Below are 72089 nucleotides of genomic sequence, written 5' to 3'. Positions count from 1 at the left end.
CTTCGAGGTTCTCATCTGATCACTATGCCTAATGCCAGTCAAACACCCTCTAAAGCTAAATCATCAACCATGGCTGAAGCAAAACCCAAAATCTTGAAGCCCAAGTCAAAGAAAAATGTCAAGTCTTCAAGAGAACCCATACCCACACCTATTCCTTCTCCATCAATATCCTCCACCATACCTACCTTATCCTCCCCTGCTCATACTGCTCCTATTCTTGTTATTCCCATATCCACAACACCTCCTCCTTCAAAAGCCATTACCCATACACCTGAGTTTCCTACAAAAAATATCTCTAAGAGGGCAAAGGTCAAAGCAACTTCAAGAAAACCTATCAAGAAAATGCATGAGGCTAATACGTAGAGTGACTTTGGAGTCAAGGAATCTATGATTTAGGGGGAATCAGGTATAAGCACTACTGATTAGGTACCACATCCTGCTTCCAGGTTAGTTGTTTTGGCTTCTGCTATTGCTGTTGCACCCCTAGATACTACCAGTAGAGAAATTCATGGTAGAAGAACATACATGGGATTTGGGAAATGAGGTAGATACAAGGGATGTGGAGCCTGTGGTTGAGGGGGAAGGATGTAAAGTACCAGTACAAAAGGATGCTTCTGATGGCCTTAATTTTAGCTGGACTGAGGATGAGGAAGATGATGAAGGTGAGAAGGAAGAAGAAGCTGTGACAAGTCATGAGGAACATGAAGCTTAAAACATAGCCAATAAAGAAGGAAAGAGTGAGAATGAGGTAGTAACTAGAGATGATAAGGAGAGTGATACAGAGGATAAGATAAGTGAAGAGGCTAATAATTCTGCAGAAGAAAAAAATATAAGTGAAGAAGAGGAGGTTTCTGAAAGTGAGGGAGATGATCAAGAAAATATGGGTGAGAGTGAAGAAGTTAATGACGAGAGTGAGGAAGATAAGGGAATGAGAGTGAGGAATCTAAAGGCTCTATGACAATTGAAAACACTGTCATAGCCCCTTCAGAAGAAATTGGTGAAGAGACGAGGGCTCAAGAACCCGGGTCTTTGTTGTCTCCTTTCACTAGAGATGAAAAAGTTAGCAGTGATGAAGATGATATGCCACTATCTGAGGTAGGGAAGAAGATCAGAAAGACCTATGAGAAAGCTACAAAGGCAATAGTTTCAACAAGAAAAGAAGTGGTTCCTCCTGCTAGAACTCCTCTCACAAGGAGTAAAATAAAGGCTGTTGATACACAAATCATGAAGGAGTCCAGAAGTGCAAAGAAGCCAAAGAAGAAGGTTTCAATTGTGGAACCTGTTGTTGAGGTGGATGGAGAAGATGAATCTGATTCAGCCTTGCCAGCAAAGTCTGCAACACCAAAGAAAAGGGGAGCCAAAGTCACCAAACCTGCTACCTCTTCTGCAAGGGCCAGTAAGGGTAAGATAAAAAAGAATATTTCAGCTGCAGTTGATCGACTCACAGAGTTTAGGAATAGAAAAGTACTAAATTAGAAGATTCTTGCTAACACTGATGAGAAAGGAACGACTCAACTAGTTGAGAAACTTGAGATACAGGGGTGGAAGCACATATTTATCAAAGCTTTTTCCCAGTATGTGTTCCTGTTGTGGTGGAGTTCTACACAAATTTCACTTTTGATGGGAAGGTAGTCAAGAGTAAAGTAGGGGGCTTCGACATGGAGTTTGATGCTGAGGAACTGGGACTACTTCTAAATATCCCTTCTTTGGGATTTGACAATTATTTGAAGAAGAAGTGGACAACCATAGACAATGATGTTGACACTAGCATTGTGGTCACTAGGAAGTTCTCCCAAAAGTTTGAACTAGATGCTACCCAGAAAGTGTACAAGACTGATATGACCTCCTTTCACAAGCTATTGTTTCAGTTTTTAACTCCTACATTCTTCCGAGATCTAAGAGAAGTCATGAGGCTACTCTATTAGACATGGTTGTGATGGAATTTCTTGATACTGATCGACCTATCAATCTTCCTAGCCTGATAATTCAGCACATGAAAAGTGCTGTAGATACCAAAGCGTTCTATGCCATATGGTTTCATGTTAACCGAGTTATTTGACAAGCTCAACATTGCCATGCCTGAGCTTAAGTTTGGAAACCACAATGATGTTTTAGATATTGTTACCCTCAAGCAGTATGGTTTTGAGGAGATCAAGGCTAGAGGACCCACATGATCTGCCATTTTTCGTGGGAGTAGTAGGGTTGTAGAACTCAGCAAGAGGTTGGAGTTAGCTGTTGAAGAGAACGACAAGCTTTGTGAAGACAATAATGAACTGAGTCAGGAAACTAAGCAACTCATAGAAGAGCTCCGAAGAGACAGGGAGGCCCATGCTCAACAGATTTCTACCCTTGTGAAAGCCTTGACCCCCTCTACCTCTCACCCTTGAACCTGTTCCTTCACAGTGTCCTTAGTTTGTTTGCCTTTCTAGTGATGTCTTATCATTTTTTTTCTCTTTCTTAGTATGAGTTGTCTACAGTATGCTTAGTTTATTATGTTCTAATTATGAAGACAAGGTCCTGGGCTTCTTTTTGCACTACTTAATATCTCCCATTCCTCTGCTTTATTGAGTTGCACTATTTTGGATCATCAGCTTAGTATATTTTCCTTTTCTTGTGCTTGTGTTGTCGCCTGATAGGATTTGAATCTTACACTCTATGTGCTTACTATCTAACATTTGTTTGTATTTTTTTCGATGATGCCAAAAGGGGGAAGATAAGGTGGTTACATTCGTGTACTTGATGTGATCATATGGTTCTTTGATGTGATTGCTAGTTCTGGGTACAGAGTTTGTCATCGTCAAAAGGGGGAATTTGTTGAGTATTGAAGTTTTGATGATTAACAAGCTATGACTAATTAATCAAAGAACCAGGTCCTCAATGTAGCTGTTTAACTGTTGTGAAGAACCAACTTCTCAGGTTAAAGGATCAACTCCTTATGATTGATACTTGTATGTTTGTACAAGATAATGTAACTTTATCTCAAAGTTACCAGGTCCGAGTTTGGTGGAAGATGGCTTATGTTAGTGATAAAAGTCGTAGCTCAAGAAGATATGGATAAGTCCGTCAGAGACAAAAGTCCCAAAGCTTGTGGAATCCTTAAAATAGTAGGAGTCCTATCAAAGAAGAAGCTAACTATGAATAAGACTCCTAGAAGATATCAAGTCGTGTTTTAATAGGATTGAGTTTGGACTTCTGAATGATCCTTTTACTTATCAATAATAGAGTCATAAAGTGGTTCACTTGTGTTGAGTACTTGTCTTGTACTCTTCTAGAGTTAGCCTAGTAAATGTGTTTTAGAAAATTGAGTTGTAATCAAGTGTTATAACAATTAGTGAGTTGGAGTGAGTGTTTGGTTTTACAAGTTAGAGTTACTTGTGAGTCAAATAGGAGTAGTAGGATTACTGGAGAGTATTTAATTATATCATTGTAATTGATATATTTTGGCTCTTTGTTCTAGTGGAGTTGAAGCTGAAAATCCTACTTGGTAGGTCAGGGTTTTTGCACCTTTTGAGTCGGGTGATTTTTCACGTAAAAATTAATGTGTTCGTTTTATTGCTTGTTTACTTTTCACTTAAGGAACACGGTAAAGAACAAATTTATTAGTAATTCATACGGGCACTCAAACTAACAGTGAGTACGTGAGGTTTTCATCGTGATGCATCACATATGATATGCACATTTGCATGTAGATATAGAGATTTAATATTCCTCATATCAGTCATACATGACATATTTGATTAGTATTGAGCTTAACTATTAAACCTGGAAGCATGACATCATTCCTGTACTGTGTATCAACAGATTATGAGTTTCTCTGAGATATTATTATCATATTTCCTCTCATTTATGTACTGTTAAACTTTGTATTTGGACTATATTGTGCGAGCTCGTCATTTCTTTCAACCCAAAGGTTAGTTTTGTTATTTTTTAAGTGCATTGGAAGATTGTACTCATACTATACGGGCACGAAGGTTGCTAGTGTTGAAGCTTATTCAGTTCGGAGACTATCGAGGTAGCTACCTTGGCGTCCACATACCTTGACTCTCCTCCTTTATGTTTTAGTTTTATTTATACTGTTCTACCTTCCTAGATCGTGTTTCAACAGTCAGACCATGTTATTGTATAGATGCTCATGTACTCAGTGACACCTGAATTTTGGGGAGTATTGTATTGAGTCGCGATATTTTCTTATTAGTATTTATGAGATTTTACTCTTGAACTTATATTACTATGTTTCCAAATTTAAAGTTGCGTAGTTTATTGTTATTGTCGGCTTGCCTAGTATTGTGATAGACGCCATCACGATATGTGAGATTTGGGTTATGACAACTTGGTATCAGAGCCTAGGTTACATAGGTCTCACGAGTTATGAGCAGGTTTAGTAGAGTCTTGCGGATCGGAACAGAGACGTCTGTACTTATCTTCGAGAGGCTGCCGAACCCTTAAGAAAACATACATTTTCTTGTATTCTTGTCTTGTGAATTTTTTGATTCCGGGAACTAAACTTCTATTATTATACTCTCTGACATATAGTGAGGACATGTGCTAACGGATCGGGCAGACGGCCACCAGTACAACCAGCTAGGGCCACGAGTGGCCGAGGCCGAGGTAGAGGCTGAGGTGCACAACAGCTAGAGCAGCACCTGTAGACCCACCAATTGTTCCAGCTCAGGAGCAGATTCCAGATGTGGTTGAGCCGGTGGGACCAGCTCATCAGAGGAGTCATGCGATGACTTTCACACCAATTACTTTACTACCCGCTCAGCCAACTCGGGGTGGGGCTCAGGCAGCTAGAGGTCTCCCTAGAGGGGGAGGCCGATCAAGTGGCGGTCAGGCTCGATTCTATGCTATTTCTGCTAGGTCAAAGGCCATTGCTTCAGACACATTGATCACAAGTATTGTCTCAATATGCCACAGGGATGCTTCTATATTATTTGACCCTGGTTCCACTATTTCGTATGTATCATCATATTTTGCTCGTTATTTGGATATATCCCATGAGTCCTTAGTTTTACATGTTCATGTATCTATGCTGGTGGACAATACTATTGTTGTGGACCGTGTGTATCGGTCGTGTGTGGTGACTATTGGGGGATTAAAGACTAGAGTTGATCTCTTATTACTTAGTATAGTTGATTTCAACATGATTTTGGGTATGGATTGGTTGTCTCCATATCATGCCATTCTAGACTGTCACGCTAAGACCATGACGTTGGCAATGCTGGGTTTGCCGAGGATTGAGTGGAGAGGTTCTCTAGATTATGTTCCCAGCAGGGTGATTTCTTATCTAAAGGTCCAACAAATGGTTTTCGCACCTTTGTGAGGGACGTTGGTGCTGATACTCCTACTATTGATTATGTACCTGTAGTGCGAGACTTTCCGGATGTGCTTCCTATAGACCTGCGAGGCATGCCACCCGATAAGGATATTGATTTTGGTATTGCCTTGGTGCCAGGCACTCAGTCCATTTCTATTCCTCCGTATCATTTGGCACCAGCAGAGTTGAAGGAATTGAAAGAGCAACTTCAGGAGCTTCTTGCTAAGGGGTTTATTAGGCCTAGTGTGTCATCTTGGGGTGCACCAGTTATGTTTTTAAAGAAGAACGATAGTACTATGCGGATGTGCATCGACTATAGGCAGTTGATCAAAGTTATAATGAAGAAAATGTATCATTTTCCACGCATTGATGATCTATTTGACCAGCTTTAGGGAGCGAGGGTGTTCTTTAAGATTGATTTGAGGTTTGGGTATCACCAGTTGAAGATTCGAGACTCGAATATTCTGAAGACGACATTCAGAACCCGCTACGGTCACTATGAGTTCTTTGTGATGTCATTTGGGCTGACAAACACCCCAACAACATACATCCATCTGATGAATAGTGTATTTTAGCCATATCTTGATTCGTTTGTCATAGTATTCATTGACGATATCCTGGTGTACTCACGTATCCAGGAGGAGCATGCACAACATTTGAGGATTGTACTATAGAGGTTGAGGGAGGAGAAACTTTATGCCAAGTTCTCCAAGTGTAAGCTTTGGCTTAGTTAGGTGGCATTCTTGGGGCACGTTGTGTACAATGAGGGGATTAAGGTGGATACAAAGAAGATAGAGGAGGTTCAGAGTTGGCCCAGACCATCTTCAGCTACTGAGATTCGGAGTTTTCTCGGCTTGACCAGATATTATCGTCGCTTCGTGGAGGGCTTCTCGTCCATTGCAGTACCTCTGACCAGGTTGACCCAGAAGGGTGCTCCATTCAGGTGGTCAGATGAGTGTGAGGAGAGCTTTCAGAAGCTAAAGACTTCTTTGACCACAACTCCAATTCTAGTTTTGCCTTCAACGTCGGGTTCTTATACTGTGTATTGTGATATTTATCAGGAGGGTAGAGTGATTGCTTATGCTTCACGCCAGTTGAAGCCCCATGAGAAGAACTACCCTATTCATGATTTGGAGTTGGCATCCATCGTTCATGCATTGAAGATTTGGATGCATTATGTCTATGGTGCGTCTTGTGAGGTATTTACAGATCATCGAAGTCTCCAGCACTTGTTCAAATAAAAGGATCTAAATTTGAGGCAGCGGAGATGGTTGGAGCTGCTAAAGGACTATGATATTACCATTTTGTATCATCTCGAGAAGGCCAATGTCGTGGCCGATGTCTTGAGTAGAAAGGCGATGAGTATGGGCAGCCTTGCATTTATTCCGGTAGTTGAGAGACCACTTGCATTATATGTTCAGGCCTTGGCCAATCAGTTTGTGAGATTAGATATTTTGGATCCCAGCCGGGTTCTAGCTTGTGTGGTTTCTCGGTCTTCCTTATATGATCACATCAGAGAGCGTCAGTATGATGATCCCCATTTGCTTGTCCTTAAGGACACAGTTTAACACGGTGATGCTAAGAAGGTTACTATTGGGAATTTTAGGGTGTTGCGGATGCAAGGTCGGATTTGTGTGCCCAATGTAGATGGTCTACGTGAGTTGATTCTTGAGGAGGCCCACAATTTGCGGTATTCCATTCATCCGGGTGCCGTAAAGATGTATCAGGACTTGAGGCAGCACTATTGGTGGATGAGGTTGAAGAAAGATATAGTGGAGTTTGTAGCTCAGTGCCTAAACTGTCAGCAGGTAAAGTACGAGCATCAGAGACTGGGCGGATTGCTTCAGAGGCTTGAGATTCCAGAGTGGAAATGGGAGCGTATCACCATGAATTTTGTAGTTGGGCTTCCACGGATTTCGAGGAAGTTTGATGTTATTTGGGTGATTATGGATCGGTTGACCAAGTCTGTGCATTTCATTCCAGTTAGGACTACCTATTCTTCAGAGTGGTTGGCTGAGATCTACATCCGCGAGATTGTTCAGCTTCACGGTGTCCATCATTTCAGATCCGGGCACACAATTTACATCGTAGTTTTGGAGAGCAATGCAGCGAGAGTTAGGCACACGGGTTGAGTTGAGTACAGATTTCACCCTCAGGCGGACGGACAGTCCTAGCGCACTATTCAGATATTGGAGGATATGCTACGCACTTGTTTCATAGAATTCGGGGGTTCTTGGTATCAGTTTTTGCCGCTTGTAGAGTTTGCCTACAACAACAGCTACCAATCGAGCATTCAGATGGCTCTATATAATGTATGGGAGACGGTGTCGGTCTCCTATGGGTTGGTTTGAGCCGGGTGAGGCTAGGCTATTGGGTACTGACTTGGTTCAAAATTCTATGGACAAGGTTAAGTTGATTCAAGATCGGCTTCACACGACGCAGTCTAGACAGAAGAGCTATGCCGATCGGAAGGTTCTAGCTGTTGCTTACATGGTGGGGGAGAATGTACTACTCATGGTTTGACCCATGAAGGGTGTTATGAGGTTTGGGAAGAAGGGCAAGTTGAGACCCATGAAGGGTGTTATGAGGTGCTCGAGAGGATTGGAGAGGTGGCTTACAGGCTTGCATTGCCGCCTAGTCTATCAAGTGTTCACCTAGTGTTTCATGTTTCCATGATCTTAAAGTATGTCGGTGATCCGTCTCATGTTTTAGATTTCAGCACGGTTCAGTTGGATGGTGATTTGACTTATGATGTGGAGCCGGTAGCCATTTGGATCAGCAGGTTCGAAAGTTGAGGTCAAAGAATATAGATTCTGTGAAGGTGCAGTGGAGAGGTCAGCCAGTCGAGGAGGCTACTTGGGAGACCGAGGGGGAGATGCGGAGCAGATATCCATGCCTATTTGAGACTCCAGGTATGATTCTAGACACATTCGAGGAAGAACGTTTGTTTAAGAGGGGGAGGATGTAACCACCCGGCCGGTCCTTTTGAGTGTTGTAGCCTCGTTCTTCCAATTCCTGCTTATTATGTGCTCAATTATTGTTATGTGACTTGCCGGGGTAGTTGGTTTGGTTCAGGAGATGTTTCATAATGAATTGGGACACTTAGTCCCAGTGTTGGAAGCCTAAGTTGAAAGAGTTGACCGGATGTTGGCTTATGTGTAAATGGCTCTGGAATAGAGTTTTAACGGTTCCGATAGCTCCGAAGGGTGATTTCAGACTTAGGAGTGTGTCTGTATATTGATTTGGAGGTCCGTAGATAATTTTGGCTTGAATTGGCAAAAGTTAGAGAGTTGAGAAGTTTAACCGAGAGTTGGCTTAGTGGTTATCGGGCTCGGATTTTGGTTTCGAAAGTTATAATAGGTTCGTTGTATCAATTATGACTTGTGTAAAAATATTGAAGTCAATCGGAGTTGATTTGATAGGTTCCGGCATCGAATGTAGAAGTTAGAAGTTCATAAGTTCATTATGCTTGAAATGATGCGTGATTCGTGGTTTTAGCATTGTTTGATGTGATTTGAAGCTTTGAGCGAGTTCGTATGTTGTTTTAGGACTTGTTTGTATGTTTGGTTAAGGTCCCTAGGGATTTGGGTATGATTCGGATCATGTTCGGTGCATTTTGGAACTTGGAAGGACTGCTGATTTTGCTGGTGCTAGTTTTCTTGTACACGATCGCAAGAGGAGGATCGTGATCGCGTAGTGTTGTTATGGCAGTTGGTATTTTTATTCTGTGCATTTGCGGGCATGTGTCTACGATCGCATATGTTGGAGAGTGAGTGAATCGCGAACGAGTGGGTTAAGTCGTGTTCACGAAGAGTTAATTTTGGCAGATGTGGATTTGTGCTTCGCGATCGCAAAGACGAGTCATCTGGGCAGAATATAAGTTTCAAAAATGAGGGTTTGAGTTATATTTCACAATTTGATTTTGGGAGCTCGGATTGAGGCAATTCTTGGAGGGAATTTTAATGGAATGATTGGGGTAAGTGATTCTAACTCGCATTTGGTTAAATTACATGAATATATCATTATTTTTATCATTTAATTAGTGTTTTGGGTTGTAAATTGGGAAACAATTATAGAAACTTCATAGGCTTTAATTTGAGGATTTGAATGTCGAGTTGTGATCGGATTTGAGTAATTTTGGTGTGGTTGGACTCGTGATTGAATGGGTGTATGGATTTTGTTAATTTTATCGGATTCCGAGATGTGGGCCCTGGGTTAATTTTTTGATTTGACTTTTTTGAAAGAACTTAGCTTTTTCATATGGAATTGATTCCTATAGCTTAAGTTGATTGTATTGAGTTGTTTGTGGCTAGATTCGAGGCGTTCGGAGGCCGATTCGCTAGGCAAGGGCTTAATAGAGTAGAAATTTGAACGGTTTGAGGTAAGTAACACTTCTAAACTTGGTTATGAGGATACGAATCCCTGAGTTTCATATTATGTGATTGGTCTTGAGGTGACGCACATGCTAGGTGATGGGCGTATGGGCGTACACCGTAGAAATTGTGATTTTGTCGATTTCGTGGAACTATGTAGTCATCTTATCTGAATATTATTAGTGTACTCTATGTGTTAGAGAATTTGAGTTGTGAATTATGTTAGAAATATTATTTAGGCTATATGCTGGTACTAGTGGGACCCACATCGGTCGTTCTTTTGCTATTGAGTTATTTGCTTAATTTACAGTTGTGTACTCAGTCACATTCATCATTGCATATCTTATCTTAGTCTCCGTTATCATTTATTGTCACATCCTGTATCATTGTTTTGGGTTGATTAGCATGAGTGTTGTGAGCCTGAGAGACTGGAGAAATTGAAGACATAGTGAGGTCGAGGGCCTGTTTATGAGTGATATTGATGGGATCGGGTTGTACGCTACAACGGGTACTATTGACTCATGATGGTATCAGGTTGCACACCGCAACATGCATTATTGACTCATGATGGGATCGGGTTGCACGCGATAGCAGGTATTATTGATTCATAATGGGATCGGGTTGCACGCCGCAACAGGTTTTATTAGCACTTAGGTAGGATCCGCCCCTCCGGAGTCTGACATACCAGCAGTGAGAGCAGGTTCCATACAGTGCTGAGTGACTGAGTGTGATAAGCGAGAATTGAGACAGTTAGATTGAGTACTCTAAGAGTTTAAGTACGTGAAGTTTTCATCGTGTTGCATCACATATGATATGCACATTGGCATGTAGATATAGAGATGTAATATTTCTCATATCAGTCATACTTGGCAGATTTTATCTGTATTGAGCTTAACTGTTAAACCTGGAAGCATATTTTCATTCATGTATTGTGTACCAACATATTATGAGTTTCTCTGAATATTATTGTCATATTTCCTGTCAATTCTGTAATATTAAATTCTCTATTTAGGTTGTATTGGCTGAGCTCGTCACTGCTTTCATCCCAAAGGTTAGTATTGTTACTTATTAAGTACATTGGTCGGTTGTACTCATACTACACTCTGCACTTCATGTGCAGATCCAGGTACTTTCGGGCACGTAGGTTGCTAATGTTGGAGCTTATTCAGTTTGGAGACTATCGAGGTAGCTTCCTTGGCGTCCGCAGACCTTGACTCTCCTCCTTTATCTTTTAATTTTATTTATACTGTTCTACCTTCCTAGACAGTGTTTCAGCAGTCAGACCATGTTATTGTATAGATGCTTATGTACTCAATGACACCCGAATTTTGGGGGATATTGTATTGATTTGCGGTATTTTCTTATCAGTATTTATGAGATTTTACTCTTGAACTTATATTATTGTATTTCCAAATTTAAAGTTGCATAGTTTATTGTGATTGTCGGCTTGCCTAGTATTGTGATAGGTGGCATCACGACATGTGAGATTTGGGTCGTGACAGTGTGAAAGCTTCAATGCTTGAATATTAGGCCCTAGACACAAGACAATTATATCAATGCTAGAGGAAATAAGGTTCAATGTTATGAGTAGCGTTGCAGGGATGTGAGAACTTGATGAAACTTGGCAGGATGGTGTATCTCCAAATACAATTATGATGTTCAATACTAATGTTGAGAAGTCAATGAGGATTGACTTCATATTTAATGGAGATACATGCTTTGAACTCTAAGATGATCCATGCAAGTTCATTATAGATTTAAGAATAGGCTACTACAGTTGCAGATCTTGGGAACTGAAAGACATTCCATGTCTGCATGCTATAATAACAATGCATTAAAAGAGAGTTGATCTTTCAGAGAGCATTGTAAACTGGTACATGAAAGAGACCTACATAGAGGCATATTCATACTTCATTCAACCAGTTTCCAATATGATAATGTGGCCAGAAAATAGTAACCCCAAGGTTTCAAAATATGCGTGGAAGGCCAAGAAAGAATATAATAAAGGAATTTGGAGATATAAAAAAAGCTGAAAAGTTATCAAAGAAGTGAATAGCTATAATGTGCTCCCTTTACAAAGCAAGTACTCATTGCATAAGAAGTTGTCCAACAAGACCAATAGCTAATTAAGAGGTACCTTCCTAATATTTTTCTTTGTTACTATCTTCTTAGTTATCTAATAGCTAATTCCTCATTTCTTCATATACTAGACTACTAATTCCTCACAATAATCAAGAATAAAGATTTCATAAAAGAGAGGCAGAAAGGATTCTGATAAGGCATCTACAAGTACTGGAGGAAAATTTGGGGGGGGGGGGGGGGAGGAGAAGCCACTACAAAAGGCCTAGGCTTTAAGGACATGGTGTTTTGTTGTACAATTTGGTTTTACAAGTGTTAATGTAAGTGTATTTATTTTGTTTAACTTATATTTCCTTGTCTAACATAATATCTTATGTTTGAAATGTATCTTTTATTTTTAATGTTATCAGTATGGTTTGCTTACATCCAGAAAGTTTTATACTTGCCCATTAGTTGATTCTGCCCATGTTACTGGTGATAAATCATATAAGCCTTCTTAAAGTTTGAAATGGAAAGGGAAGGAAGTTGTGACTCAAAGATAACTGCAAGTCCAATCTGTAATGGCTAGAATCAAGACAAGGTCCCAATTAACTGGAATACAAACAAGATCTAAAGTAATAGGGAAATCTCCCTCCAAGAAGACCACTTGAATTTCTATACTGTTTGGATGTAGTATTTGAGATACTAGACTGTTTTTTTGTTGAATCCATGGGATGGCTGTTTTTGTTGATACTTGATGGTGGTACACCAGTTTTATGTATTTTGTGAACTTGTTAGTCATGTGTATGTCTAGTTGTATATGGACAACATAGTTCAACTCTAGCATTTGATGTTAAATGACGACTTTTTTTTGTTAAATAACCAGATATATGTGATTATATTTATACAAATTGTTATTTCAATTTCTTATGTTGACAAAGTAGTCTCGAATAGCATAGCAGATTGCCTAACTTCTATTACATAGTAGCAGATATCTATCATTTATCCATGAACAAAATTAGATTACAAAGCAAACTGAAAAATAATAGAAACTTTAGCATTTAGTTTGTTAGTCTTCTTCAGCAATCCCAGATAACAATGTTTGCTTGCTCTGAAAATGGAGGTTCATACCACTGAAAGAATCAACATGAATTTGATGTCGGATAAAGACTACATCCAAAGAATCATCGTCCAGGATTTGCAGTACTATATGCAATTTTTAAAGGAACCGGCTTGCAACATCTACAAAATACATTCATCATGTTTCTTCAAGTAAAAAATGGCTGTTATTTGGGAAAAATAAGTTTCAGAAATGGCTTTTATGGAATTGGAATGACAAAGGAAGAAAGTGAGAAGAAAGAAGATGGTGAACAATAGGAAAGAAGAGAATAAATAGGGGTGAGAAGTTGTAACGACCCGATCGGTCATTTTGAGCTTAGTATGTCATTCGGCAGTTTGAGCTTTTGAGTAGCTTCACTTCGGGTATTATGACTTGTACGTGTGGTCGGAATTGAAATTCGGGAAGTCCGGAGTTGATTTGGAAGGAAATTCTAATTTCAGAAGCTTTAAGTTGGAGGAATTTGCTAAGGGTTGATTTTTGAGTAAACGACCTCGGAATAGGGATTTGAAGGTTCCAACAGTTTCGTATGATGATTTTGGACTTGGGCGTATGCCCGGATCGGGTTTTGGAGAACCCGGGGGCATTTCGGCGCATATTGTGGAAAGTTGGCATTTGGAAGAATTTCATAAATATTGGGTTGAAATGCATTTTATTGTTGTCGATATCCATTTAGGATTCTGAGTGTGGGAATATCTCCTCATGATGATTCTAGCCTTAGGAGTGCGTCCGGAAGTGGATTTGGAGGTCCGTAGGTCATTTTGGGGTCATTTGGCGAAAGTTGGAAATTTGGATAATTTTGAGAAGTTTTACCGGGAGTGGACTTTTTGATATAGGGGTCGGATTCTGATTTTGAAAGTTGGAGTAGGTCCGTAATGTCAAATATAACTTGTGTGCAAAATTTAAGGTCAATCGGAAATGATTTGGTAGGTTTCGGCATCGATTGTAGAATTTTGAAATTTTAAAATTCATTAAGCTTGAATTGGAGGGTGATTCGTAGTTTCGATGTCATTTGATGTGATTTGAAGCCTCGATCAAGTTCGTGTCAACGGATCGAGTTTGGGCTTGGAGGAATGCTGGAGTTATTGTCATCTGGTGTAACCGCACCTACGAGGTTTTGGCCACAGAAGCGGACCAGTAGCCGCAGAAGCGGAATTTGTTGCGCACCTGCCGAACCGCAGAAGCGATCTAGTGAGCGCAGGTGCAAAGGTCGCCTGGGCAGTATATAAGTTGCAAGAAAATGGGTTTTGGCTCATTTATATCTCATTTCCTCCATGGGAGTCCACCTAGGAGTGATTTGGAGCACTATTTTCACCATCAATCATGAGGTAAGTGATTTCTACTAGTTGTGAGTTTAATACTTGGTTTATATATGGATTTAAACATGGAAATTTGTAGAAATTTGGGATTTTGAAGAAAAAACTAGAATTTGGTATTTTTGGATTTTGACCACGAATTTGGGCATGAAATTGAGAATAAATTATATATTTGAGTTCGTAATGTTATGAGTAGCGACTATCTCTGGAAATTTTTGGAATTCAGGCACGTAGGCCCGAGAGTGATTTTTATCGACTTTTCGAGCGAAATTTGAAATTATTGTAAATTGAATTATAATGAGTATTAGAGTATATATTTATGAATTTGCACATTTATTGACTAGTTTTGGAGCGTTGGGTGTCGGTTTGAGTTATTGGAAAGGCTTGGGAGCCGGTTATGGAGTTTCGGAGCGAGGTAAGCCTCCTTTCTAACCTTCTAAGAGGGAAATTAACCCCATAGGTGAATTGAATTCACGTGTGCTCTTATTTTCGGGGGCTAAGTACGCACAAGGTGACGAGAGTCCGTGCATAGCTACTAATTATTCCTATGTCCGGGTAGTTTTAGGTTTACAACATGCTTTGTTGATACCGTTATTTGATTATGTTTATTATATGCGTTGAAAAGATTGAAATTGAGGATTTCGAAATTTGAAAGTTTTCATTTGATTTTCGTATTTTGAAAAGAATTGAGAAATATTATAATAACTTGAGAAATCCATGTTCAACCGTGTCGCAACTATATTTCGCGAGCGGGGTAAATTTCCACTACTCTCATGGGAGCGGGCCGTTGGCCTCGGCAGGTTAATAGATGCATATATGGTTCACGTCGTTCGACCCTGGCAGTGCACAGTTTAAATATTTATGTTGGATCGGGCCGTACGACCTCGGCATGACTGACACATGATAACTCTTTTAAACTAATAATACTTGACATTGATTCATTGACTTGAGATATAAATTATTAAATGATGAAAATAAGATTCGGGAATTTCTATTAATAAGAGGATTGCTTATTATTTCCGGTTATTGAGTTTCAGCTATATATAAAAAAAATCCATGCTAAACTATCACATTAGTATTTTATTGTTAGCCCATAGTAAGTGTCAGAGTCGACCTCTCGTCACTACTTCTTCGAGATTAGACTGGATATTTATTGGGTACGCGTTGATTTACGTATTCATACTACACTTGCTGCACATTTTTGTGCAGGTACATATATGTCTAGTTGCCTTGTGAGCGCAGAGGCACAATTATTACGGGGACTTAGGTGAGTTTCATCCTTTGTTACGATCCGCAACCAGTAGAATCTCCTTCAGAATTATTTATATTTTTCCTTTCTAATTTGTATTTCGGGCAAATATTGTATTTTATTTTCCTTCCTAGTTGATGCTCATACACTTGTGACACCGAGTTTTGGGCGTACTTATGGGTTGTTCAGTATTGTAGTCGTGAAAACATTTCCACTTACTCTATAAACTTTATCTCTTATTATTTAATAGAAGGAAATTTTATGATTTCAAAAATACTAAAATGAGTAACTAAGGCAATCATTTATTTTTGGCTTGCCTGACAACGGTATTAGGCGCAATCACGACCTTTAATGGATTTTGGGTCATGACAGCATGGTATCAGAGCACTTAGGTCTCACGAGTCATGAGCGAGTCTAGTAGAGTCTTGCGGATCGGTGCGGAGACGTCTGTACTTATCTTCGAGAGGCTACAGGACTGTTAGGAGCATCTCTCTTCTTGATTCCTCATCGTGCGATTGATTCCTTTGAGGCTTATGCCTTCATTCCCTTCCTATTCAATCTTATGCGACACAAAGCATTTGTTATAAATTGGGAATAGGGAAATTTTAATGGCACTAGAAATGTAGTGCAAGATGTTTCTCTCTACATATTCGATTAGGCTAATGTCGTCGCCTTGCGGAAGGATGTTCTGCCATCTTAGCTCGGTAGCTGTATTTCTGATAGTTTTGGGGCTATGCACCAACTGCTATGATGTTAATGAATTGTTATCGCACAATATTGATGTAATGGTAGGATACTTGTCTACGTGTCGGGGCAGTGAATGATTTGGAAGAAGGTTTTTTGTTTTTTACTCAATGCATGATTCGGAGGTTCAGTGTTCTATTTCTAATGGAGGAAAGGCAATCAGAATAAGAATGTTCAGGTTTGGGTTGATAGAGTAAGAGACTTGATATTTTCGAGCGTGGTTGATTTTTCATCGGTAATGTGGCGTTGTTGTCCTTGATGAATGTGTTAAGTTTGCCGGTGTTATGGTTTTCTTCAATTCGCCTTCGGGGCAGGGTATTGTGAAGTGGTGCTGGAGAAGCGGCTGTCAAAGGTTGTCGCAGTATGCTGTAGTTCAGAATCGAATCGGTGATCCTAATATTGATGGCTCAAGGAAGATGATCTTCGGGGAGGTTTAGAGTTGGCGGCGATCTGTTGGTTCAGGTGCTACAGAGATGGATTTTGATTTAAGGCAACAATTGGGCAGCGAAAGATGAGGAAGGACATGTGGGAGGTGTCTTGCGGTGGTTAAACTTCTAGAAGGCCAAGTGTAAGGAAACAAAAGTCGAGTAGTTTCTTAAAGGAGAGGGTTTGACCAAAGTGGGAGAGTGGCATAGTAACATATGGGTTCTGTGGTAGGATAGCTACACACGTTGAGGAAAGTTTAGAGTGATTTGGAACTCATGGTGGACAGTGACTAAGTCTACAAACTTAATTTGGAATATTGGCTGCTATACTAAGGAAGAATGGATACGACAAAAAGGAGTTGCTTGATATGAAAAGGAATGCAACATGATTTCGGGTTGGAACATATTGTCGTACCTGTAGTTGATGTCAATAGGGAGTGAACGGACTTGTACAACCGGTGAATGTGCACGGGCTCAGGATGGTTTATTGATTTCGTAGTAATTATACTCAGCGCAGCGTCGTTGGAAGGTGTTGGCATGGAAATTTCCACAAGTGAGTTATCTCCTATGAGCAGGTTAACGGTTGCGTGGTGTTGACAAAGCTTCTACAAAGAATTTGACTGGCTATCCGGTAAAAGGTCGAACCTATGAAGTGATTCAGAGTGCTCATGAAGTATTTAACATAAAGGTTACGAGAAATTTGGCGGGTTGGTTATGCAATATCATGTCAATGTGGAATAAGGAGTATTGGTAGGTTCCAGGGTGATGCAATGGTAGCTTCAAGCTAAGTGGGAGAGCTCCACCACCTACGATTGGATTGATGGTTGTCTACTTGGGAGATTTCTGGTTATCGACATATTTGTGGGTTATTATGGCTAAGGAAAGAGAACATAAGTGGTGATTTGAGCAAAGAATTTGAGGAATTGTGTGATATAAATGGCCTTATCGATTCATGTTCAGGATTTGGGAAGACTCAGGATTTATGCTTCGTGTAGATGTGATGTACAAGAAAGGTGATTCAGTCGGGTGCTTCTTTGAGAGGGCGTTCATGTGCTAGCAGAGCCTTGGAGTTGATTATATTCGGGACCAAGTCAGAGTGGGTGGCTCTCAACAATGGTCCTAGTGGATTCAAAGGTTAAAAGTGCGGTGCCTAAGGATTTTGGGTCCGTAGTATGGTTAAGTATCGAGCTGTTGTAGTGGAGTATAAAAGAGACTTAGAATGCTCTATGTTATTATTTGGTATGTGGTGCAGTATTGGAGGAAGGGAATAAGTAGTTTCGGATTTGCGGGAGGTCTTGTAGAACAAGTGTACCAGTTGGCGATGCTATTGTGCGCTTAAGGAGAACATGAAATGGTTCATGGGTATTGAGATGACGTGGTCTCGTGAAATAAGGTCACCGAGGGTGAGTGCGGATTGGGTTCGGTATATGTTGAATTGAGCTATTATTATTCCTAAGGTAGGTCCAGAGTAAATTAAAAGAAGTCGGATCGGTTAGCAATGGTCGAATTGGCATGATAGTGGCAATGATCAGTTCCTTCAGCGTGTTAAGTTATGCATGTTCCTTGTGGTGGTATGTACGAGGCATGACGGCAGCCATAATTGATTTTTATTTGGAGGCATTCAAGTATTATGGCATGTTATGCGTCGATAGATCCCGAAAGAGTTATAGTGGTTTAGAACACTATTCGAGGTTTGTATTTTCTGCGGTTATAGGAATTCAGTCACATGTTACAATGGTTCTCCTGAAACGAGTAAAGCGAAAGGTTTCTATATGATGAAGTGTGTATCCTATTAGTGGTTCAGGAGTTATGAAGAAATTCTCGGGCTCTCACGTGCTGGTAAGATAGATGTGGTGAGCGGCATGGAATTTGAAAGTTGAGGATCAAGGTTATTGCTCGGTGTTGACATGGATGCCACGAGCTCAGATGAGCAGGGAAGGATTCAGATGTTTAGAGTAAGACTGTATCGTCCTTAGCGTCACCTGAGATCGGTGTCCTGCGTGAGAGGCTTTGTGTACTGATTTATGGATTTTTGATTTGCTATACAATATTAGTATGGCCGGTGGTATGGATGTGTAGACTTGTTACCCGGTACGGAAGGCCGGGGGAGCGTATTCCGTAGGAAGATTGTATAAGTGTGACATGTAGTCACTTGATTGATTAAAGATTGAAACCAAGTATGAAGATTATGATCCTATCGCTAATGTGAGAAATTATGACTGGAAGGCGCTCTATTCATTTGGTTGTGAACTGTGGAAGTTTGTTTCAGATTTGACGGTTGTTCTTGTGTGTCATGGGAAAGGGGGTATTGTGGATCCTTGAAAGGTTATTAGTCTAGTGTGGTACGATCAGAATCGGTATGAGGTCTGTTGATGGACCTAAATGTGAATGTGAGCTCTATATCAGGCCGGATGCGTTCATTTCAGCATAGCGTTATTTACAGAGGAGTCTTTGGGCCTTGGATGTTATTTCTGTCATCAGCTATTTCATGTAATACTTTATTGTGCCATGTGGGTTGTGAGACGGCTTGATTATTCGCACATGTGTTGTGGTCCCGTGTAGCTTGTGGTGTTATATGGGCAGGATGGCTCTTGCGATGCAGGTCATTTATTGCACCTTAGTCGTGCTTGAGTTTTGTAGCGTATGGCGCTATCTATCTCCCCATGAATGGTATTATGCACTTGGCGTGCTTGTGGTCGACATTCAGGTATTTCGTAGTTATGAGCATTTTGCTCGGTAAGTATTCCTTATAGATTTTTATGTGTGGATCGGGTGGCACGCTGCCACGGGTATCATGGGTGGATCGAGTTGCATGCCGCAACAGTGTGATGTTGAGTACAGTTCTATATATATATATATATATATATATATATATATATATATATATATATATATATATATTCTTGTGTGTTTTGTTTCTCATTTATGGGGAAGGGTCATAACATCGTTTAGGTTGTTTAATTAGTTACGTGGGTTGAGTAGTTCTTTCCAAAGTTCGTTTTCCTTATGTATCACATTCGAGTTTATAGCTTGTGGGCACATTATGGCATTATATGAGATTTCTGGCAGTATCAGAGGTGGCTTATTGCCTGAGCAGCTTATACTGGGTGAGACGAGATTATTGGACCTGGGATCAGTGCGATCAAATTTATATGAAGCGTATTAAAGAACAAATATCGTTACTTGGTTCATAATGAGGTAATGGTTCTTGTCAAGAAGAGAAACTCAATGATTTGTTGACTCGACAATTGGTTATGAATTTCTACACATCTCTTCCGTCGTGGCAGCATTGCAAAAGTTAGAACATGACTTATGTGTCATGAGGTATGTTGTGGGCATCAGATTCGTGGAATTTCGGCTATTGTTATTGGAGGATGTTATTATGGTCATGTAAATTTTGCGGTGCATGGTGTGAATTCAGCAAAGGTATGCAATCATGTATTGGCGCATCGTGTAGTGATTGATACGGTATTCGTATGTTGAAAACAGGCTTGGTGGAGAATTTTGGATGTTGGAATTTGGCTCTAAGGCTTATTTGACTAAATAAAAGGGAGGATATTCAGACCGGCTCAAGCTAATATGCTCAACAGGGTTGTGGTAGTACGAGTAGGTGCACGAGGGTTAAACAGTGATTTCGGACAACTCCAGAGCAGTTTTCAGCACATTCGAGGACGAATGTATATTTAAGTGGGAGAGAATGTAATGACCCGATCGGTCGTTTTGAGATTTATCGCATCATTTGGAGGTTTGAGACCTTGAGTAGCTTCACTTAGGGTATTATGACTTGTACGTGTGGTCGGATTGAAATTCGGGAAGTCCGCAGTTGATTTGGAAGGAAATTCTAATTTCAGAAGCTTTAAGTTGGAGGAATTTGCTAAGGGTTGATTTTTGAGTAAACGACCTAGGAATATGGATTTGAAGGTTCCAACAAGGCCATATGATGATTTTGGACTTGGACGTATGTCCGTATCCGGTTTTGGATGACCCGGAGCGTTTCGGTGCCTATTGTGGAAATTTGGCATTTGGAAGAATTTCATAAATATTGGGTTGAAGTGCATTTTAATGTTATCGATATCCATTTGGGATTCTGAGTGTGGGAATAGCTCTGCATGATGATTTTGTCCTTAGGAGCGCGTCCGGAAGTGAATTTGGAGGTCCATAGGTCATTTTGGGGTCATTTTGCTAAAGTTAGAAATTTGGATGATTTTGAGAAGTTTGACCGGGAGTGAAATTTTTGATATCGGGGTTGGATTCCGATTTCGGAAGTTGGAATAGGTTCGTAATGTCAAATGTGACTTGTGTGCAAAATTTGAGGTCAATCGGACGTGATTTGGTCGGTTTCGGCATTGATTGTAGAAGTTTGAAATTTCAAAATTCATTAAGCTTGAATTGGAGGGTGATTCATAGTTTCGATGTCGTTTGATGTGATTTGAGGCCTCGAGCAAGTTCGTTTCATGTTATGGGACGTGTTGGTATATTTGGTGGAGGTCCCGAGGGTCTCAGGTGGATTCCGGATGGTAAACGGATCGAGTTTGGGCTTCGGGGAATGCTGGAGGTGCTGTCATCTGGTGTAACCGCACCTGCGAGGTTTTGGCCGCAGGTGCAGAGCCGAAAAAGCGGCCAGAGGGTCGCAAAAGCGAAGTCCGCATGTACGGACCAGTAGCCGCAGAAGTGCATGCGCACCTGCGGTGCAATTGGCGCAGAAGTGGGCTGGCCAGCTGGGGGACCTCCGCAGAAGCGGAATTTGTTGCGTACTTGCAGAATCGCAGAAGTAGTCCAGTGAGCGCAGGTGCGAAGGTTGCCTAGGCAGTGTATAAGTTGCAAGAAAATGGGTTTCGGCTCATTTTTATCTCATTTCCTCCATGGGAGTCGACCTATGAGCGATTTTGGAGCACCATTTTCACCATCAAACATGAGGTAAGCGATTTCTACTTGTTGGGAGTTAAATACTTGGTTTATATATGTCACGACCCAAAATCCAGCTAGTCGTGATGGCACCTAACCTAACCCGCTAGGTACACCAACTTTCAATTATCCAATTCCAATAAAAATTATTAAAGTAATTTAAGTGAATAAACATCTTAATATTATACATCCCCCAAGAACTGGTAGTACAAATCATGAGCTTCTAAGAATAAAGTATACAAAGCGGAAATGAAATAAATACATAGTCTGTTTGAATAATACATAAATAGAGCTTTTATAAATCTAAGGCTACCCCGAACAAAAGGCAGCTACAACAGGAACGCATGTACATCTTCAAGTCCCGCAACCATCGGGCACAGCAATAACAACAACCAACATCTGCACGCAATGTGCAGAAGTGTAGTATATGTACAACCGACCCCATATACTGAGTAAGTAACAAACCTAGCCATAGTTTGAAAGTAGTGACGAGCTTCCACCAAGGTCAGGTCCAAAACCAATAGTCCACAACAGTCCATTACAACAATAAGCAAATAATACCAGAAGTAACTCAGAGATAAAATGCTCAGCCAAATCATGATTTCAAAATAAGAGTTCTTCCTTTCAAATCCATCAGTGAAAACTCAAATCTTTTGCCAGAGTTTCCAAAAATATGAATAGTTTGAAAATAATAAATTTCTCCCAAAATCTTGTCAATAATAAATAAGATGTTTCATTTTCCTTCCGGATAACCCGTGTAAAAATAAATGCATCACTATGCCCATCTGTCAAAAAATGTGTGATAAATCATGAATGATGTGATACAGTACAGCACGAGGAAATACATCTCTATGCATGTATGTCATGTGTGCATGCCAATGTGATAAAACTCAGTGATAAAATCATAAACAACCCCCCGGGCAGAACATCACTCATATACAACCCCTCGGGCAGAACATCACTCATATACAGCCCCTTGGGCAAACCTCACAGTACGTGCCACTCGGGCATACCTCACAATCACTCATGCCTCCCAGTCACTCAGCACTCGACACTCACACTCAGTAGGCACCTGCGCTCACTGGGGGTGTGTACAGACTCCGGAGGGGCTCCTTCAGCCCAAGCGCTATAATCTGCACGGACAAATCACGTGCTGCACGGACAACTCGCGTGTTATAATAATAAAGTATGTTGCAGGCGGGCAGCCCCGATCCACACTCATCCTCACAAATCAGGCCCTCGGCCTTACTCAGTCATAAACCTCTCAAGCCACTCGGGCATTTCAGTAAAACATGGCATTCGGCCCAAAATATTTATATGCATCAAAATAGAGTCATAAAACTGAGTTATGATATGAAATGAAATGAATATGGCTGAATATGAATTTTCAATTTAACACGATATTTCACAGCCATATGACCTCTGTGGGTCCCAATACTACTGGCACATAGCTTTAACATGATTTTTAATATGCTTTTCAGCTCAATTTCTTTAACACATAAAATTGCATGGAAAATACCAAGGTTATTTAACTATAAAATTCCACAGAAATAATTATGTCACAATTTCTATAGTGCACCCCCACACGCCCGTCACCTAGCATGTGCGTCACCTCCCAACAATTCACAAAATACATATATTAAGGGTTCATACCCTCAACTCCAAGATTAGAAGAGTTACTTACCTCGAACAAGCCAAATCCAATGTCGAGCAAGCTAAGCAATGCTCCAAAAATTCCATTCTGTGCGTATAACTTCCAAACAGCTCGAATCTAGTCACAATTAATTTGATTCAGCCCATAAAATTTATAGGAATTAATTCCATATAAAAATACTAATATTTCCACAAAATCCGAAATTACGCCCCAAAAATTACCCGTGGGGCCACATCTCGGAATCTGACGAAAGTTACAAAATATAAACGCCCATTCAACCACGAGTCCAACCATATAAATTTTACTCAAATCCGACATCAACTTGACCCTCAAATATCCAAATTAAACCAAGAGGGTTTTCATAAAATAAAATTCTAACTTAATTCACCAATTAAATGTTAAAAACAACCATGGATTCGGGTAATTTAACCAATATTGAGTTAAGAACACTTACCCCGTTATTTTCTCTGAAAATCTCCCAAAAATTGCCTTAATACGAGCTCCAAATCGTTAAAAATGGAAAATGGGACGAAGTCCCATTTTCTGAACTTAAACTTTCTATCCAGACCTCTCTTCTTCGTGAACGCTACAGGTCCCTCACGTTCGCGAAGCACAAAATATGCTTCCTAACATTTGCTCTTCGCGAACGCGAGACACTGTTCGCGAACGCGATGCTTTACGCAGCCCTTCTTCGCGAACGCAAGCTCCCCTTCGCGAACGCGAAGGCAAAAACCCATGCCCACTATGTTTCCCTTCAAGAACGCAATACCCCATACGTGAAAGTGATGCACAACCCAGCTTCTCTTTGCGAACGCGAGACCCCCTTGCGAACGCGAAGAGTAAATCCTGCTTGCCTGAAATTCCTCTTCGCGAACGCAAAGGCCCACTCGCGAACGCAAAAGAGAAAATCCGAAAAATGCAGCAACATATATCAGCAATCTCACCAAGGCCAAAAATGATCCGTTAACCATCCAAAACTCACCCGAGCCCGTCGGAACCTCAACCAAATATACGAACAAGCCCTAAAACATCATACGAACTTTGTCGAACCCTCAAATCACCTCAAACAACACTAAAACCATGAATTACACCCTAATTCAAGCCTAATAAACTTTGAAATTTTCAAATTCTTTATCTTGTGCTGAAATACATCAAATCAATCCGGAATGACTTCAAATTTTGCACACAAGTCATAAATGACATAACAAATCTATTCAAATTTCAAGAATCAAATTCCGGCCATGATATCAAAAAGTCAACCCCCTCCCCCAGTCAAACTTCCCAAAAATTCAACTTTCAGCATTTCAAACCTAATTCTACTACGGACCTCTAAATAATTTTCCGAACACGCTCCTAAGTCCAAAATCACCATATGGAGCTATTGGAATCATCAAAATTAAATTCCGAGGTCGTTTACACATAAGTCGACATCCGGTCACTATTTTAACTTATGCTTTAAACCTTGGAACTAAGTGTTCCAATTCATTCTAAAACCTCACCGGACCCGAACCAATTGCCCTGGAAAGTCACACAACAACTGTAAAGCCTAATTTGAGAAGTAAATGGGGAAACGGGGTTGTAATACTCAAAACGACCGGTCGGGTCGTTACATTTTCCCCCGCTTAAACATACGTTCGTCCTCGAACGTGCCAAGAGTTATTTCCAAGCCATCAAATCACCGTTCCATCTTACCACACACGTACCCGGGGGTGAACCCACGTCACCCTATCCCACATTGGCTTGACTACACAATGTAACTGAAAATCATTAATTTAACCTTAACCCATAAACCTTGGAGTTTAATTTCCAACCTTTATAATTTCTTTCAAGACACGAATCTTACATTTACACATTGTATAAGTCCGAATAAGCTGCATCGAGCTATAACTATAACCACAGATATAATCACCCAGCATATTACACAACTCGCATGCTCGTAGCACCATTCCTAATCGCAGTGACTACTCCAAAACCAACCGCATACTAGTATTAAACCCATATCAAACCAAACCTCATCCCAAAACCTTCGTACAATGTGTAGGTCTCTCGCTCAGAAAAGAAACACGCAGAATCTCGTAACCCTTTATCAGACCAACAAGTCATGGAGGTCTCTCGCCTCAACCGGAATCATAATCACTTTCTGAGCTGACTTTCAATATTATACTCCCGAATATACCGAAATTAAACCTGATAGTACCCATTCCAGGTCCAATGACCTTATATTACTAAACATAACTGTTCCACAGACATACCGCACCAATATAACTTGGAGCCACAACTCGTGCCATCTGTGCACTAATACGCAACAATTCAAATGTACCCAGTCATGGAAAATGACTCAAATGAGAGAACTTCCCCGCCAGATTAACAAGTACCTCCACAACGAAACGCTTAAAATTCATCATACACCGTAGAACCATCACCCGATTCTAACACGAGGTTCATATTATATACTTCGAGCCACCCTGCTCCGAATTAATAACCACAGAGAGGCAAATGACAAAAAAATGCCACACAAAACCCTGAAAGAACATAACCATTACGCAATCGATCATGCAATACCCAAATATTCATCACGCTCAACTTCCACTGTAAAGCTCAAATACAACCTCATCATTTGTGTACATAACCAATGAATCACAACTCCTCGTAGCATAAAGGAGTAACTCACAGATTATTTGAGAACACGAATAAGTTCAACATCAACCAAATGACACATACATCAACAATAGCAGTATGGAGTCAACCATTCCGGCTCGGTGTAGAATACACATCTTAATTGGGCCTACCTATGGACCCCCAAATCAACTCGGGTTACCCACAAATAGATAAAAATTCTTTCGAAAATCCATAATGACTGAATCATAACACATTTTATCATCTGGCTAGCTCTGGCCACAACTTCATAGTCCACAACCATGAAACAATCTGCTCTTGGGAACTCCCAATATCCGAATCCATAGAACACGCGAATCACCATATTTGATTCCATCTCCACCGCCCGAATGCCTAACACTTCTCTCATACACGATCATCCCACGAGAAATACTTTAAAAGTTATTCCGCCAATTGACAAAATTTGAATATCAGCAGTCTATCAACCATGTGAGTACTGCAATACTAATTTATACAACTGTAAGTAAAAATACAATGCGCCTTCTGAAGTCCGCTCCTTTCTCATACAACACCAAGTAGTAATAGTATTTATCTAGTTATTTAAAACTGTCCATGTTGTCCATCATTCGTTACCTTCTCTTCAAGACTGTACTGCCACCTTGTACATGAAAATCTAGCTTTCGTACAACACGTAACATCTATATTGCCATTATGTGAAAAGCACAAGAATCTTATTATCAACTTTGTGTCACCAATAATTTACATACCATTTTAGTTAGAAACCTTTCTCTTGATTCTTTCCAGGAGGAAATTACAATACATAACATGTTCTCCACACCGGTAGAAACCATCAAGAATACTTTGGAATCCATTTGCACAACCAAGCCATCAGGACCGAATCTCTCCAACTCAACCAAGCCATGCAAGTCACCAAACCCAAGAATATTGCCACCAAAACATCTGTAAAGTCTTACCACGTCGTAATTACCCAAAGGACCGATCCTACCACTACTATACTAGTCCAGTCTACTACCAGTTGTCCTATTTCTCCGAGTCCCTTCCGAATTTGCCTCCAAATTGATACTCTTCCTTGCTAAAATACCACGATCTTTAACCACAACTCACCCCACAACCTAACATAGAACCACAACGCCCTACGACCCATAAGCAATTGTACTCTTCTTAAGCTCCTTCAAAACTACTACAACTGTAACCCTTACTCAGAGAATACCTTATGTGAATTTGAAATTATTCTTCTTACCTTCCTTATACAAAAATGTAGAATCCTTAGTCATATAGAATTTCCGCAAGTCCAGGCACCATCAAACAAAAATATCAGATTTTAACCATACGCAAGTCCGGAAACTTTCTCAATTGCTATATATAATACTCATACCCACTAGAATTTTCTCGGAAGTCACCCACTTTGCTCAAATTTAATTGCACCACCCAAATGGGCCAAAAGACACGTGCCCCATTAGCACAACAATACTCAAAAAATTAAAAATTCCATTTTGCGCGTATAACTTCCAAACGGCTCGAATCTAGTCACAATTAATTTGATTCAGCCCACAAAATTTATAGGAATTAATTCCATATAAAAATACTAATATTTCCACAAATTCCGAAATTACGCCCCAAAAATTACCTGTGGGGCCACATCTCAGAATCTGACAAAACTTACAAAATATTAACGCCCATTCAACCACGAGTTCAACCATATAAATTTTACTCAAATCCGACATCAACAATAGATATCAGCAATCTCACCAAGGCCAAAAATGATCCGTTAACCATCCAAAACTCACCCCGAGCCCCTCGGAACCTCAACCAAATATACCAACAAGTACTAAAACATCATACGGACTTAGTCAAACCCTCAAATCACCTCAAACAATGTTAAAACCATGAATTACACCCCAATTCAAGCCTAATGAACTTTGAAATTTTCAAATTCTACATCTTCTGCCGAAATACATCAAATCAATCCGGAATGACTTCAAATTTTGCACACAAGTCATAAATGACATAACGAAGCTATTCCAATTTTCAGAATTGGATTCCGACCTCGATATCAAAAAGTCAACCCCCGGTCAAATTTCCCAAAAATTTAACTTTCGGCATTTCAAGCATAATTCCACTACGAACCTCCAAATAATTTTCCGGACACGCTCATAAGTCCAAAATCACCATACAGAGCTATTGAAATTATCAGAATTAAATTCCGAGGTCATTTACACATAAGTCGATATCCGATCACTATTTTAACTTAAGCTTTAAACCTTGGAACTAAGTGTTCCAATTCATTCAAAAACCTCACCGGACCCGAACTAATTGCCCCGGCAAGTCACACAACAATTATAAAGCCCAATTTGAGCAGTAAATAGGGAAACGGGGTTGTAATACTCAAAACGACTGGTCGGGTCATTACAATATATGGATTTAAACATAAAAATTTGTAGAAATTTGGGATTTTGAAGAAAAACCTAGAAATTGGTATTTTTGGATTTTGACCACGAATTTGGGCATGAAATTGGAAATAAATTATATATTTGAGTTCGTAGTGTTATGAGTAGCGACTATCTCCGAAAACTTTCGGAATCTGGGCACGTGGGCGCGAGGGTAATTTTTATCGACTTTTCGAGCGAAATTGGAAATTATTGTAAATTGAATTATAATGAGTATTAGAGTATATATTTATGGATTTGCACATTTATTGACTAGTTTTGGAGCGTTGGGCGTCATTTTGAGTTGTTTGAAAGGTTTGGGAGCCGGTTATAAAATTTCGAAGCGAAGTAAGTCTCTTTTCTAACCTTGTAAGAAGAAAATTAACCCCATAGGTGAATTGAATTCATGTGTGCTCTTATTTGCGGGGTCTACGTATGCACAAGGTGACGAGAATCCGTACGTAGCTACTAATTATGCCTATGTCCTGGTAGTTTTAGGTTTACACCATGCCTTGTTGAAACCGTTATTTGATTATGTCTTATTTGCGTTGAAAAGAGTTGAAATTAAGGATTTCGAAATTTGAAAGTTTTCATTTGATTTTCGTATTTTGAAAAGAATTGAGGAATATTATAATAACTTGAGAAATCCTTGTTCAACCGCGTCACAACTATATTCCACGAGCGGAGTAAATTTTTACTACTCTCATGGGAGCGGGTCATTCGCCTCGGCATGTTAATAGATGCATCTATGGTTCGCATCGTTCGACCCTCGGCAGTGCACAATTTAAATATTTATGTTGGATCGGGTCGTACGACCTTGGCATGGCTGGCGCATGATAACTCTTTTGAACTAATAATACTTGACATTGATTCGTTGGCTTGAGATATAAATTTTTAAATGATGAAAATAAGATTCGGGAATTTCTATTTATAAGAGGATTGTTTATTATTTTCGGTTATTGAGTTTCAGCTATATAAAAAAAATTCCATGCTTAACTATCACATCGGTATTTTATTGTTAGACAATAGTAAGTGTCGGAGTCGACCTCTCATCACTACTTATTCGAGGTTAGACTGAATACTTACTGGGTACGCGTTGATTTACGTACTCATACTACACTTGCTGCACATTTTTGTGCAGGTACATATATGTCTAGTGCCCATATGAGCGCAGAGGCGTGGTTATTGCGGGAACTTAGGTGAGCTGCATCCCTTGTTATGATCCGCAGCCAGTAGAGTCTCCTTCAGAATTATTTATATTTTTCTGTCTAATTTGTATTTCGGACAGATGTTGTATTTTATTTTCCTTCCTAGTTGATGCTCATGCACTTGTGACACCGGGTTTTGGGTGTACTTATGGGTTATTCAGTATTGTAGTCGTGAAAATATTTCCACTTACTCTGTAAAATTTATCTCTTATTATTTAATTGAAGGAAATTATGATTTTAAAAATACTAAAATGAGTAACTAAGGCAATCACTTATTGTTGGATTGCCTGACAACGGTGTTTGACGTCATTACAACCTTTAATGAATTTTGGATCGTGATACAGGTAAGGTTGTTAGTTTTGGGGTCTTAATTTTTGGGCGACAATTAAGTTATTACCGTTGGGGGATGGGAAAGGGGAATTTTAAACTGATATGGCATAAACAATATACTTTCATGCACACTCAGTCATTTAAAACAACTTTCGGTTCCATGTGACAGGTTAGGAGGGTAATAACATCCGAAAAAATAAGCGTAAATGGGTATTTGGAACCACTTATAATTAAGGTGTACACGCATTAGAAAACGTCCTTATAAATACCAGGGTAAGATAGAGCTACTCACGATACTTGACATACACATGCACATGGGTCCATTGTATAAATTAAGCAGAGGAGGAATAAACATAAGGTTCAATTGAGGCGGAGCCACCTTAGGCTAAGGTGTCGTTGAAAATTTTCATTGTATAACTAAGTTATAATTTTAGTTTTTATATATATATATATATATATATATATATATATATATATGTTAAAACCCCTTAGCTTCTTTATATTTTTAATTATTTATATTTTAGCATTTCTTAAGTGAAATTTCTTACTCCGCCGCAATAACACTTCAAACTCTTTCCTTTTTTCCATGAAGTACTTGCTTTGCGTTTGAATTTGTTATTATCATGGATCAATGGCGTATTGGACTAACTTGAAGGATATACTACCTTCATGTACACCACTTGAAAAATTATAATTTTTCGAGGAGGTAATTTAGTTGAACCCTTCTTTATCTTTAATTAGCTTTGTCACTAGTTGAAGTCCGTTATGTAAAAGGTTCTACATTATTAAGCAAATCTTTTAAGAGAACGAATTTAACACCCCTAAGGCACATAGCTCAATTATCACGTTAAAAAGCCACGAAGAGAGAATAATTACACTCCAAAAGGCAACATAAAACATCAGGTTTAAAATGAAATATGAAATAAAATAACACTCTTTTTTTGCAGCTGGATTGGGATCCTTAGAAAGGAAAAAAGAAGTTACAAAATAACAAGCAAAGACTCCATGTCATGCATGACTGCATGGGAATATCCTTCATTAGTTTACAAATAACATAAAATTAAAGTCATTCTGCTTTTTTATATTGTTGCACGGTAGTATGTTAGTAATGTACCTATTTTCTTATTTACTTAAATGTTTCTAAAAATATGTTGGCAACACATTAGTTAAATGGGTATCTTTGTATTTTTCACTCAAGAAACTAAATCTTCTCCCTCCATCATGTTTCGTTCCATCCTCAGTAATTAATTAGGGAAATTCAAAATTGGTCTTTAAAACTCAAGCAATCTAGTACTATGCTTTTGCCACTTGTCGGGGAAAAAAAATCTGGTATGCTTTTGGTTTGGTTCCAAAACGTTCAAACAAGCTAGAACTAGTTTGCTTTTAGCTTCGTTTACGGGACACGATCAACGGCGGAGACAGAATTTTCACTTAATTTTTTTTTTTTAAAAAGTTAAAAAAGATAGTAGCTAGTGGGAATTGAACCAATGAATTTACAAAGGTTTTGAACCCCTTGACCACTAAGTTATGCCTTTGGGTTGTGTCAAGAAAATTCAAAACATAATATATAGAGATAAAAAAATAGATTTTGCCTTATATATACGTTGTAGGTTTTCCACGAAGTGCGTTCGGGTGTACACCCTTCTGCCCCTACATCCGCCTCCGGAGACGATGAATGCAGAGTTGAAGAGAATTATGGGCATCTTATGTTGGATTGGAATAGTCGATTTAGGTACACCATTTATGTACAGCAGAGTGGAAAGGAGTCTGAGTCGATTTAGATACACCATTTATGAATTAGCATCACAATTTTTAAGAAAATAGCAGTAATTTGTTGAGTTGGTGGTGATTGAAATGAAAGGGAGAGAGAGACGTGCCTAAAAATGAGAAAGAGAATGCAGGTTTGGCTTCTCAATTTCGGGAAAATGAGAGAAGCCGGAGCAAACTGTGAAGAATTATGTTTTCTGAAATCTTTGCAACTTGCAAGAATGAGAGGAGATAGGGACGCACAGTATTTGGTAAATATCGAATTATCGTACCGAACCGAAAATTTTGGTATTTGGTATTCGATATTTTGGTATTCGGTATGATATTTGGTTTAAGTTTTAAAAAAAATTGGTATTTGGTATTTTAAAATGAAATACCGATACCGTACCGAAATATATATTATATTACACAATACACATATTATTAATTATAACATAATTATAAAAAATATAAAATTTTACTTTATTTTATTCTCTAAGTTTATTAATTAAGTCTAAGCAAGTAACAAGACATTTCTAATGATCAAATTTATTCCTTTCTGTACAGTTTTCTCTTTGGGTTGATATTTGATGGTTTTGGACAAAATTTTGACAATAAATATTTTTAGTTTTGTACTTTTAATTACTTTAATTAAGAATATTACAGTCTATAACTCTATGCACTATTTAGTATTCAAACCGAGTAAACCGAACCGAATAAACGGAAACCGAAAGGAGAAAAATCAAATCATACCGAATTTAATTAGGTACGATATTGGTATAGCATTTTAAGAAATCAAATACCGAAAATACCGAACCGAAATATTTAAATACCGTACTGTACCGACCAATGAACATCCCTAACACACAGGGACGGCAGGGAGGGGGCGGAAATCGAGGGCTACCAAAGGATGTTGGATTTATTTGTTTGAAATGACTAAAAGCCTTTTTTCAATAATATGTTGCAATGCATTGCTAGGGGTGTTTAAGTATAGTAGTCTTTTGGTACGCACATTGCGCGTGTACTTCATTCTAAGCTAGCATTTGGACATGCATTTGATTGAAACTTGAAAAAAATATTTTTGAAGTTGTGTCGAAAATATTTTTTGAAAGTTGAAGTTGTATTTGGACATGCATTTTATTTGAAGAAAGGTTAAAGTTTTGTGAGTGGAAGAAAAAGTTTTACTAAAAAACTGCCCTAAACTAGTTTGGTAGGGAACTTGAAAATTTTGAAGTTTTTTCCTCCCAAAATATGATCATATTTTATAAACAAATAATATTTTTAATTTTTTTATAATAATGAAGCCAAAATCTATGGTCAAACGGGAGCTAAGTAAACAATTTCAAAAAATTAAAAAAAAATATTATAGTATGAAATTATGAATTATGAATTATAAATTAAAAGTTGAAGAAAATAAGTGTAGGTTCCTAAAAGAAATGATTGTTGATCTTATATAGCTAACTAAATAAAGTAATAAATTGTGTCTTATAGACGTCCTCAATCATCTCAATCGAGATACTAATATAAATTTATTCTAATTTTACAAATCACTTTCTTAGAATCAAGACACTACATTTTAAATCATCTTTGACAACATTTGTTTTCAAAAGGTATAGCTTAAAAATAATTATCATATTAAATTATCTTCTGGAATACCAAAATTCTTATTTTTTCAATAAATAATTTTTGACTTTGACCATATTTTTCTTCATTAGGAGATAGTAGAAGGAGAATTAAATGCATATAGTTGTACAAATAAATTTAGAGAGGAACTAAAAAGAGAAGAAAAAAAAAAGTTAACTTGTACTAACTAACGTTAGTATGTTCCTTTTGGGTTAACATACGTTATTTTGAATAACAAAGTCTTAATTGACTTTCAAGTCCTAAGTATTTGGTTTTAAATCCTCATAGCTCAAATATGAAAAAAAAAAATTATAATAATTAAATTTTAATCGACTTTGAAATACTAAATAATTGAAAAATTATTAAATGACTATTTTGTCGAATGTGAAAGTAACTTTTTAAAGGGTAAAAAAGGCAAACGACATTTCGTTGAAGGCCTTCGTGTGTGTGTGTGTGTGTGTATATATATATATATATATATATATATATATATACACACACACACACACATTAGTCTCTATGTTCGTGCGTTGCACAAATATCTTGTGTCAAATATTATAAAATCCGTAAAAAAAAATAGTATACTTTCAATCTCATAGTATATAAATAGAACTAAATATTATGGATTCAATTTGTTATATACAAAAAGTTACACAACTATATTTGCTCTTGCTTGAAATGGTTCATACAATCTTTAGTTAAAAAGCACACGGCAGTCTTATTGTGCCTCATCGATTACTCCTGAGTAATAAACTAACAAGGCTATAACTACTTTGTCGATCCTTTCCCCCGTTATTCTCCAGCATACTTGTGAAAAAAACCCTATAAGTGCAATACTTGATAGAGTTATACGAATTTATTTTTACAAGATATCATAATTAGTGATTCCTAGTTGACTTGGATTCTACATTTTGACATGGACTCTACAACTCATGAATACTTTTACATTTTTGTAGATTAATATTCTAGAGAAATCTAATCAATAAAGGATATCAAAATCGACCAACATATTTTGGTCAATCGATATTTAGCTATATGTTGATCTATCAACATTTAGCTTTTTAAGCCTAGTACCTCTCATCTTTTCTCCTTCCTCTTTTCCTATAGAATTTTTATAAAAAGTTATTAGCTTGAAATTAGAATAGTAGTTCAGTGAAGAGAGAGGAAAAAAAAAAAAGATCAAAGCGACGTATGCAAATTATATGCGAGCCGAAAAACAAAATTAGAATAAAGCCCAGCGTAAAAGGAAAAATTAAAAAGATATACTAAGAGATAACAACAATAATTTAAATCGTAAAAAATATCTGAAATCGTGGATGGATCGGATATTCGGATGTATTAGTACATAACTACATAACTGGTGAATGCAACATACGACCATTGCTTTAGATAATATGTCTGTATTGATATGCACCTTTATTATTATACCCACCACAAACTTACTCTAAATTTTGGATATGTTGGAAGTTTACGTAAAATACAGAGTATTTCATCCAATAACATTTAAAAAGTAGTAGTAGAAAAGAAGATACACCTTGCATTAGGCTCTAACATCATGAACCATATGTGATAATTAACAAATAAATAATTAAATTAATTAACACCTGAAAAGAGAAGCAAGTTCGAGAGACGACTTGCAAGATAGTGAATACCTAGCTTCACAATTGTCCTCGGAAAACTTAACCAAGTGAAGCAACTGATTTTGTGAAGGGCATGACAATCAAAACAAACTAAAACCGACATGAACAATAGAAAAAAATAGTAAGAGAAAGCGGTGGGAAAAAAAAATCAAAAGAGGGAATTAACATTACTTGGGAAAGGAGAAGCAAGTAGTTGTCTTTCCTTAGTCTTCTATGGAACATATAGACACCGTAACCCTTTATCTAGCTAGTTGTGGGACGTGGATAGAAGTAATTTAATCTATATAGGATTGGTATAACTTTTGGAACATCAACGTATTGGCAGGACTTTGGTTAGTATTAGAGTTCAATGCAAATTTCTATTAGAAATATGTTCTCAAATTTACAATTATATCCAATAGTTATTTAGCGTTTGAATAAATATTTTAGTTATTGAAGGGCATAAAAGTCGATTAATATTTTAGGGGTATTTTTGTCGTTTGACATTTAGCATAAATTATTCGTGCTTTTATAATAATATAGATATATATATATATATATATATATATATATATATATATATATATATATATATATATATACACACACACACACACACATGATGTGAGGCCAAAATGCTATACTTTTAGCACATTACTCAACCTATATTTTGTTGTTCTAATAAGTTATTATGCGACATTTGAGCTAAATTGGGTTATTTTATGTGTAGAAATATCGGAAGGAATCGTCAAACGAAAGTTGCACAAAAAGAGGACAAAAATACAAGAAAAGAGCACAAAAGCATCAAGTATCCAAACTGTGCTACAGACCAGGCTTTGCAAGATCTATAGCCAGGTTGACCGTGCAATAGACCAGGCTTTGCGAGGTCTATAGTCAGGTTGACCGCGCTATAGACCAGGCTTCGCGAGGTCTATAGCCAGGTTGACCGCGCTATAGACCAGGTTTCGCGAGTTTTCGACTACGCTATAGACCAGGCTTAGCGAGGTCTATAGCACAATAATTAAAAGTCGCGGGTTAAAAAGACTTCAACCCGTATTTGGACCGGGAATTGACATAAATACTCCCCAAACGAGTTATTCTAAGTTTGGACATGATTTTGGAGAAGAAAAAGGTTGTCAAGCACAAGAGGAGCCGATTTTAGGGTAGAGTCAACCAAATGAGGACGTTTTTGGAGATGGATTCAACCTAAGGATGCAAGAACACGCTAGGAGCAAGAAGACGAATTCTTCTATGATTTTTTTACTTCCTTCTTCCTATTTTCATTATTGGTTATGAATTCTAGTATTGTAGTTTTGCATACTATTATGAATAACTAATTTGTTATCTAGAGTTTTGATAGAACCTTTTGTAGTATAAATTCTTCTTATATTTTTATATAATTGAGTCGTTGGATTCCTCTACTTGTTCAATTACGTATTTATTGTTGTTAATTGAATGATCGTCAATCAACTGTGCGTATTTAGTGTGTATATTGCTCGAGAGAGAGAGTACACATTTAGGTAGTTGTTGAATAACATCACTCCTAACGTATGTGAGAGATCAATACAGAGGGTTTAAAAGTAGGATTAGAGATAACGAAACCTTGGTGCGATCGTAGTGAGCAGTGAACTAGTGCCAGCTAGCGTAGTTCGAGAGAATGCGTCTAGTAAATTATGATAATTTCTCGAGAGAGAATTACGACACTCGAAGTACTCACAATCGGTAGAGAATACTTAGGCGAAATTATAGAAAATGTAGCAAAAAAGATTCCGACAATTGGGAAAATCACAACTCTAGACCTCTTTAGGCTTGTCTCCAATTTCATCCTTGTTAGTTGATAATTTTACTACTTTATACTATTTGTTAGTTAATTAGTATAAATAAATAAAAAAATCTTTATAACTAGAAAATTGCTTGGACTTGTATTTCTTAGCAATATTGGACAATTGTAGCTAAGCCTTAGTTCTCCGTGGGATTCAACTCCGGACTTGTAAACCGGATTATATTTGCAACGACTGCTTAGTCCTTTTTATGAGTCATAGTTGGGCGTGATCAAATTTTAGCGCCATTGCCGGAGAACTAACGATGTAGTTGTATGTGTACATATTGCTAGGCTTCAAGTTTGAACTTTTATTTTTGTTTTCTTGTATTTGATTTTTTTTAGTTTTTGTTTTACTTGTTAATCTGAGAAATATGGCATCGTGGAATTATGGGAGTTTTGATATTGATAATTCTACTATTGATCTTTCTTGTATGTATTGTGGAGGAAACCACCTGCGGAAAAATTATCAAAATATTTCCGAGAACGAGTTATGTGCACCAACTCAATCTTATGTGTGGAATATGTGTGATATGTGTGGTGGTCAAGATGGTCACTTTCATGGTTGTGCTTATATTTCTTATCTTCCCCCAACTCCTTACTTTGATGGTTCTTCTTTTTCTTGCGAAGTTAATAGGAATAAAGAACCCAGGGACGAGGACTTGAAAGAGATCAAGGATATGCTAAGATGCCTTGTGGAACAAAATAATGAGTAACAACTGTACATACAAAGGCAAGATGCTACTATTCGCAACTTGGAGGCACAAGTGAGTCAACTAGTTGAAACATTTAATGCTCAACAAGCCAATATTATGGATAGTAGCCAAGAAGAGCATGAATTAGATACCGAAATTGAGTTTCTAATGAAGGAGGTCAGAGTAAAACACCAACAATAAATCAAACTAGAATTTGAGAATGCCGATGTTGTAGAAGAGATACTAGAGTCAACCAAGGATATTGAGGATACATATTTAGTTGACTCTAGTGTCATTGGTATTGAGGATGTAGACATTCCCAATGTTTATGTAGTTGAGCGCATTGGTCCACACTCCAAGTATTTTTCCACATTATGTTTGGATGATGATATAGAAATAGAGTCATCCGATCCACTTGAGGAGTCAAGGAATGAGAAACAAGGTGCCTACATTCTAGAATTCTTCTTGCCAGAAAGTCGGGATTACACACCTCATCTAAAGGCCAAGAAGTGCAGAATACTACATTGTTTCCTTAAGCTAGTTAGATTCGTTCCACCGCTCCAGGAGCATAATCATAAGCTTGAAGTAAAATTTGGGGTCCAATTTATAAGTTCGAAGCGGAGAGAAAAGTGGTAAAGTTGATTCACGTCGTGCCACGACGTTAAATCAAGCGCTTGTTGGGAGGCAACCCAGCTTTACTGCTTTCTTTTCTTTTCTTTTTATTTTTTATTTTTAAATTATATTATTTTTGTAGTGTCGATTTTTGATTTTCTAGGAGCATGAAAAGCAAAGCTATTGGAAAGATCCAACAACAAACCAGATAGTTGGAACTAAGTGTAGGGTGCCCGCACAAAGAACCAAGTATGGGAGAAGTCTGAGTACCCCATGAGATGCTAATGCTTCGGCCTTTGGCCTACCAGAGAGTTTCTTTTACCTTCTTTTATTTATGGGTGTGTATTGGGGATAATGCACAATTTTAAGTGTGGGGTGAGGAGATTGTATGGGTGACTTTCTATGCTATTTTAGTTGTGTTAGTTTAATTGAATAAATGCTTTTTTTAGAAAAATAAAAAAAGATTGGACTTTTCCCGACGATAGATATACTAGACAATTTTCTTGAGAGTTTAAAGTCTAACCAAACACACACACAAAAACAATAAATAGAGAAAATAGAAAAATTCAAAAATATGTCTTTTTATTCTTTTAGGTAGTAATAATCCCTCGTGGTTTTGCTTTGTACCTCGGTTCTTTTCCATGGGATGTAGTTTGAACCGGGTCATAGTTTTTTATTTATTTCTAGAGTAGAATAGAATTTAGGGAATAAAAGAAGGAAGATGAAATTTTTAGGCGCCCTTTTGACTTGTTTGATAGTAGCATATTTAGGCTCTAACATGTGTAGTACCTTCCCTATGGTTTGAAAACGCTTATGATGCCTTGTTGAGTAGATAACATGTTATTGATGCCTATATCTCATTTTCTTGGTTGGTGTCACTTTGTGCTTGATGCTTAATATTTTGTGGCTCCGTGAATACTTGCAATTGTTTGAGAATCAGAATGGAACCGTCCTTAGTGAGTCATGTACCATGTGTGGTGAGAAAGTGTATAGTCCATATCATTGTATTAGAGTCTAGAACTTACCCGGCATGTGAGTTGAAGCGAAATTTTAGGTTTTGCTCAGTTTGAAAAAATAATTTTAGGTTTTCTTTGATTTGTTTGAGCTTAATGCTTACCACGATAAAAATTATCCCTAGTCAACCATTTTGAGCCTATAAACTTTTATTTGGCAACCACATTACAAGCCTATACCCCTTTATTCTTAATTATCATTGTTTTAATTCTTTTACCTCTTAAAGCACTTTAATTATAAAATGAGCGCTAAAAGAAGTAAGGATGGAACTTGGGTAGCGCTAAAAGAAGTAAGGATAGAACTTGGGTAAATTTTGAGTGGAACCAATGAAAGAAAGAAAGGTGCACTTGTATTGGAAGGAATACACCACTAGTAGGAATGGTAGAAGAAAAATAAAGAGTATTGTTGAAAAGAAAAAAAATATGTAGCAAAGGAAAATAAGCATATCTTGTCCTTGCTATTGTGTATTAATTAAAGTGGTGCTTAAAGAAAGAGGAAATACTTTGGGGATGAAATTGTTTGTGAAATTACACTTTGGTGAAAGAAAAATGCGGTTATAATTAATTTTGTGATGTGTTAAAGTGCTTAGGAGGGTTAGTCACTATTCCTAAATTTATCCTACCCGTCCTTTAGCTCACATTACATCCATAAAAAGTCCTAATTGATTTTAGATCGAGCAAGCCTACATTAGTAGAGGTTTACATAATGGGCAAATTTATGGTACTTTGTGCATGCATGTGACTTCTTTGTGAGAGTGAGGGATTCTTTGATATATGTGAGTCCTTAAAATATATTTGAGCATTTGATTCGAATTTGTGGATTCAACTTACCCTCTTGTTCTTGTTGTGAGGGCATATAATTTCGCAAGGGATAGGTGATGTTATTAGATTTCTCTATGATGGTAAGTATTCAAGCCATGAATGTATTGTGATATTGAGTCGGTTTGTGAGGTTAGGATTGTTAGAAACATGTTGTCCTTTTGTTGAATAAAGATTTGAAGTATGGCATAAAGTAAAGAGAAGTTTGAAGGCATATGCTAAGGTTTAATTGTTGCTATCAACCATAGTCATAGGTATGGTGTGCTCAGATGTGCTTAAAGAGAATAAAAGTGCTCTAGGAATTAGTGGTTGACTCGAGGATGAGCAACGTTTAAGTGTGGGGTGGTGATGTGAGGCCAAAATGCTATACTTTTAGCACATTACTCACCCTATATTTTGTTGTTCTAATAAGGTATTATGCGACATTTAAGCTAAATTGGGATGTTTTATGTGTAGGAACATCGAAAGGAATCGTCGAACGAAAGTTGCACAAAAAGAGGACAAAAATACAAGAAAAGAGCACAAAAGCATCAAGTATCCAAACTGTGCTACAGACCAGGCTTTGCAAGGTCTATAGCTAGGTTGACCGTGCTATACACCAGGCTTTGCGAGGTCTATAGCCAGGTTGACCGCGCTATAGACCAGGCTTCGTGTGGTCTATAGCCAGGTTGACCGCGTTATAGACCAGGCTTCGCGAGGTTTCGACCGCGCTATAGACCAGGCTTAGCGAGGTCTATAGAACAGTAATTAAAAGTCACGGGTTAAAAAGACCCCAACCTTAATTTGGACCGGGGATTGACATAAATACTCCCCAAATAAGTTATTCTAGGTTTGGACATGATTTTGGAGAAGAAAAAGGCTGCCAAGCACAAGATGAGCCGATTTTAGGGTAGATTCAACCAAAGGAGGACGTTTTTGGAGATGGATTCAACCTAAGGATGCAAGAACACGCTAGGAGCAAGAAGGCGAATTCTTCTATGATTTTTTCACTTCCTTCTTCCTATTTTCATTATTGGTTATGAATTCTAGTATTGTAGTTTTGCATACTATTATGAATAACTAATTTGTTATCTAGTGTTTTGATAGAACCTTTTGTAGGATAAATTCTTCTTATGTTTTTATATAATTGAGCCGTTGGATTCCTCTACTTGTTCAATTACGTGTTTATTGTTGTTAATTGAATGACCGTCAATTCACTATGCCTATTTAGTGTGTATATTGCTCGAGAGAGAGAGAGTACACATTTAGGAAGTTGTTGAACAACATCACTCCTAACGTATCTGAGAGATCAATACGGAGGGTTTAAAGGTGGGATTAAAGATAACGAAACCTTGGTGCGATCGTAGTGAGCAGTGAAGCAGTATCAGCTAGCGTAGTTCGAGAGAATGCGTCTAGTAAATTGTGGTAGTTTCTCGAGAAAGAATTACGACACTCGAAGTACTCACGATCGGTAGAGAATACTTAGGCGAAATTATAGAAAACGTAGCAGAAAAGATTCCGACAATTGGGAAAATCACAATTCTAGACCTCCTTAGGCTTATCTCCAATTTTATCCTTGTTAGTTGATAATTTTAGTGCTTTATACTATTTGTTAGTTAATTAGTAGAAATAAAAAAATAAAAAAAACTTTATAACTAGGAAATTGCTTGGACTTGTGTTTCTTAGCAATATTGAAAAACTGTAGCTAAGCCTTAGTTCTCCGTGGGATTCGACTGCGAACTTGTAAACCGGATTATATTTGCAACGACCGCTTAGTCCTTTTTATGAGGCATGGTTGGGCGTGATCAACACACACTCATATATATATATATATATATATATATATATATATACACACACACACACTCATACGAGGTTTCACTTTGTAAACTAGCTTTCTTTGTGGTTTACGATATTATATATATAATTTACCTCTCTTACGTTGATCCTTTTTGTAACAATTCTTTTTATGTATTTATAATTAATATAAAAAACCATAAAATGGATAAATTTCTCTTTCTAATATATATACTTTGCCAACAATTCTGTAAACATCTTCTTTCAAAAATTTCTTTATAATAACATATTTTTCCATCTTCCATTAAATTTATAAATTCGCTAATTTGATTGTGTTTTTAAGCAATTCCCTTTGTATTGAAGATGCGGTAACTTAGATGGTTAGTTAAGTTGTTATGTTAGTTGTTGACAGTTGTCAGTAGAAGTTAGAACATGTGTATATATATATACTTTATAACTCTTCTTCAAAAATAAGAATCATTTTTCATTTGCACATAACTTATTGTCTCTTGCTTCTTCTCTTGACTCAGCTCACATTTACAAGCTACAGTTAGGGTTCTCAATTCGAGTGCAATAGGGTGTTAATGGTGATTCTCGATATGGTATCATAGCGGACGGGCCACTAGTGTGGTCATCTCATCTGATCGGAGTTTTTCGCCGGAATTTGCAGGTGCGTTCAACTGATGGCGCTCGACAACGAATTGCCGAAAAAGCTAAGTCACAACCATCCGGTATTTCTGAATGCCAATGATAATTCAGGAGCAGTGTTAATTTTCTCCGCAATTGAAAGGACCGGAGAACTACTCTGTATAGAGTCGAGCGAAGGCACATACAGAAGAGAAAGTTACGGTCCGAACCTCCTCTTTGGGAGCGATGCAACGTTGTAGTACTATCATGGATAATGAATTGCGCCTCACCTGAATTGCTCAATGGAATTGTGTACTCATCAAGTGCCAGTGCAGTTTGGGGAGAATTGAAAGGGTGTTACGACAAAATCGATTGCTCAAGAATTTTTCAGATTCATAAACAAATTGTGACAATTAATCAGGGAACAAGTTCGATTTCTGACTATTTTTCAAAATTGAAGTTGTTGTGGCCAGAATTTGACTCCTTAGCTCCAATTCTGGGATGTGACTGCGAAATATCGAGAATTTGTTACTTTCATGGAGCGTCTGAAACTCTTACAGTTTCTCATGAGACTAAATGAGTCTTATGAGTAGGCTGGAAGTCAAATCCTCATGATGATTCCAGTTCCAACTATAAACAAGGCGTATTCAATGTTTACAGAACGAGAAAGTCAGAGGAGCATGACAAATTTATTTACATCAATTGAAGGAGGTGAAGTAACAACCTTAATGACTACAAGAGCAGGAACTATGCAGAGAATAAAAAAGAACTATATTATTCAGTGTGGTTATTGTAAAACGAAAGGACATACGCGTGAAAAGTTTTACAAACTGATTGGTTATCCTGTTGATTTCAAATACAAAATGAAAGGGGGAATTCATGCTGCTCACAATGTGTTTGTGGAAGATTACAAGAGGCAGGGTCCGGGAGGAGGAACTCATGCATCAAAAAGCCTTTTCTTCACTCATGACCAGTACACTCAAATCATGAAGCTACTCAACAAAGAAAATATTGGAGAGAGTTGGCAGGTACACTCAATGCTTTTCTAGTAGAGACATGTAGGAAAGAATGGATAATTAATACTGGTGCGACCAATCATATGATATCTGATGCTGATCTATTGCTTAATAAGATCAAACTTAATGACGCAGAAGCCAAAAAGGTTCATTTGCCCAATGGAGGTGTTACATATGTAACTCATATAGGGTCCTGTGAGCTAAGTAATGGAGACATAGTTGAGTCCTCCTGATTTTAAGAATAATTTATTATCAGTCTCCAAACTAACTAAAGAGCTGAAATGCATGATTGCCTTTTACCATGACTTTTGTATATTTCAGGACCTTTGCATTGAGAAGGTGAAGGGAATTAGTAGCGAATGAGGAGGACTCTACCTAATGCTCCCTTAAGCTTCTACTGAAGGTCTAAAGAATACATCTAAAGGTTTTTCTGTAAGAAAAGAAGAAAAGAGCATTGGATTGTGGCACAGATATTAGGGCATACTTCAACTAGACAATAATCAAGTGTTTCACTTGTCTGTAGATGCTTGTACACAAGCCTTGAAAAATTGTAATGTTCGTCCCTTAGCTAAACACATCAGATTACCTATCAAAAGTAGTACTACTAGAGAAGATGCAGTGTTTGACTTGATACACATTGATGTATGGGGGATACATAGTGTACAAACCTTTGATGAAAATAAAATCTTTTTGACTATTGTTGATGATCATTCTCGAATGACATGGTTATATATGTTAAAATTAAAAAGTGATTTTGTGGTTGTTTTGAGAAGATTTCTGCAGCTAGTACTTACTCAATTTAATAAAAGGGTAAAGGTTATTAGATCAGACAATGGAATAAAATTTATGAATCATGAATGTTAAGAGTTATTTCGGTCATATGGGAGAATACACCAAAGGACATGTGTCTATACACCTCAACAAAATGGGATAGCTGAGGAGAAGCATAGACATGTTCTAAAAATGGCAAGAGCTATTAGATTTCAAGGGGGAATTCCTTTAAATTCCTGGGGACACTGTGTTTTGGCAGCAACCAACATTATAAACAGGCTACCGACAGTGGCCCTTCAGGAAAATGTCCATATGAAATATTTCACAACAAGCAACCCAGTTGGGATCACTTCAGGAGGATACTTATGTTATGTCAAGAGGATGCACAATCATGACAAATTTGAATTAAGGGTAATACCAGTTTCATTCATGGGATATTCAAAAGTGACTAAAGGGTACATATTATATGACCTAACTAAGCATGTGTTTTTTGTGAACATGGAAGTAGTTTTTCAGGAAAATATCTTTCCTTTCAAGCAAGGGAACCATAGAAAATCCTCTATGTTTCTCAATAACATAGATGCGGCTCCACTTGATAATGATCTTGGTATGACACATTAGTTTCCTAATGTTGTAGATGGTGATGCAGATCTTGATACAGTTGTTCCAAGCATTGAAGCCTCTGATTAGTACATTAATGGGTCAGTTTATGATGTCAATAATCCACAGGATGATGATGCTGACATTCCTAATGATTCTGATCTACATAGCATTTCATCAGAAGATAACCATGACTTATCAGAACAACTTGAAAATTCAACTTAGCCATTAGCTATTCCACATGATGATTCCTTGAGGAGATCTAGCAGGGATAAAAGGCCACCTATTTGGATGATAGACTATGTCTCAACTGCAGCTACTGAAGATCAGCAAACACCTTATTCCATATGTAACTCAGTCAGTTATAATACTATATATAAGGCTTATAGGGACTACTTAACTGCATTCTCTGCTATTGAAGAACCAAGAGCTTTTGTGGAAGCATCAAAAGATGAAAGATGGGTGGCAGCAATGAGGACAGAAATTCAAGCTCTAGAAGACAATGGAACTTGGGAACTTGTCAAGTTGCCACCAGGGAAGAGACCAATAGGTTGCAAATGGGTCTACAAATTGAAGTATAAGGCAGATGGATCTATAGAGAGGTTCAAAGCTAGACTGGCTACTAAAGGCTACAATCAGAAGGAAGGGTTGGACTACAATAAGACCTTTTCTCCAATAGTGAAGATTGCAATAGTCAGATTAGTCATTGCCATTGCAGCAGTTGAAGGTTGGCACATCCACCAAATGGATGTTGTACAATGCATTTCTTCAAGGTGATCTATATGATGAAGTCTACATGCAATTTCCAAAGGGATTCACCAGCTAGGGGGAGTCTGAAGTTGTATGCATGCTTGTTAAATCCCTCTATGGGCTCAAATATGCCAGTAGACAGTGGAATTTGAAGCCGACAGATGCTTTGCTTGAACTTCGTTTTGTACAAAGTTGCTTAGACTACTCCTTATTTACAAATAAGAAAGGAATTAGTACAATCATCATACTTGCCTATGTTGATGACTGGGATTGACTTGGACTTAATTGAGGAAACTAAGCTTAGGTTACCTAAAGCATTCAAGATCAAAGACCTGGGGGGACTGAGATACTTCTTGGGACTAGAGTTCAGTAGATCAGGGAAAGGGATCCTTATGAATCAGAGAAAATATGCTTTGGAACTTATAGCAGATGTGGGGTTGAGTGCTGCTAAGCCATCCTGGACTCCACTTGACAACAATCAGAAATTTACAACCAAAGAACTGGATGAAGTCACAGGGAAGAAGGTGATGAATTGCTTGAAGATAGAGGAAAATATCAAAGGCTAATAGGCAAGCTGTTGTATCTAACAATGATAAGACTGGATATTGCATTTGCAATTCAGACTCTTAGTCAGTTTCTGCAACAACTCAAGAAGTCACACTGGGAAGCAGCCCTACGAGTTGTGAGATATGTGAAAAGAGAACCAGGACTTGGGATTCTGATGAGCTCTAAAAAGCCGGAGAAACTGAAGGCTTATTGTGTTGCAGACTGGGCCTCTTGTCCAAATACACTGTGAAGTATGGAGATTCGTTGATATCATGGAAATCAAAAAGCCAAAACACAGTATCTAAGAGCTCAGCTGAAGCTAAGCATAGAAGCATGGCTGACAGTTTCAGAGTTAGTATGGCTAGTTGGATTAGTCAAAGAGCATGGGGCAAAGCTGAATTTATTTGTAGAATTATACTGTGATAGTAAGGCAGCACTACAAATAGCAGCAAATCTGGTTTATCACGAGAGAACCAAACATATAGAAGTGGATTGCCACTTCATTAGAGAGAAAATTCAGTTGGGAATGGTGAAAACATTGCATATAAGTTCAGGAGAGTAACATGCAGATATTCTGACAAAAGCATTAGGAAGATCACAACATGAGTATCTTGTATCCAAGCTGGGAGTGCTAATGTGTTTGCACCTACTAGCTTAAGGAGGAGTATTGAAGATGCAGTAACTTGAGAGATACGTGTCAATAGGATACAATTAGTGCCTAATTAAATATTAGATAGTTAGTTAAGTTGTTGTGTTAGTTGTTGACAGCTGTCAGTAGAAGTTAGAACACGTGTACATATGTATACTTTGTAACTCATCTTTAAAAATGAGAATCATTTTTTATTTGCTCACAACTTATTGTCTTCTGCTTCTTCTCTTGACTCAGCTCACATTTACAAGCTAGAGTTAGGGTTCTCAATTCGAGTGCAGCAGGGTGTTAATGGTTATTCTCGACACTTTGGTTAGAAGCTAGATTTATCTCATTATAACTTAGATATCAAGAGTGTCATAGAGATGCATTTCTGCTGCAACGGTTCCAATGAGAAAGCAAAATGAGAATACTACTTAATCTAGCGTTTGACTTTGGTGTATTAATAGTGTAAAGGGTACTTAATCCCATAATCTCGAAAAGTTTCATTATATGTTAATGTATGTCATAATCTAAAACCCATAAAATACTACTGACATTAGATTATCTAATGTTCTAATTTCCTTGTCAGAATCATTCAAAACCAAGTGAAATAATCAAACAGCTTAAGTAAGACTATGATTCCCAGAGCTAGAGTGTCGGAAGCGGGTTCGGCCGAACTCAGTAGATTTAATTCGAACCCTATATTTGTCTTAGAAAATCCATTAAATATATATAAATTATTAACTTAAAATGATTAGAATCCCGAACCCATAAGCTTGAAATCCTATCTCCACCTCTAATTCCCAGCAAATAGGTTCGTATCATCTTTTTTGAGGAAAAATCATTCTGAGTCATGGGGTGTTTCTGCGAGTTTTCAGGAAAACACTATCGGCGAATGGAAATGAATTTAACAAAAAAGTATATTAGAAATGGCAAATTAGTCAGATCACTAATTCATTATATCCATTGTGCTCCATTCAAGTTGCATCAAGAGGATTCATTTTAGTTTAGAGTATTTAAGTTGGTTGCTAAGTACCATAATTCTCTTCCTTTATTTGAGCATGATCGGCTAAGCTTCAGGAAAACACTATCGGTGTATGTTTGTTTATGTTTTAACGTCACCCAATATGAAGTTTTCATGAATTGACGGTGTATATAATCCCACCCCAGCCTCGAAATGCTCCGTTCCTGATTCAGGACGTCTGTCATTCACACTCAGGTTCTAAGTCATACATATATTTGTCACAATTCATGCATATTTCTTCTCAGTAGAATAAACACGCGGAATAATACCGAAGAATTCAAACTCGTGAAATAAGTTAAATAAATTGACAGTAACAACAAGTGACGTTTCAATAAATGAAGATATACAATCAAACAGCTACTGCAGCTTTATCAACGTCAAGTTTCTGAGCAGTATCTGTCGCGACTGTGGTTTTAACCTCTGATGCATCCTCATAAGCAGCTGCATGAACACCGAGTGCAGCTCGACCAGATGGATCTAGATTCTTGGACCAAGCTGCGTCCCATTCTACTGCTTTTGCAGTGCTGCATGCCACACTTGGACCACCTGGAACTGTTTCCCTCGCAGCATTCTGCTCCAAATAATAGTTAACAATGTGATTAACTTTATCAACAAATACGAAGATAGAAGCGATCTTGTTAACAGAAAAAGGAAGAAAAAGAAAACATTGTTTGGGATAAAATATCATAAACTGAACATGAATAACAAGGAAAATAAGACTATGTAAGACCCACCTTGGGGAAATATCGCTCAAAAATAGTTCTATAGTAGTATCCTTCCTTTGTCGTGGGTGTGTTATGCGGGTAAATGAAACTTGCATTCGCTAACATAGAATCAGAAACCTGGACCAAGTATATGAGATGTGTTCAACAAAACCACAAAAGGAAGGGATAAAGAGTGGAAGAGGAGGGAAGAGAAAACAACTAAAGAGCTCACCAGACTGCTTGCGTGATCCTTCAAGCCATCAATCCAACTGTAGCCAACTCCATCACTGAACTGTTCCTTCTGCCTATACAAGATATGCTAAAAACAGAAAGCAGATGAGGATCAACTACTTGATCATAATGTCTTTTCAAACATCATTTCATTATACACACACACACACATAATATATGTGGAAGGTGGGAGGAGTGTGTACATATAATACCCTTATATGTGACACATATAATACACATCTCATACATTTGTGCATAAGCGTACACAATGTATTGGGAGTCTACTGCCTTTTATGCAAATGAATAAACAAAGATTATGATTATTGGACCTGATACAAGAAAACAAACAAACCTTTGGCAGATAAGGATTCCGATCATCGTCAAAAGCATTGCGTAGAACCCACTTTTCTATTCTTCCGAGATCAGGTCTGATCTGCAATGTTTCAAGACAGGTTCTTCAGCATACTATAGTCACCGCAAAGAGATGCATTAATTTGTAATTAGGATTATACTTGTTGTACAGATGAGATCAGCACATCAGCAACATTTTAATGAGGTTATGGGTATGAAGCCATTTTCTATCCCATATATCAGACCCATTTAACTAACACTGACTTGTAATATGGAGGTAAAATACTTGAATGTAACTTCCATTGTTTTATTAGGCAGATATTCTCTAGACCTAACATAGGTCGCAGCAAGTTTGAGTCTAGAAATAGCGTGCAGAACCTCAAAGGGGCCAAACAGAATTAATCAAGATCCAAAAAAACTCTTCATCTATCCAGAGATAAACACATGAAAGTCGACACATCATGAATTCACGGTGGAACAACATTGAAGACTTTCTTAATTTTTTGAATAATGGTGGTTTCGAGTCAGCTCTAACTAGCTCATATACTAGTTAACTATGTCCACCAAGGCTTAAACAGATTAGAAGAGTTCACCTAGTGTTTTTTTTAACAATCAGATTTGAACCCTGGTCTCCCATGACATGGAAGACTATTTTTTCTGCATAACTTGCAGCTATTCTTTTGTTACCCCCTTCTTCCTTGAAGGAAGAAAAGAATCTCTCTTTTCAATTCTTTTCTGTTCTTTTTTTTGGGGGGGGTGGGGGGTGGAGAAATGAGACGGAAGCACTGTAGGTTACCATTTTCCACTCTGGATCAATGTTCATTGCAACATTGATAAATTCTTTATCCAAGAAAGGTACACGAGCTTCAACACCCCAAGCTGAAGTAGATTTGTTGGCCCTCAAGCAATCATAAAGATGAAGTGCTTTAATCTGGATTAACATCAAAGCGTCCATCAGAGCTAGAAATAGTTCAAAGAAGTATTCTAGTAAAAATACAGTTACTTCCAATAATCCTGAATGACTGAAGAAATGACAATGAGATCCACCTTTCTACAAGTTTCTTGGTGAAACTCCTCTTTGTTGGGTGCCTTGTGGAAATATAAATAACCGCCAAAAATTTCATCAGAACCTTCACCAGATAGAACCATTTTCACACCCAAAGACTTTATCTTCCGAGACATGAGAAACATTGGTGTACTGGCTCTGATAGTGGTCACATCATATGTTTCAACATGATAAATGACTTCATCTAGTGCATCAATTCCTTCCTGATGTAGCAATAGAAAGAAGTAGATAGCCAATTTGACTTAAGCGGTTATACTCCTATAAGGAAAATCAGCTTAGGATGGGCAGCCCGGTGCACTAAGCTCCCGCTATGTGCGGGGTCGGGGAAGGGCCGGACCACAAGGGTCTATTGTACGCAACCTTACGCTGCATTTCTGCAAAAGGTTGTTTCCACAGCTCGAACCCGTGACCTCCTGGTGACCATGGCAGGATGTCTTTGTGGAAAGTTACCTGCACTGTAAAGTGAAACTCATGGTGACGGGTTCCAAGGTAGTCTGCCACCTCTCTGGCAGCTTTCAGATCAGGAGAACCCTAATGTCAAACAAAAGACAACCTTAATTACAATGACAAAAGCAAAAGAAAACAAAACACTACAAGTATATAAAATGGATAAATCACTCATCTCCGAACTGCTCAATCACACCAAGTGGCTTTCAACAAATCTCTAACTTTATTTCTGTCATTTTGGACAATAACATACCTACTGCATAAAGAACACTAAACACTTTTAAGTGCACTAAGGTCTGTCAAAATTGGCATCGATAAGAGGTGTTGGAATAGTTTAGCACAAGAAATATTAGTGGAGCTATTACAGATTTCGAAAGGATGTAGGTTTAAATTTATTTAAGTGTCACATTATATCACAACAATACCTGCTTTTTAGAAAATTTTATTTAGAGCAATGACTGTGATCAGTTCTGATCATTTTGTAAAGCTATACACTTGAAAATTTCAAATTCCCGCATGAATACAAGCTAGTAGCACTTTTTCAGGAGGATGTGATAACAGAAATAAACAAGTCAATATTACCAAACCTTGCAACTGGAGTTACATTGCCTGTCTCAGAGAGTAAGACAAAAAGACAGGCATATAATTGTAACAAGAGAAGGAAAATCTACAATCAAGAGAAGGAAAGCCAGGATGGACCAAATTCATATCAGAATTAATCACAATGTCAAAAGGAAATTTTCGATTCAGAACTGTAAGATCATTTCCCAAAAAGGCATTCGGTATCTTTAATAAAGAGAAATTCCATTTCCTTTTTACTATTTTCAGAAAATCCCTATATATGGAAAAGAAACAGCAATAATGGTCTAGAACTTCCATGTAAATTGGGATGATACAGCTAGCAATTCCCAAATCAGAGCAACTTTACAAAAAGGAGCATCACCACCTTCAAGCCTACGCAAAAGGTATGCAACTGTGATCCCCATTGTCGCGCAGCTTCAGTATCAGCCAAATAGCGGTTGGCCACTGCAGCAACAAGTGAAGAATCTAGTCCGCCTGAGAGAAGCACACCAAATGGTACATCCGTCATAAGTCGCTTGACTACAGCCTGCATAAAGTAAAGGTTGGGAATAAAATTAGCATTTAATGCATCAAATCAGTAGTAATACACGGATAGTAGAGAGAGGTACATGAAAGATGAAAATTGCAGGACAAACTATTGCATATTTCACATACTGTAGTATAATTTGCATGTGAAGGTAAAAAAGAATTGATAAAGATTGAGATAAAATATCATTTAAAGTCTATAGTCAACATCTATCACAAAGTATTTTTAACATTTTATCATTTTCTTTTGATAAGGAAGGTTTATTTATAGGCAAGAGTATTACAAAGGAGAGGACAATCAAAATAAGCACTATACATCAAGGAAATTCAGCTCCCAGTCAGTCAAGGGGATATGTGTCCTCAAAGAATCCAAAGGCTTTTGATGAAGTTTAAAATATAACAAAGTGGCACCTAAATATTATATACAACTCAGAAACAAGCGACTTCCAAAATAGAATGACCTTCTCAAAAGCTTTCCGTAAGACAAGGTGATCATATGGAGTAGAAGGAATGGTTTCTGAGTACCATGGTGGGTTGTACCATCTTCTGAGTCCTCCTGCACACATAATATACTTGAGACATAGCATGAATAGTTCTTGAAAGCAAACACTTGAAAGGATGACTTTGGTAATGATGGCGACTTAAATAGTCCCTCCATGCCAAAGACCGAGGTTCACTTTTTGTCCATTCAAAAGAATTTACCTTTCGCCTCAAATGATGAGCTTCCCCATCCCAAACTCCAAGGACATAAGCAAATATAAAAAAAATACTCGTATAATTTTATATGAGGGTATTGAACACACAGAGTTTAAGATGCTAACAGGAGTTGTTTAAGGAAGAAAATATTAAAGTAGTGGAAATAGTTAGTTTAATACATCAAAAAGTTTAGTGTACGGAGATCAAAAAATGTAGTCAAACTTTTAAAACGTTCCAAAATGAAAAAGAAGTCATATAAGAGATGAATTGGTGTTCTATTTACGGGCTCCCTCTAGATTAACAAAAACTCAATAGAGCTCCTCTCCTGTAATGTTTCATTATGCTGATCTTCCTTTATCTAGGACAAATAGAACCTCTGTTTAAGGTCGACATGTTCTACGTTGCTAAATCAAGTTTAAACATTGTAAATGCATTAAAAAAATGGTGTTATATTGCAGTCTCACAATTTTTTTATTTGTAGAGGGATTAGAAAGTAATATAAAATCTGCTCAGCCAGTACATCAGTACAAAGTCAGAGGATTTATGTTAACCGACATTATCAAAAGTACATCACTCTAGCATCCCAACTATCCTAAAAGATTCATGAAGCTCCACTGATTATCCTAAAAGATTTTGTTGCAAATTTGTAATAATTACATGTAATTACTCCTTTGGTTGATCAAGAGATAATAATTATACCATCAATAAGGGTTCAAGACTGTTTCCAACAGGGTCCTAAAGTAAATCTGAAATAAATAGGAAAAGTACGCTGATCATAAATGAAGCGCAAGCTCAGAAATGAGCTTCGTATGGGCATACCATTTTTGCTTGAATAAATATGACCGGGAAGGAAACTAACAAATCGTTCACAGTCATCACTTAAGGCTTTCATCTCTGAAGAAAACCATACAGACCCTGCATAAAAAGTAATATTTATTATTGCTTGCATACGCATAGCCAAAGTTGTTTAAATATGCACTTGTGCAGTCAATATTACATGATCGAATAGAAGCTTCTGTTATTTTCTCTTATATGCAGAAAGAGCTGAAAGCAAATTGTGGAAAGATAAAAATTATAGACACTTACAATAAAGCAGAATACATCAGCAGTTGCTTAGACTGACTACTAAAACAACTCATCAAAGCAAAGCAAAGCAAACATGTCTGTCCACTTCAATGTGCAAGGATCCAAAGGTCAAGGAGCAGGATTCTACCTTAAGCTTCTCCCTTTTTCCTTTAAATTGAAATATGTAACACTAAAAACACAAAAATAATTCTACCCAAGGCAAAAAGGAGGAGTTCAGGATCAGTCAGGCTTTGTTGCAATCAGCATGAATACAAAGTGTGGTCCAATATACATGGGTTAAGCACACCAGAAAGATGGACAGAACTTGGAAGGACCAGTGTTTAGAAAAGCGATCGCTTCGCGCTTAAAGCGCGAAGCGACGCGACGCGACTCAGTGTCGCTTCTAGCTGCCTGAGGCGACTCGACCGAGGGAAGCGCACGCTTCAACGGAGGAAGCGACGAAGCGATCGCTTTTGTTAAAAAAGCGCAGAGGGCCCTTTTTTTAAAAAAAAAAACTTTGGGTCTGTTTTTCTATTATACAAAACAGACCCTAAATTGACAAAAAATGGCCATTTCTTCTTCTCTCTTCTTCGATCGAGGTCGACCAAAGCCTAGGGTTCAACTTCATTGACATTGCTGACCAGTCCAGGTAATTTTCTTCTTCTCTTTTTTTTCTTTCTTCTTTCTTTCTTCTTCTTGGTCCCGTCAGATTCTGCTTTTTTTTCTTTCTTTTTCCTTCTTTCTTCCTTCTTCTTCTTCGTTTATCTCTGAGACTCTGACAGTCCAGTTTGCACTGTTCAGACTTCAGCGTCTTCTTCTTCCTTTTATCTCTAACCCATTTTGTTTTTTTCCCCCTTTTATTCTTCTTATTTGATTTTTTTAATGTATATTTCAGCATATAAAATTAATTATTATTTATATATGTTATATTTTTCAGTTTATTTGATTTTTTAATGTATATTTCAGTATATAATATTAATTATTATTTATATATGTTATATTTTCAGTTTATTTGATTAATTTTATATGTATTTCATTTTAGAAAATTAATTATTATATATATATGTTATATTTTAGTTTATTTGATTTTTTAATGTATATTTCAGTATATAAAGTTAATTATTATTTATATATGTTATATTTTTCAGTTTATTTGATTAATTTTATATGTATTTCACTTTAGAAAATTAATTATTATATATATATATATATGTTATATTTTAGTTTATTTGATTTTTTTAATGTATATTTCAGTATATAAAGTTAATTATTATTTATATATGTTATATTTTTCAGTTTATTTGATTAATTTTATATGTATTTCACTTTAGAAAATTAATTATTATATATATATATATATATATATATATGTTATATTTTAGTTTATTTGATTTTTTTAATGTATATTTCAGTATATAAAATTAATTATTATTTATATATGTTATATTTTTCAGTTTATTTGATTTTCTTAATGCATTTTTCAGTATATAAAATTAATTATTATATATATGTTATGTTTTCAGTTTATTTGATTAATTTTATATGTATTTCATTTTAGAAAATTATATATGTTATATTTTAGTTTATTTGATTTTTTTAATGTGTATTTCGGTTTATAAAATTAATTATTATATATATTATATGTATTTTCAGTTTATTTGATTATGTATTTTCTTATATCTTAATAGGGATTTCAAAATGTCTCAAAGATCGAAAGATAAAGACCCGGCTTGGCGATATGGCGATAGAGTTAATGAGAAGAATACAAATATTGTATGCAAGTTTTGTAACAAGATTACAACGGGTGGAATTTATCGCTTTAAATTCCATCTTATTGGTGGCGATAGAAACGTCACAAGTTGTCCGAAATGTCCACCGGAGGTGAGGGATGAAATAAAGAATTTTGTTGAGAAGAAGAAGGAGCAAAAAAATCAAATGAGTCATCAACCATTGGTGACCAATCTTGATGATGATGGTGATGATGATATTGAAGAATTGTCACTTCCAACAAAACGGGGAAGAGATGCAATCTCTTCAAGCCATGGATCGACGGGTACGAGTAGGACTAAAGGTCCTATAGATTGCTATTTCCCAAAGAAGCCGGAAGGAAAGAGCGGTGGAAAAGATGTACAAAAAATTGCTAAGGACATTTTGAGGGATCGTGCAGTTAGAGCTTTTGCACGATGGGTCTATGATGCTGGGCTCCCCTTCAATTGTGTCAACTATACTGACACTTTTGGAGACTTTATTGAGGCCGTTGGTCAATACGGACCTGGAATGAAGCCTCCCACTTATCATGAAATCAGAGGTCCTTATCTAAATAAGGAAGTGGAGGAGACTAATAAAATTGTGGAGGAACATAAAGTTGCGTGGAACAAGTATGGCTGCTCCATTATGATGGATAAGTGGACGGCAAGAACTGGGAAAATGATTATTAACGTGTTGGTGAATTCTCCCAAGGGAAGTTTGTTTCTTGAGTCCATTGATGCTAGCGACTCATCCACTGACCACATCAAAATGTTCACCTTGTTTCAGAACACCATTGAAAAGATTGGCCCAAGCAAAGTTGTTCAAGTGGTCACTGATAATGCGAGTGAAAATGTGAAAGCGGGTGGCATGGTGGAAGGAGCGTACAAGAATGTCTATTGGACTCCATGTGCGGCTCATTGTATCAACTTAATCTTAGGGGACATTTTCAAGGAAAAACCCTTCTCTACAGTTTTTGGCCAGGGCGTTAGGGTACATTCTTATATTTCTCAGCGGCCCTTGTTATTGAATATGATGAGAAGATTCACCGGACAAAAAAATTTGGTGAAGCCGGGCAAGACAAGGTTCGCCACTGCTTTCTTGACTTTACATAGTATCCACTTGCAAAAATCCAATTTGAGAAAGTTGTTCACTTCAGAGGAATGGAGCAAGAGTAAATTTGCAAAGGAAAGTGCAGGGAAAGATGTTGCACGCATTATTCTTTCTTATTCTTTTTGGAATAATGTCCTTCATGCTCTTAAAATTGGTGGCCCTTTGGTTAAAGTACTCCGTTTGGTGGATGGGGAGCAAAAACCACCAATGGGCTACCTCTATGAAGCTATGGATAGGGCCAAGGAGGCTATTCAAGCATCATTCACTGATGAGCAGAAATATGCAAAGGTCTTTCAGATCATTGATGCAAGATGGAGTGAGCAACTTCATAGACCTTTGCATGCAACTGGACTTATTCTGAACCCGTCACTCTTTTATGATCAGCATGAGAATAATTCATTGGCTAGAGAAGTGTGGACAGGATTCCATGAGGTTGTTATCAAGTTGACCCCAGATGAAGACATGCAAGAAAAGATAGTAGATCAGCTTGCTATTTACAAGGCAGCTGAGGGACTTTTTAAGCTCCGACTTGCTATTAAACAAAGAAAGACGAAATCGCCAGGTGACCAAGTGCTTCTATATTTTATAGCTCTAACTTTAATGTATTTTTTATACTTATTAACTCTTGAATTCTTGAATTTTTTTTTCACTTCTATAGTTGAGTGGTGGGACCAATATGGTGTAGAGACTCCGGATTTACAGACTTTCGCCATCAGAGTTCTAAGTTTAACTTGTAGCTCATCCGGATGTGAAAGGAACTGGAGCGTTTTTGAACACGTGAGAAATAAAAAGAATTATTTCGTGTTTTGAGATAAAGTAAATTATATCTCAATTGTCCCAACTCCTACTAATTAGTTGACACATCTTGTTTGCAGATTCATACAAAGAAGAGGAATCGACTAACCTTGAAGCGCCTCCATAATCTAGTGTTCATAAAATACAATAGAGCATTGAGGCGTCGCTACAACCACCGCAATCTAATTGATCCAATTCTTTTGGACAATATTGATGAGGCTAATGAGTGGCTAACCGGAGTCCCCGAAAATTGTGAAGATGAAGAAGTATTTGAAGGCGATTCTAATTTCACTTGGGGTGATGTTGCGGTTGCTAGTGGAGTTGGGGAGAATCCTTATGGTTTAAGGGGGAATACTTCAAGTTCAAGCTCGATTAGGAAGGGAAAAAGTGTGGCTACTACAAGTCGATCCCTATCCCTAATTGATGAAGATGAAAGTGATCATGAAGAGGAAGAGGAGGGGGAGGAGGAAGATGACGAGCAATATGAAGATAATAGAGGAATTCAAGATTTTGACAATCTTGAAGAAGAACAAGAAGAGTAGAAGAATAAGAGGTTGATTCTAGTAATTTAGTAGCTTTGATTTTGACAATTTGAACTTTTTGATTATTTATAATTTTATATTGTGTCTTTGCAAGATTTACATTATGTTTTTTAAGAATTGCGCTTCACTTTAATAAAGTGTGCGCTTCGCTTTGCGCTTCGCTTTTGAAGCGAGGCGAGCCCTTGTCGCTTTTTTGCGCTTCTCGCTCTTAAAAAAAACTGGGAAGGACTAACACATTAAACTCGTAAAGAGTGAAGAGCAAGATCAATCAGAAAATGAAATGACATGTGAGCTTGATGTTCATTAACACTCTCACCACCGGAGAGTCACATAACCTCATCCATTAACAGCGAATACAAAAAAATTATCACAATATAAGAGTATCCCGGAAAAAAAAACTATCTTCGTTACAGCTACAGTGCAGGCACCCAAGAATGTGGCCAAGTGGTCAATGAAGTGGGATGAGAACCATGAGGTTAGTAGTCCAAAACTTCAAATGCCAGCAGACTCAAAACAATAGGTGATTTCTTCCCATGAGTTACCAGGTAATCTGTGTTGGTGGGAGATAGCAAGCACCCGGTGGAATTAGTCGAGATGTGTGCAAGCTAGCCTGGATACCACGGTTATAAAAAAACAACACTGCAGGATCTTCCTAGAGTTAAGAAAGCTTTAAAGAGCTAAGAACTTTGATATCTCCAGTTAGATAGTTAGGCTTGGACTTAGTTAAATATGTACACATATAAGAGTGAATGTTAGTGTGTCATGTCAGATAGATGTACCAAAAACTTTGTAAAGCATGCCTTTTAAAAGCATTCAGGCGTAAGACAGTTGCTTTCATGCATTTCATCAATTATTTTATTTGATTCTTACATATAAAAGCTTAAATGAGAAATAACTCTAGTTACTACATGTGCAATCATTCCCAACGTTTGGAAGAAGAAAATATCATCACTGTGCAATTTCCGACAACTATCAAATCTGTCCTAAGTTTGTTTGTCTTCCTAAGGTGTTGCACTTAAGCCATCACCAAACCTAGACACAAAAGCTTCGTGCCAACATACCCGAATAAACCACATCCCTGTCGGAGCGTTCCCTCACCCTAGTCGTGTTCCCAAATAAGAGGATAGTGTCTCTAATTACATATTCAATGGTGCAATTGGTAAACCTCTTTCCCATCCTCGACTCCATCCACTACCCATTATTTCCTCATAAATCAAAAATGAAATCAAAACCTTTGATTCCAACCCCTTTCTCCCTTTGTTTCCAAGTTCCTGACAGCAACCAAAGAAGTCCTCACCTTCCCAACACTATTATCCCTGTAGTCCTAGTCTATTCTTGTCAATAAGACATTTCTCTGTCATATCAATTATAAAATGCCTAGGAACTACGGGAAGCACTTGAGTACCTGGTGGTCTCCAATAGAAGCAACTCCCTTCATCAAAACTTGCTCCATATATACTGCCGCCTCCTTTGATACCTCTAACTCAATTGAAACAACCTCCTTTGATTGGTAGGTGACAGTTTGCCTGTCTTTATCAGCAAGAATTGAAATGTTTTTGAACTGAAAACTGATGTAGTGAGTTTATCAGGTGTCAACCGGATAAACTCTTTTGATCCATATTCTTCTTTAGTTCCACTTGTCTCACTGACACCAAAACCAGGGTTGGTCGGCAGTAGAATGTCCAGCCTCCTTTTCATTATCATAATTTTCTTGATTTATCTAGACTGACGAAGTTTTCTGTTGATCTCTCTTGAAAGTCAGAGCTTACTTGATTTGGCCAGACTCATTACAAGACTAGGTCATTTTTTATGTTTGAGGCTCTCTCCACAGGCTCGCTCTTCCTCCTCCGACCAAACTATCAACCACTTTCTTTAGGCTAGGTGTAGTTTGTTCAATTGTTTGGGCTTCTCCTTCACCTGTTTCTTTGTCAAGTCTTTATATAGCAACCTTTTGGGGGACCAAAACGAGGTCCGACATTTATTAAAGCATTTTGGACCAATTTAAAATTTGAACCAGATCTGCACTAGCCTTACCGTGCTAAATTTGGCAGATTATCTATTAGCACTTTAGCAGACATCTTCTAGATTTTGTTCCTGGTTCCTTCTCAGGCAATGATTGCTGACGACTTCACCTTACTTGTTTGAAATAATGAAAAATTCTACCATTGTAACCTTACTTTTGTTCACCTGACGATGGATGGAGATGCCCAGAAGTTGGGGCCAATTCAATTCCCATCTTTGACAAAAGCCATAGTGGAACTGTTCATTTCTAGCAAAACTTAGCGCAGCACCTTCCTTTGATCCTTCAATGTTCTTATCCCCTGACATATCTCTTTGGCCATGATCAATTTCAGGAAATCCTCCACCAGTATCCCAATTCAGGGAACTAGTCCAGGCACCCTGGACAGAAAAGAAAGCCTACAATACTCACCATTTTAAATCCTTTTCTTCCTTCTCAGCTTTAGACAACCAGTTCTGAATGCCCAAATATCAAGTAGTAGGTAGGACTTTTTTATCCATTGCAACGCTCCCTCAAGAATACAATATGTTTCCGACTCTAATGACAGTTGTAAAAGCAACAGTGTCTTCCATGCTCAACCCCAACCAGAAACTTCTACACGCTAGTTGCCAAGTCAAATATTGCACCTCCAGCCATTGAAATTAACATACGACTTCACAAAATTTTCTCCTCTGTTTTTTAAAATCAATTATTTTTTCTCTTCTCTGTTTCTCCTCCAGCCATAAAAAATGTTCCTCAACCATTGACATTTGCTGTCAAGTGATAAATCCAGCAAGGTTGCTGCCTCCTTATAGTACTTCAAAACAAACACGGATATGTTGCTTTCCATTTCTCCAAACAGTGTTCAGAGTTCCTTAGTCACACCTCACAATGTTGTATAGCTGGCCTTAGGTAATGTCCGGTTAACTCTACATGTGTTATTCGATGGAATGATAGATAACTGAAGATTAGGTTGAACTAGCTTAAGACAGATGTTCTTGGTACATTGTTGATCTACAGGCGCAAGAAAACATGTACTGTTCACTATTATACATCATTTGTTTGTAACAACAGCATGAAACCAGCATTATAGTAGGCAAAACAACAAAGATGCATCAGGCAAATAAAAAACAAGGAAACAACAAAGGAACTTCACATAACTCACAGGCTATTTATTAAAAGGGCAATATACCAAAAATTATGAAATGGAAAAATTACATACCATCAAGACCCCATCCCATATAAAGGGGCGTAATGCCAATTGCATCCCGAGCAGCAATGAAACTTTTATCACGGGTGTTAAGAAGCACAAAGGAGAACATTCCATCCAACATGTGAACGAAGTCTTCTCCAAAGTCTTCATACTGCGATAGGTAGATCGTGGAGTTCAAATACCATAAGAAAGAAATTATGACAAAAAATCTCATTCTCTTACTACAATCCACCTTTTTCTCTTTTGATGAGAAATTTGAGTCATGGTATTTTGAAATCATTCTGCGCACAGAAACTGAGAAGTCATGTATATTTATTTGAATATATTCTGAAAGTACTTACAAGATGTGCAATAACTTCACAGTCACTGCCAGTTCGAAACTGGTGGGACTTCAGCTTTTCCCGTAATTCTCTATGGTTATATATCTCCCCGTTAACCTAAAAGCAAAAGGAATAGGATATATCAATATATGGAAGAAGATCAGAGTAGTCCAATCAAGAAGGATCCTGAGAAAGTATGAATTAGTTTTAGCTATTTGACAGGGGAAGTTAATCTAAACAACAAAATGACAGAATTATATCTTCCGCAAGCTTTTTGCCTGCACATTTGATCTTCTGAATTTCAATCCAAACAATGTAATCATGCATATTATTCCTTTAACCTAAAACAACTTATAAGATTTGAAGTACAAGGGTGAAACCATCTAATTGGCTGTACTTTCAGACATCAATTCTTTAAAAACTAAAATATATATTCTGAAACTACATAAAATATACTATAAGTCACAGTCAAAGAAAAAAGGTATAAAAAAGATATTGAAAAATTGGTAGTCAAAAGAAATACTATTTGACACTCTAAATAGTAATAGCGTCATATCAAATTGGACAGTGGCAGTGCTTAAAAGTTGCTTTAACCACGTGTTATGTTACTGCTACACATCTCCTAGAGAAATTGAGCCCTAAATTCTGCTTCGATTTCAAGCATACAAAGGCTATTTGATCTTTTGTTAAAAGGTAATGAAGTCACCATTTGAAAAAGGGAAGGCCAGAGTCATCCTGGTCAACATAAAGCACAAGGAAAATACAGGAGAATACATTTGGGAAAGCAACCATTTTCAGGAAGTGAACAAAAACTTTTAGAAAAGGAGATGTCCTTCAAAAAGTTCAATCAGATGAATTGACATTATCATGAAAATGTGAGAAGCTCACACAATTTATTACTTTCTCTTCAGTCAAACTCACACAATTTATTACTTAATCGTCCACTTCAACAGACTTTGCAGAAGCACAAATGTTTTAGTGTTACACTACTTATTAATATATATGTGGCTGCAAGGAGAGATTTATTCGTTCTAGTGTGAATCTGTTTTGGGATATAGCAATGAGGGCATCTTATTAGGAAGGGAGATAGCAACTAGACCCAAGATTTCTGTCTGCTCTATGTCAAAAATAATATTTAGATGTCTAATACCATGTTAGATTATGTGGCTTCACCTCATATACAAAGATTAATTGCCAGCAGGAAGAAATTTGCTTACTCATGTTTTCTCAGCCTACTTTTTTCAGAAGACTCTAGGCCTTCCAAGCACTGTTAAAACACAACAAATTTTGAGATGATGAAAGACATAAAATACGCAGCAAAAAATCAGCCACCTTTCCAAAAGCATTCATCAGCTACACTAATAATTGAGGGAAAGCATGACTGTTATGGTGCAACACTACCCTAAAGCTTACATTTTCTTCCAATAATTCTCTTATAACCACTTCAACAAGGAAAGAAGAAAAGGTCCTCCTCTAAATTCAGTCATCCATTGTTTAGATCTACTATTTCAATATTTTTGCTAATCCATATTTCCATTTACTCCATCGACTTTTCAAAAATATCAATTTAGGCACCCAAACAAGTTTGTGCTCTGTATCTAATACATTGTTGCCGATAAGTCGATTAAAGTACCGCCTAGCCCTTCACCTCAACATTTTAAAGGTCATAAAATGGAAAAACAATTTATTTTCGGCATTGCAAAATGTCAAAATATAAAACAAGTCAAGAAAGTGAAACTCATGGGAAGGGGATTTGATTAAGTTGCCTAAATAGTTGTACTGCTAGACGACCCAGAGATCTTTCAAATGAACTGAGAAAATATTGATAACAGTAGAGGAAATTCTCCGTATTCACCTAGTCAAGCGCCTAGTTACTTCACCGCACATGTTTCAAATATGTAAGAACTAAAAATTTCGAAATCACAAATTGTTTATTCCGATTTTCCTGTTAAGATTCACTCAAAGTAGAGGAAATTTATCCTACGAGAAAAGTTTGTGCTATAGAAGATCAAAACGCACAAATATTGTCCAAAGTCCATGTACTGGTAAAATACTTAACTATCTAAGAAATGATATAATAAATATTTCCCTACCGCGACAACAATGGTCTTGTCCTCATTGTAAAGTGGCTGATCTCCAGAAGTTGGGTCTACTATTGCCAACCGTTGATGAGCAAGATAACAGTCATCATGGCTATGCAATCCACTCCAGTCAGGTCCTCTGTGGCGTAATCTACACTTGCCAGACATCACATCAAAGACAAATCAGGAAAATTTCATGTCTGTAGCAACGTAGAATATGCTACTGTAGTAAAGCTAATGCTTATCATACTTCAAAGCAAAGCCCATGGAATTTGGATTAACAGCCCAACCCAAGATCAACTAAAGAGGCAAGGATATGCACTTTATAAGATGAGAATTAAGAGTTGAAAAATGTGATACGAAAGATCAGGGTTAACACCATGGGTAAGAAGCATGCCCCAACAAGCAGAAGATAATGGTCAGCATTTGTTAAAAGGGGATGAACACGTGTCGGTAAGTTGAAAAGCAAGCCACGTAGAGGCCAAATGGTGATTGCTGGGAAATTTTCCCTTTACAGTTTACATAACCAATTTCTAAGAATTTCTTAAGGAAAGGAAATTGTGGTTCTCAGGAAGTAAAAGTTGTCCAGAGGTAAAGAACTAAACATGTGGCATCAACTGGGTTCATGACAGATCAAACGAGATGACAGCAACTGATTTTTGAGAGGGTAGCACAAGAAAAGGGGCACACGCTTTTTAAATGAGGAAAATCAAATTGAGAAGATGGGGAACTGAGGATGACGAAACAGAAGCAACAAAGAATAGTGGTTCACAAAAAAAAAAATAGAGATTGGACAGAGAACAATGCATTACTACTGGGGAAAACAATGGTCAACGTATCAGAATACTTGAAAGGCAGTAATAAGCAGATAATTTCAGACTCGGAAAAGCAGAAACTAAAGGCTTTTTGGGAGGTATTTTGTGGGGTCAGATGAAAAGAAGGCAAGAGAATTGAGAACACAATTTGATAATGCGTGCAAGAAGACAGTGAACTAAGTGAGAGGAAAATCAACCAAGTAGAGGGACAGGAATAAGCAAGAACGCTTATCAGACACGCTGGAAATGTGATGTCTATATGCAAAGGAAGCAGCTTTCGGGAATGCTGGAAATGCAATTTCTATAGTGCAAAAGAAGTAAAACAGAGAGAACAAGCAGAAAATTTGAATTGACTTCTAGTTAGTCTACACCTTGAGTTTGTGCACATACTGACACCTTTTAAGTGTTCTTTTAATATAACTTCTTATCAAACAAATGCAAATTGTTGAATTGTTGACCGCCTCATCTAAAAGCTTAAGCTGTTAGAGAGGGACAATTATATTTGTTTAATTATGTCAAGACGTCCCCTAACATGCAAGCCAAGCACGTGGAAATTTTTTATGAAGGGTGACATGAGATTTGAACTAGGAAAAATTGTCTGCTATATTATCATGATAAATTTTGTGATTATCTCCTCTTAAAGCTAAAGATATTAGAAAGAACACGCTTTTATATACTTAATTATGCTTTCAACACATTTCACAATTTGGAAATAGTTGGAAAAACCTCATTAGCTAAGTAATTACATCTTACATAATAATAAAAATAATAATAATAATAATAATAATAACAACAATAATAATAATGCATGCTTACTACTATAAGTTCTCAAGGCCCTATTCTTTAAAATATATACTTCTCTTCACTCCTCCCCTCTGCCCCCCCCCCCCCGAGTTCTACAGCTACAAAGGCTTGTTTCGTTGGTGTTACAGCTTATCATCAGAACAGTCCTACCCACTCTGAAGCCCTTCCAAAAGAAATTCTTTACGGAGCCAAAGAATAAAGCCCTAAGAAGCAACCTACTTTGTCGAGATTCATAGCTATCATACTATTAGCTCAGCTTAGCAGCTTAACCAACTCTATATGAATGCACATAATGAATGAAACAATGTTTTTTTATGAGAAATGACTGAAGCAATTATCTTGCTAGACCTGCCCCCTCCTAGTTCTACTTCTTTCAAGTGTGAAGTTTCCCAGAAGATGCTTAATCGCAGACACTAAAGCAGACTTAGGCCTTGTATAGAAAGTCATTCTGTATGGAAAAAGAGAAGTTCTTTAGAGGAAAAAAATGTTCCGTTCTCCCTTTACTAATTGACCTGTAAACGCTTCTCAATTATTGGAAATTTTCAGAAAAACAGGAAGAGCTAACTAGTTAATTATATCACTATATTGTAGGTTGGTTTTTCAATTCTTGAGAAACAACACTAGAAAACAAAAGGAAGACATTTGGTATATTATGCCCAAAGCAGACTAGATTTTCCTCCACCGATTAACTGAGATGAAAGTGCTTCAAAGCTGAGTCTAGTGTGAAAAGGATGGTATTATCATCCTGACATCACCTAAGAGCAGCATATCATGCCTTAAAGCTTAAACAACACATACCACCAATTTCACAGTGACATACTCTCCTTTGAGATAAAGCTATTTTTTAGCCAGGTTTTACCAGCGAATTGAACGGGGATTCAAGTTTCCAGAGATATTTCACTGTCATTCTGAATTTGATCTACTAGCAATCTGTTATTTAATGTAATTCAATAACCACTCTAGCAGTATTACTAATAGCCATCACTTCGTCTTTTAAAGCGCTGAAGCGATGCAAAGCGAAGGGTTAACCGCATATCATAAGAACCATAAAAATGCCAAATTTTCTCGAGGAAATCAAATGTCATATATTTGAGAGATTCAAAAAAGAAATCCATATAAAAACACTGATTATAAATTAACAAAAACAAATCGAAGACCACGAGAAAGCGAACAAGTCCACGAATAGCAAATCCAAAACACATGCATACCATTGTCACCCCAAAGAATAAGAATGCTGTAGAAAAATTGGAATGCAATTTTTTTTTAAAAAAATTCTACCTTCTAGAAAGTTCGATGATTCGGGAACGCTTGGCCTGAGAATTATCAATGCAACCGAAAACTGCTAGTATTCCACACATGGCTCTCTCTCTCTCTCTCTTCTGAAATGGAGAGAGATAACTGTTGTGACTGCGGTTAGAATGAAATGAAATGAAAGGGGAGGCTGCTGACTCAGAGCTTAATATATATATATATATATATACAGTAGCTTGAGCTTGAGTTAATCTGAGCCATTGATTCTCCGACCATTTTTGGAAAGATTCCAGTTTTTTATTTAATTTAATTATTACTCTTTTCCTTTCAACTTGTGAACCTATATCCTTTTTAGTCCGTACCAAAAAGAATGACATCTTTCCTTATTTGAAAACAATTTATTTTTATGCAATGATTTATAATCACACAAAATATATGTGATTCATTTTATACCACAAATTCAAAAATACTCTCTCTTTTCTTAAACTCGTGCCCAGTCAAATATTTCACCTCACTTGAAAGGGAGGGCATTATTAGGGTTTTAAAGCGCTGTTTAAGATTCGTGTTGGCGGGTCCCATGTAGGATCTGCGGCTCCAGACTTTATAAATGATCTGTTTGCTTTGCCATTTGCGATTTGTTTTTATAGCTAATATTGAAATATACAAAGAAGTACAGAACAAATAGCTTGAATCCCATAATCTATTTTTTTTTAAAAAAAATCGTGTTCAATTTCTTCACTCTAAATTTCTCTATTCCTCTCTATATGTGTATCATCTCTACTTATCTGAAATATTTGTACATCGAACTAATAATTGTTTTACCACATGTCAATGATGGTTGTGATATGAAAGATGTAATTGTCTTTATTTTCTTATTATTAGGGGCAAAAAAAATTAAGTTCTTGAAATTATGTCTATATTAAAATTTTACCAATACATTACGATTCTGTATTTCTATTTCACAAGTCTTGTTTGTTAGATAGTTATGATTTACATGTCAATTGTCATGCAACATTTGAACAGGTATACTACAACTAACTATCTATTTTAGTGCATCTTACGATCTCACACGGTATTTCCAATAACAAATTTTATGTTAGGGATTATTTTATGAAATATATTTTCCTATGTAACTTGCTTTACTTTTAAAATCGAGTTTTGATACTTATGCAGTTAAATTGTGATTTTTTAAAGCGAAATATTTATTTAAAATAAATATAAATTATTAATGGATCATTTTTCATAACCATCTCAACATTCGTTTGACGAGTTGTTACATTTGGTACATATTTAAAATTTTGCTATAACAATTAGAGTTATTTAACTAAAAAAATTGAATGAAATCAAAAAAAGTTATCTATAATCATTACTTTGATGAATACATAGTTCACATTTTTTTTAAGTGAATCTTACGAAATTTGATTCCTTATTTCGTTTTACGATATTTACTAGCCAAATTAGCTCTTATAGTCAGCGAAAAATTATGAGTATGTGAGAAACTACTTAAAAGAGGCCGAGCTAAAAATAGAAAAAGAAAAACAGAAGAAGATAAAAGGGATACATTAATTTGAAAATATTGGACTAAAATTTATGTCCAACGAATCATTGGATTTTGTCATAAGGGAGTAAATTTTTTTTTTTGGGACGTTCTATTGTCCCTTGGGTGACTTGTATGGTCGTATAATACACGAGACATGCCAATTGTTTATTGGTCCAGGGACAAATGAGAACACATTTGGTTTTTTCGAGAAATGAGTTCAACATTCAATGAGTCCACAACCTATCTTTTTGGACTCAAACAACCTAAATGAATGGAAAAAAAATATTGTAATCAAACTATATATAGCACCTTTTGAAAGGGCGTTATATGTATAACGTTTTTTATAAAGGCGTTTTGATCTGACTTTAACAAGACTGTCAGGTATAATGCCTTTATAAACGGCGCTATACATATTTTGTGGGCCCATCAATAACTCTTCTTCGCTTAACTGACATAACAATAATTCAAATGGGTATAGCGCCCTTTAAAAGTGTTACACCCCATGTTTTCGTACGTGAAAGTACGCTATAAGTAAATTAATGTAAGCTTGAAAATGAGATGTTACATTCCGCATTTTCGTACGTTAAAGTTTCGTCGTGAGTTAATCAACGTAAGTTCGGGATTAAGATTTATTTTGGGATTATAAGTATTACGCTATTTCAAACAAGTGATAAGTTAATTCGTGAAGGTGAGAGGGTAAGCGAATCGAAGAAAATGAATTTCGTCGAAGTTTGACATTTTAGGATAAAATACGGCCTGAGCTAAAATATCCGGTATTTATGGACTAGTGCCATACAAGGTACCACATGACCATGATAGTACGGTGTATAAAGTGTGTTAAAAGTAAGTAGTATTTTAAGTAATTTGAGATAATTCTTAATTATTGGGTAATGGGATATTAGCTAATTAATTAAAAAATTATGTGGATAATTGGGTAATTAATAATTTTTATGGAAGATTAGTTAGTTAATTATAAAATTTTGGATAAGTCTTGAGCCCCCTAACGTGGCAGCTATATAGGATTAACTAAATGACTCATAAATCTAGTTAAATAGGTGACATGAATAAAATGAGTCTTGGAGAAGATAGTAGGACTACTTTAATACTTAAAAACATCCCAAACAAGTATATTTAAAAGATGCTACTCACAACAAATATTGACGAGACTCATAAGAATACATATGATTTCCTCTACTTGCTTATTGATTTCAAGAACAAATGTAGCGTTGGTTATGCCTTCAACAACATGATATTTGGCAAAGGATTTCGTTTCTTGGATACTAAGTTTTATGATTGAGGCAAGTGCAAAAAACAACATAGATATTATACACACATCAGTTTCCTCCGGATAATAGCAAATTGGGAACTTTCTTGTAGTGAAGTAATGTGGAAGAAGACTAGTTTTGGCATATAAGATTGAGGCGTGGAGGGGATTGTTCATGGATACAAGTAGAAAGTTGGCCTTAAAAGTATGTTAATGTTATCCCTTCTTTCTTTTTGGTATGGTCTATATGACGAACGAAACGAGCAAATGCACAACTTTCATAAATAACTTTATTCATAGAAATACTAGGGGTGTCTATATTCTTAATTCCCCATGTGAATTATTATTATATCTTCTTTTCATGGGTCTGAGAAAAATACGTATTTGATAAAGTTTATCCGACATGTATATTATTTTTATGACATTCTGAGAAATCGTATTAACGTGTTTCATATGGATTTCATGCATTTATACTTGCACATTGACCCATGACCAGATGGCGTTATATACGCGTATATATATATAGGATATGAAAAAGATTACGGCGTTATATATGCACCACCACCTGATCAGCTGGTAGACATTGATGAATTGCCCACAGTGGCCGAGATGATATGATGGAATGCCCTCAGAGGCTTGATGATGTTATGAACGCATATACTCATACATAGTATGACAATTATACGCATATGCATGACATTATAATATTAAATGATTCACAGAGATATTGAGATATACATGTTGAGTCTTTTACTTTATGTCTCTCTCATGTCTATTGTCTATTATTTACTGATTTTTATTCCTTACATACTCGGTATATTATTTGTACTGACGTCCCTTTTGCTTGGGAAAGCTGCGTTTCATGCCCGCAGGTCCCGATAGACAGGTCGAGAGTCCTCCAAGTAGGCTATCAGCTCAGCGGAAGATGTTGGTGCGTCATTTGCTCCAGAGTTGCTTGTTTGGTCAGTATGATTTAGATGTGTATTGTTTGGTATGGCGGGGCTCTGTCCCTACCTTTATGATAAGTATGTACTCTTAGAGGCTTGTAGACAGATGTCATGTATACAGATACTTGTATGGCCTTGTCGACCTATATGTTAAGTATTTAATGGATCATATTGGCCTTATAGGCCCGTATGTCACAAATATGAGTTTCTATATCATGTTGGGTTATTCTATGTCGGGTATTCCCTCATGATTACTCTGATTATCTCATGATGCCCCTTGTGGCCCACTTACCTATGATGTTGTAATAAGGAAGATATGTTACGTTGGTACTCGATTGAGTACGGTACCGGGTGCCCGTCGCGGCCCATCAATTTGGGTCGTGACAAAAGTGGTATCAGAGCAGTTTTGTCCTAGGGAGTCTACAAGCGTATCTAGTTGAGTCTTGTTTATGGGTGTGTTGTGCACCACACTTATAAGCAGGAGGCTACATGGCATTTAGGACTGTCATTCTTTCTTCTTACTCTAGATCGTGTGGTAGAGCTTAGTTGTAAGAACTCAATTTCCTAAACTCTATCTTATGCATAATACGACGATGCCTACATCCAGAAAGACGGTTGATAAGAGATATAGCTGTGGAAGAGTTGAGTCAGAGGAACTCGAATTTGCATAATTCTTATGATGAGTAAATGTAAGGTCTTCAGTAGACCATGTGTGTACTAAGACGTGTAAGCCTCTTAAAAAGGAGCCTTAAGGCAAGAATATCTATCCACCCCTATGGTGAAAGGCAATGAAAGATTCAGAAGATAGACATAAGTTTGAACAAGTAAAAGAAGCAAGATGAAGAAGGGTACGAGGCGCCCAGTTAATGAAGATTATCAGTATTTACAATTCTGGCAGAGGAATATAAGCCTTTTGAGTTACCTTCAATAATAACAGAGGTATGTACAATTTGTCACACATATCTCAGCTATGCCCTATGGGGGCTGATATATATAGTTTAAGAGAAGGACAAGATATCAGGATTCGACTGGGGTTAGAGTAACCCAAAATGGTGAATGGATTATTTGTGTTAGTTGACATTTCCGAAGGATATTGCAAATGTGATAATAGATCTCCGTGTGAGACACCCAGATGGTGCACTCTAAAATAGTACAGCTAGATATGAATACTACAAAGATAGGCACTGGAAGCCTTGAAGGGATAAATATTACCTTAGTGTAGCTCCCGTTCCTAGTGAAGAAAGAATGTTAGGTAACCCAAAGAGCCAGTAGATGGAGCAAGAGGAGCTAAAAGCAAAAGAATGTCTTGTTCGAGTTTTCAGAATAAAGTGATAGACATAAATATTAGCGGGAAATAAGAAGAGAATTAATGAAGCATTATGAGTAAGATATGATACATGGATGACAATGGTAGATCAAAAAAATGACAATATTACAGAGTCTATAGTCAAGTAAAGGAAAGGACGAGAGGCGACAGGCCTTGAGACAACAAAAGAGTATAGGCCATAAAGTCATATCCTCATTTCGAGAAATAAGTTTGTGACACCAACGTGATTACCAAAAGGAAAAGTTAGACCCAGAGTAATAAAAATCAGTATGGATTGATGAACAAGATAAACTAAACATGAATTAGGGACTGAGTGATTTGATAATGGTTGGCATCATGAGAATTTCAGATTTGCGTTCTGGCGATAATATAATGGACAACATAAGAAGATTCATGAGAAATTCAGAGAATGGTCATTCAGGAAAACACATCCCTAAAGCAAGTAATGTGAGCAAAGTTAAGCTTGAGGGACTGTATGTACCAGTTACACTAAGTGTCACCCTCGCGAGTAAGGGTCATCGATGATGTGAATAAACGCCAAAGATGAAGATATAAAACATCTATAGGTAGATCATCATAGCACTAAATCTTAGTACTCCCCTAAAAGGGGGAATGTGGAGTGATATGACATTAAGTCAGAATTAAGTGGTTCTAGTAACTATGGAATGATAAAGGAAGAATGCGATAATAATGAGAAAGGGATAAAATTGCACTTATTCAAATCCTACAGATATGCTACGATTCTAGAACATTTTGCAAGTAACACGCCGGGGAAAGGCAGTAAGGGTTTCCCCCAGGATGTTATTGATAAATAAATGTGAATGAACACTTGAGACATAAGGAGCTAGTGCGAGAGGTAAGTTAAGACAAAGAAAATAACCCAAGAGAGATTACGCGGAATATAGATATGAGAATGGACCAACGAGTAATTAGTAGTTGATTCGGGAAGAGCCTCGTTATGGCTAGACAAGAGGATATAGACAAATCAACAGATCGTGCAAGATAAACATAGTGAACCCCAACATGGGGAATTCAGTCTCACAAATATGACATCGTGACCCTTAAGGAATGTTCAAATAGGAGTTGGGGTAGTTAAAGGTACTGTATGAGTGTTACGGAAATAATAGAGAGTGCCATTAGGAAGATAGTCAAAATATCAAGTTCAAAAGCAACCCTACAAGCACAAGGGCATGGAGGTAAGTAACTACGGATAATTATA

General features: G+C 37.2%; 4 protein-coding genes across 5 annotated transcripts; 3 read left to right on the top strand and 1 right to left on the bottom strand.

The window, feature by feature from the left end:
• Window positions 1-44786: 44786 nt before the first annotated feature.
• Window positions 44787-45272, top strand: LOC138892926 (uncharacterized mitochondrial protein AtMg00820-like). Its single transcript, XM_070176682.1, has one exon. It carries the CDS (start codon window positions 44787-44789, stop codon window positions 45270-45272), a length of 486 nt encoding a protein of 161 aa, XP_070032783.1.
• A 233-nt stretch (window positions 45273-45505) lies between these two features.
• On the top strand, window positions 45506-46041 carry LOC138892925 (uncharacterized mitochondrial protein AtMg00810-like). Its single transcript, XM_070176681.1, has 2 exons — window positions 45506-45769; window positions 45868-46041. The coding sequence occupies exons 1-2, from the start codon at window positions 45506-45508 to the stop codon at window positions 46039-46041; spliced, it is 438 nt and encodes a 145-aa protein (XP_070032782.1).
• Window positions 46042-47709: 1668 nt separating this feature from the next.
• Window positions 47710-65986, bottom strand: LOC104094528 (asparagine synthetase [glutamine-hydrolyzing] 2). Of its 2 annotated transcripts, none has more exons than XM_070175185.1 (14): window positions 65820-65986; window positions 62935-63073; window positions 60863-60958; window positions 60531-60672; window positions 52868-52963; window positions 51814-51908; window positions 51192-51353; window positions 50249-50329; window positions 49780-50001; window positions 49529-49663; window positions 48734-48814; window positions 48383-48469; window positions 48181-48288; window positions 47710-48049 (listed from the first exon to the last, which is right to left on the bottom strand). In XM_070175185.1, exons 1-14 carry the CDS (start codon window positions 65897-65899, stop codon window positions 47954-47956), a joined length of 1620 nt encoding a protein of 539 aa, XP_070031286.1. In that variant the 5' UTR covers window positions 65900-65986; the 3' UTR covers window positions 47710-47953. The 2 variants fall into 2 exon arrangements, with proteins under 2 accessions (XP_070031286.1, XP_070031284.1); XM_070175183.1 differs by having other exon boundaries at window positions 47710-48017.
• LOC104109205 (uncharacterized) lies at window positions 54689-57402 on the top strand. Its single transcript, XM_070175182.1, has 3 exons — window positions 54689-56534; window positions 56631-56749; window positions 56848-57402. Exons 1-3 carry the CDS (start codon window positions 54812-54814, stop codon window positions 57307-57309), a joined length of 2304 nt encoding a protein of 767 aa, XP_070031283.1. The 5' UTR covers window positions 54689-54811; the 3' UTR covers window positions 57310-57402.
• Window positions 65987-72089: the final 6103 nt, after the last annotated feature.

This window comes from Nicotiana tomentosiformis, chromosome 5, assembly GCF_000390325.3.
Source record: "Nicotiana tomentosiformis chromosome 5, ASM39032v3, whole genome shotgun sequence".
Classification (NCBI taxonomy): domain Eukaryota; kingdom Viridiplantae; phylum Streptophyta; class Magnoliopsida; order Solanales; family Solanaceae; genus Nicotiana; species Nicotiana tomentosiformis.
Note: the sequence above shows the minus strand (reverse complement) of the source record. Positions and strands in the feature narration are given on the sequence as shown.

Bases quoted from the DNA above. Each gene is read 5' to 3' on its own strand.
- LOC138892925 (XM_070176681.1), top strand. From the start codon at position 45,506: ATGACTGGGATTGACTTGGACTTAATTGAGGAAACTAAGCTTAGGTTA. The intron at 45,770-45,867 runs GTGATGAATTGC...TTTGCAATTCAG, and splicing joins ATGAAGTCACAGGGAAGAAG to ACTCTTAGTCAGTTTCTGCA.
- LOC138892926 (XM_070176682.1), top strand. From the start codon at position 44,787: ATGATAGACTATGTCTCAACTGCAGCTACTGAAGATCAGCAAACACCT.
- LOC104109205 (XM_070175182.1), top strand. From the start codon at position 54,812: ATGTCTCAAAGATCGAAAGATAAAGACCCGGCTTGGCGATATGGCGAT. The intron at 56,535-56,630 runs GTGACCAAGTGC...TCACTTCTATAG, and splicing joins AAGAAAGACGAAATCGCCAG to TTGAGTGGTGGGACCAATAT. The intron at 56,750-56,847 runs GTGAGAAATAAA...TCTTGTTTGCAG, and splicing joins ACTGGAGCGTTTTTGAACAC to ATTCATACAAAGAAGAGGAA.
- LOC104094528 (XM_070175183.1), bottom strand. From the start codon at position 65,899: ATGTGTGGAATACTAGCAGTTTTCGGTTGCATTGATAATTCTCAGGCC. The intron at 52,964-60,530 runs GTATGTAATTTT...CTTTTTATGCAG, and splicing joins TATGGGATGGGGTCTTGATG to GGTCTGTATGGTTTTCTTCA. The intron at 48,289-48,382 runs GTGAGCTCTTTA...TACTTGGTCCAG, and splicing joins AGGATCACGCAAGCAGTCTG to GTTTCTGATTCTATGTTAGC.